This window comes from Eleutherodactylus coqui, chromosome 9 (genome assembly GCF_035609145.1).
Source record: "Eleutherodactylus coqui strain aEleCoq1 chromosome 9, aEleCoq1.hap1, whole genome shotgun sequence".
Classification (NCBI taxonomy): domain Eukaryota; kingdom Metazoa; phylum Chordata; class Amphibia; order Anura; family Eleutherodactylidae; genus Eleutherodactylus; species Eleutherodactylus coqui.
In genome coordinates, this window is record NC_089845.1 from 44,238,494 (window position 1) to 44,310,582 (window position 72,089).

At 42.9% G+C, this 72,089-nt stretch overlaps 4 protein-coding genes across 6 annotated transcripts in view; all 4 read left to right on the forward strand.

The window, feature by feature from the left end:
* The first annotated feature begins 10,383 nt into the window (after positions 1-10,383).
* On the forward strand, positions 10,384-14,161 carry LOC136579047 (mas-related G-protein coupled receptor member D-like). The gene is made up of 2 exons (XM_066579305.1): positions 10,384-10,674; positions 11,997-14,161. The coding sequence occupies exon 2, from the start codon at positions 12,026-12,028 to the stop codon at positions 13,025-13,027; it is 1,002 nt and encodes a 333-aa protein (XP_066435402.1). The 5' UTR covers positions 10,384-10,674; positions 11,997-12,025; the 3' UTR covers positions 13,028-14,161.
* Positions 14,162-18,597: 4,436 nt separating this feature from the next.
* Positions 18,598-24,188, forward strand: LOC136579048 (proto-oncogene Mas-like). Of its 2 annotated transcripts, XR_010786701.1 has the most exons (3): positions 18,598-18,766; positions 20,543-20,682; positions 22,002-22,139. XR_010786701.1 is itself a non-coding variant. In XM_066579306.1 (2 exons), exons 1-2 carry the CDS (start codon positions 18,751-18,753, stop codon positions 23,030-23,032), a joined length of 1,047 nt encoding a protein of 348 aa, XP_066435403.1. In that variant the 5' UTR covers positions 18,609-18,750; the 3' UTR covers positions 23,033-24,188. The 2 variants fall into 2 exon arrangements, 1 of the variants encoding a protein (XP_066435403.1); XM_066579306.1 differs by lacking the exon at positions 20,543-20,682 and having other exon boundaries at positions 18,609-18,766; positions 22,002-24,188.
* Positions 24,189-28,620: 4,432 nt separating this feature from the next.
* Positions 28,621-34,194, forward strand: LOC136579049 (mas-related G-protein coupled receptor member D-like). Of its 2 annotated transcripts, XM_066579309.1 has the most exons (3): positions 28,622-28,793; positions 30,570-30,709; positions 32,032-34,194. In XM_066579309.1, exon 3 carries the CDS (start codon positions 32,061-32,063, stop codon positions 33,060-33,062), a length of 1,002 nt encoding a protein of 333 aa, XP_066435406.1. In that variant the 5' UTR covers positions 28,622-28,793; positions 30,570-30,709; positions 32,032-32,060; the 3' UTR covers positions 33,063-34,194. The 2 variants fall into 2 exon arrangements, with proteins under 2 accessions (XP_066435405.1, XP_066435406.1); XM_066579308.1 differs by lacking the exon at positions 30,570-30,709 and having other exon boundaries at positions 28,621-28,793.
* A 36,148-nt stretch (positions 34,195-70,342) lies between these two features.
* Positions 70,343-72,089, forward strand: part of RPP40 (ribonuclease P/MRP subunit p40) — a 39,566-nt gene continuing 37,819 nt past the window's right edge. Inside the window, exon 1 of the mRNA XM_066578836.1 lies at positions 70,343-70,450. Within this exon, the coding sequence (XP_066434933.1) occupies positions 70,343-70,450 (108 nt within the window). The remainder of the gene's footprint in view (positions 70,451-72,089) is intronic.

A 72,089-nucleotide genomic window follows, 5' to 3' on the forward strand; every position in this document is an offset into this window, starting at 1 on the left:
TGCCGATTCCAGCCAATCAGGAGGCTGGAATCGGCAATGGACCGCACAGAAGCCCTGCGGTCCACCGAGGGAGAAGATGCCGGCGGCCATCTTCAGCCGGTAAGTAAGAAGTCACCGGAGCGCGGGGATTCAGGTAAGCGCTGTGCGGATTTTTCTTTAGGTCCCTGCATCGGGGTTGTCTCGCGCCGAACGGGGGGGGGGTTGAAAAAAAAAAACCCGTTTCGGCGCGGGACAACCCCTTTAACTTCCTTCCATTTCTTTTCCATCCATCCCAGACCTCCATGGCAACTTTGCCTGGCCATGACATGTCTCTGCAGCATTTGCAGCTAATGTATTTGGCTCCTCACCCTTGCATCACATCTCAACACTCTCCATACTAATATCAAATCCTCACAGTGCAACACACTCTTCCCCTTGAATTTAATAGTGTCACATACTGTGCCCCCATGTGATAGTGCTACATAGGTACCTCCAAAAATTGACAATACCTCACAAGTGCTCCCCACAACATGATAGTACCAAACACCGGCACTATTATGTGGCATCTGTCAGAAAAAGGTGGCCAAGCTCCATATATTTATACAGCCAAACACTTCAATTTCACCCACTGTCTCAGTATCTATTGTCTTGTATTGCCAGACCCATGCCTACTGCAGAACAACACAAGAATGATACAAGCAGCATTGTACAAGCAGTATTAAAGTGCTTTAACTGAAGAGGAAAATCAGGTGGAATTCCAGTTTCTCCGCGATTCTCTGAACCAACTATTATTTTAGTAACTGGTTAGGAAAAACTAAGCAGACCTGGCTGGATCCCCAGCTCTGCATACCTAGTAAATCTACCTAAGAAAGGCTGAATAAAAAGAGTCTGAAACAAGCTATGCATAATACAAACCCCTCAAATCTCAGCTAGATGAAGGGGTCGGAAAATGTTTCTCCCAGTCAGTAAAGATAGTGATCTTGTGGTGCATCTTGGAACCAGTGATTTGACTCAAAATAATGTAGTTTCTGTTTAAAAAGAATTTAAAAAATTTGGCCAAGAGCTTTGGAAGATAAGAAGTTCAGTGACCTTTTTGAAGGTTCTGCTGGTCTGTAATCAGATGAACGCGGGACATCATATCTCAGAGTTTAATATATGGCCACGGAAATGATGTAAATTGAAGGTTTTGGATTTGTTAGTCATAATGTTGGTAGGTGGTGCAAGATGGAGTAAAAGATGACTGGGAAAGGCAATGGCAAACCACCCCACAAAAACAGTCTGCCGAGAAACCATCACAATGTGACGTCACCCTAGGAGTCATTCATGAACAGGAGATGACATGCCCCTCTTTATTTCACCCTCTGTCCCCTGTTTATTCTTCTTCTAACTTTATTTGCTTTTGCCTTTTCGTCTTCAATGCTTGTTTTGGATGTTCTTTTATTTAGTTTTCTCCTATTGTCCCCTGTTTCACCATCATTTGGTTTCCATTTATCTTCTTCCCACATTTTGCAGTACCTGGTTGTCATGATGTTGCTTCTCATACTTGTTATGTAGTATTAGGTTTCATGCACCCTATTCTTTTATGATGCTTTTGCCCCTATTAGCTGCGCCAGTCCTTATTAACTGCCCCTACATGCACCATCATTGGTTAGCTCTATGCATTGAGCTGGGCACTGCTACTCTTGGCCCTCCACCCTACTTCTTTGCCTCTTTCAGCTAGTGCAACCTCCTTGCACTTACGTCATCACTTTAGGATGGCCCCTCACACCATTTGCACTTGCCTGGAGGCTGCCTGTGTCAATTTTAGCCGTAGAGAAGTCCTTGGGTCCTGATCCCACTGTTTTACTGGCAGAAAAAGTGTTGTAATTTTGATAAGTTATCCACCGAGCTGCCGCAATGGCATTATTTGATTGTTCCCAGCAAGAGAAACCACGTAATCTTGTAGATATGATACCTTTTAACGGCTAACAAAAATACATGATGTAATAGCGAGCTAGCAAACCTCTCGGGCTCTTCGTCAGGCTAAAATGGAATATATCTGAAGGGGCATGAATATTTATACCCACTTATAACATACATACTTATGACAAGGCACAGACATGGACATCATTATTCTCATTCTCTCTGTAATAATAACTGTGGCAATGTCTGATACACTGCCAATAATTACATCACCTGTGCAATACTTAGGGAATCCCGAAAACATGACCTGTCAGGGTGCCATGGAGTTGGGATACACTGCCATAGACTCTGCAACTCAATTACGAATGGCTGTATTGTCTCATCCTCATGCTGACTCCAGTTATAGAACCCAATCTATATCAACAAGAAGCAGAATGCTACAATATATCAATGTAGCTGCTTGCTTAAGATAAGAACCAGTTTAAGTGCAAGTTTAGTGTGTTTTACTGAGAACATAGAAAAGCCATAAATGTAAGTGAAAAGCAATTAGACTCCAAGTTCACTAGTTATTAGTGCATTATTTATTTCTAAACTAAATATTGATACTTTCAGGACCGGAGTATGAAAAATGTCTCTTAGGTCGGCTTCACACAGCTGAGAAAATCGGTGCGGGAAAAATTGCTGCATGCCCTATCTCTCCACCTTTCTCGGAACACAGCGCCCATTGTTTTCAGTGGGGCGGTGAAGCCCAATTTACACGGGATGAGTGTCAGGCCAACGATGCCCTATAGTGTGTCTCAGTGATGCTCGCTTCTGTTCTGTTACTCCGGAGCGAGTATCACTGGCATCGCTCACAGTGCTATCGGCATGGAGGTGGGGGCGAGCGTTCTCCCCCTGCCTGCCTTCATTCACTGTAAGCAGACAGTCATTTAGAAGTGACCAACTGCTGTTTACACTGAACGGCTAGTCAGTCAGGTTTCTGCTTACCAAAACTGAACGGCTAAACAATCCTCAAACAATCTCTGCATACATTTACACGGGACGACTATTGTTCAAATTCCCATGGGGGCGCAGGGTTTTGACCAACTCTGAACGATAATCATCCTTTGTAAATAGGACTCAAAGCACATCGAACAGCGTGCAATATGAATGCAAGTGCAATGCAAGGCTTCCTGTTTAAAACAATAGGTAACACTTGCTGATCCTCTTATATGGCTGAAAGCCACGCCGGAGGGTCACTATTTTACTAAAGTGATTGGAGGCGTTTTTGACATAAAGTGAAAATGAACGTTGGCGAGCGTGATATGGAGCTGAGTTTCTCGGCTGTGTGGGTAGCCTTAGGGCTCGGTCATACGGGCATTTTTATGTGCGTATGTTACCTGCATTTGTGATCCGCATCTATATAGAATACTCCCCTGCTTGCCACTGTTTGCAATGGGAGGGGTGGGACGGGGCCTCCTCCTCCGGCGGAAAGGGACACAGTAAATCAGCCGGGTGTGAAAACCTTAGGTTGCTTTCTACTGTTTTTTATAGGAGGAGAACAAAAGAAAAATAACAATTTTGTTATTTTTAAGACGCTCACCATACACAATAAGTAACAAAATATTTTCTTTGTCTGGGTTATTATGAATGCTTTAATACCCATTATGTTTTGTTTTTCAAAAATTTGGGTTGGATTTTATCCATTTAACAAGAGTTTTTGTGAGGAAAAAAATGTGTATTTTTTTTTAATTTAATTAAACTTCATTAAACATTTTTGGACTGTATTTTTTTAGCCCCTGAAGGGACTTGAGGATACAATCCTTTAATTGCTAGGATAGTACACTGCATTACTTATGTAGTGCATTTTACTAAGACTATGATAGTAGCCTGTTAGACTCTGTGGGAGGCGGGGCCCAATAGGCTGAATTACATGTCGGACACGTCTGACTTCCATGGGAACCCATTAGTACCTTGCGGTCACACTGTGGGGTGCTGATGGGTGACAAAAGGAGACCCCTCCACCCTGTCAGCTGCTTACATTATGCAGCTGCTATTGATTGTGTCATGAAAGGGGTTAAACTGGCAGAAGCAAACATGATTGTAGAAATCCTGCAGTGAACATGGGGGTTAATCTGCTGAACTGTTCCATTTTCAGCTGCGGATGGTTGATGGGTGTGACTTAGTTGAAGGACATAACTTAACAATCCTTTTGATGGACTTCAGACAGAATGGTGGGGGGAAGGCTCCTGCTCTGGCCAATAGATTGTGATAATATGGGCGGTCTTCTGCGGGGCAAAGATTTCTTCATGTATTTCTCCGATTTCCTTGCAATATCAGACAAAACAAGATCAAAGGAAAATAGAAAATTAACCCCTTGGTGTGCCATTATGTACATGTACTGTATGTCATGGAATGTCTTGTGTTCAGGCACCATGCTGTACATGTATGTGATAAGAAGCCCAGCAATTTAATAAAGTTTAACGGTGTAAAAAAAACTAACAGTGGATTTGTTGTTTCCTCCATTCCAGCTATAAAAATTTTATAAAAAATAGACTCTATGTAACCCAAAATAGTACCAATAAAAATGTATGCCTTTCTCTTCCAAAAAACTGACGCCCTCATATGGGCAGTGTCAGTATACACAGGTAATGTGATTATGTAATGTAGTGTACCGCCAGTAAATTCTATACTACCCTGTTTCCCTGAAAATAAGACTTAGCATGATTTTCCAGAATTTTTGAGGATGCAAAATGACTTTTCAGGCTTTTTAAGGATGCTTGAAATATAAGCCCTACTCCAAAATTAAGCCCTGCTGACAGTTAATTAAAAAACTCAATTTAAATAGTGTCCAGGCAGCTATACATGTAAAAAAGTTAAAAAAATATAAACAAAAATTATTATAAGACACTGTCTTATTTTCGGGGAAACACGGTAGTTAATAGGAGGGCAGAGAATGAAGTATAAAAAATCCTTTCAAATGGGACCAAATTAGTCCCCGCGGACATTTCTGCATCACAATGTTATCCCTATGGGGCTTGAGCTCCGCACCTGTTAAAATCCGCACGTCTTTAATCAAAACCACAGGATTAAATTCCGCAGCGGAAAAGCTTTCTGCTATGGAATTCACAATCACTGAAAACGGCCATATACTTACTGACACAGGAGGGCAAACATGTGCACCAACCTCAGCAGGCAGGCATATACCAAATGAGGGAGCCAATTACACCTTTGCTGGACACTGATGAGACAGCCACTCACCAACCTTCTATATAGAGGGGGGTGGCAGCCTGGTGTATATTCCTACACAGAGTAGATACACAGTGTCAGAGCATCCTGATACATGTAGTGCACCATGCAGACAAGCAACCTATTAATGACAATTTTGTTCCGGGTGAAAGGTTTCTTAGGGAATGTTGGGCATTTTTACAAGAGTTAAGGACCTTTCACACGGGACAGAATATTCTGCAACAGTGGATTTTGATGCGGCATTGCCAGTAGAATTTTGCTATGTTCAATTTTGTATCAAATTTCATTAGCAAGGCAGATTTTGGTGCTGCATATTCCGCAGGAGGACAGATTGTGCAACTCTGCTGCAGAATATTCTATCCCCTGTGAAGAGCCCCTAGTAGATTACAGGAAGCATGTTGGTAATAGCTGCGGTAAAGGTGAATGAATCTGCATGAGAAATCAATCCATGACCAAAACAGGTCAAACCTGAATTTCAACTAATAATTGTGCAACCATGTAGAGAGTTTATAAACATGACGGTTTATTTTGCATGATGTTCTATTATGAAAACGTTCACATGTAATGTATCTAAATATACTGTACATAAATAAGAAGCATCCTATTACTAGTTACTATATGAGACTACTATAGACGGCAGTTCTTCTAATGCCCTTGTAGGTCTTCTAGGTTTTCCCCTCTACCAGCCCAGAGAGACATCTGCACATTGGTGCATTACATTTAGGCCATATTCAGACTGCCGACACTGAGTTGCGTCTGAGATTCTCAGGTGCAACTCCCAGCATACAGCATACGGACACCATGTGGTGTCCGTAGGAGGACACCGCAGGAGCTAAGGAGCTCCTAAATGTTGCTTCTCACAGTAGGCAGGTGGTAGAGCAGGCAAGCTTATTTATTATGGGGCAGAAGTGGTGGCATTTTGTGCATCAAAATTGGAGCGTGCATCAAAGTTTACGATAATTTGAACTGAGCATACCTAGAAGGACATTGGCTGCTTTGCCGATATAAGGAATTTCTGCTCTCTCAAAGGAAAGTAGGAACTGTGATCATGGTGGCAGATGCTGCTGGTACACTGTTGGATGCAGAGCAATTATCTGCAGGCTAGCCTGGAGAGAGAGTTTGGGCTCATCGAGCCACTTAGTTACCTCTTTTACTTTGTGATATAGTGCACCATCATACTGGGAAAGGTATTGTTCATTAATAGAGATAAGCGAGCACCAAAAAGCTTGGGCGCGTAATTCGAGCCGAGTTTTTTGTAATACTCAAGAGCTCTGTTCGAGTAACGGACCCCATTGAAGTCAATGGGAGATTAGAGCATTTTTAGTGGTCCCGCCGGGTGTGGAACATCTCTCTCTCTCTCTCACTCTCTCTCTCTCCCTCTCTCTCTCTCTCTCTCTCTCCCTCTATCTATCCCTCTCGCTCTCCCTCTCCCTCCCTCTCTCCCCCTCCCTCCCTCTCTCTCTCCCTCTCTCTCTCCCCCTCTCTCTCTCTCCCTTTCTCTCTCCCCCTCTCTCTCCCCCCCCTCTCTCTCCCTCTCTCTCTCTCCCTCTCTCTCTCTCTCGCCCCCCTCTCTTTCTTCCTTTCTCTCTCTCTCCCTCTCTCCCTCTCCTGAAATTTGATCGAGCTTTAGAGGACTGCCTGGTGCTCGCTCGAGTAACGAGTAGTTTCGAGTATGTTAAGGCTCGACCGAGCATCAAGTTCGGACGAGCATGCTCGCTCATCTCTAATCCTCTTACTTTCTTACGCTAGGTTATTGATGCCCCTAAGGAGGTAGTTATGGACATGGCTGCTGAAACATGTGGGTAAAGTTTTCTAGGAGGGTTTTTTCCAGCAAGGCTAGTACAATAGCGATTAACACAATGGCTGGAGTAGTGGGTTTATTTGCATGGAGTATGGGCTTTTAAGCATTGTATCTACCTAGTACAATATGAGATGAGGATGAGGGCTTTTAGTATGAGCAGAGAGGAAACTAGGTGTGCTGCTTGTATAACAAAAGGATAAGTTCTGTTACTGATATGCTCTCCTATCTCATTAGTACACCTCCATGCAGTGAATGTATGATTGGGGTCTCCTCATGTCAATGTGTTTTTTTTAAATCTTTTGAAATTTATGCTAGTATAGTCATTAGCTCTCCTTTTTTAGGTGTATGCTAATAGAAGTTATGTTATGTCTCGAATACAGACGGCTTCCATAGTCTTCAATGGAAGCTGCGGGAGCCGTTCGTGCAACAGATCTGTGGGAAAATGGAGCATGCTGTGATTTCTTCCCGTGCTTGCGACCCGCACGCCGGGAAGAAATCCCATCCGCATGCTTTCAGCTGCCCTACGGATGCTAATGCATCCCTGTGGGCAGCAAGACGCACGGATCTCTTGTGCGGGGGCCACGCACAGATCTTATAAATAAAATCCGCACGTGGACATTGAGCCTAAGGAATATGGCTAAGTCAAGAGGGTGGCCTAAAAAAGTTAAGAGACAATATCATTGCCAAAAAGATAGCAAACACACTAAATATTTTTAGAGAGATAGAGTTGGAAGCATAGTTCACAAGTTCACAGTTAAGGGCACACCGGCTACACCACCTGGATGTGGCAGAAAGAGGAAGCCAAGACCAACTGCCACCAGACTCCTGAGTAGGCATGTGGCCCAAAACCCTCAAGTGATTGCAAAAGACTGCAGTGAAATTAAGTGCTAGTAGGCACTGAGGGTTCTGTTTGCACAGTAGGGCACATACTCATCATTGAAGGTCTTCATGCTCATACTCGAAGATGCACAGCTAAAGTGACTCAAATGCAAAAGAAAAAGGCTCCAATGCTCTGGGGCTGCTATGTTTCCTTTGGTACTAGAAACCTGCAATATATGGAGGGAAGACGGATTCAATCAAGTTTCAGGAAATCCTAGAAGCAAAAACAGCATAAGGGTGCTCTACTAAGGTTGAAAAAGGCTGGTTGTACACCTGCGTTAGGGTCAGTTCTGGGTTTCCGTCTTACTGCTTCCTTTTGGGAGGAGAGAAACTGAAATAGTTTTTTCCCCATTGCTTTCAATGAGGTTTCAAAAAAAACAGAAAGGCTTCAGTTTGCTTCCATTTTGTTAGGTTTTTGGGTTTTTTTATGGATAAATTGCGCAGTCTGCAGCGTTTATTTTTCCATGAAAAAATAAAAACAGAACATTGTAACATAGTATGTTAGGCTGAATGAAGCAAAGTCCATCTAGTTCAGCCTGTTTTAACCTTCCCCTTGTTGGTCCAGAGGAAGGCAAAAAACTCAGTGAGCCAATTAGCTTCTATGGAGGAAAAATTCCTTCCTGACTCCCTAATGGCAGTAATCCCTGGATCAACATTTGTGATGAACAACCCCACTGGTCACCTAATGTCTATATCCTGTCATATCATAGTGGAATGGAAATATTTTTATGGCTATTTTGTAGCAATTAATCCTTGATTCTATATGTATATGTATCTGAGCAGGCTTTAATATATCAACTAGGCCCCGCATTCCGAGAACCTAACTCCAGACCTGTTTTACATGTTTTATTGTGGGTAACTAAGAGAATGGTTTTGATGTTTGTTGTAACCACAAATGATACCAAACTGTCTGTTGGTATAGGAGCCTGCCATATACATATCTATTGGTAGACCTTGTCTGACTAGATCTTATCACTCTGTAGAACCTGGCCAAGTCTAGAGTTTGGTAACATCTTTGTTTTATAATGATACACAGCTTGGGTATGACTAAAGTTATAGTGTATAAAATAGGACACTAGTTATAATAGATCAGAAGCATCTTGTTCCTGTAAGAAGATGATCTCCTACAGTGTTGGTCCATGAAACCTGTCTGCTCTTCACTGTGGCTTCTCCAGTGAAAGATGAACTCCAGGCAGAAGTGTTTAAGGAAGGCTCCTACTTATTAAGGGATGCAGTTTGTATGTTGTAAGTATGTCTTGTAAGTCTCTTGTATTGTAAAGTGTGTTTATGTTTTATCACTTCCTATATGTATTTTACCTGTAGAGTATCATTGTAAACATTTACGCAATATCACCTATTTTTATGTAATTGTTTTATCGTAATCATTTATTGATTTTTATTAATAAATTTTGTTGTATCAACCTATTTGTCCTTCTTTAAAGCCGTATCTGAACTTGTTGTTTGCCAGTTGGCAAAACAGAGCACTCTAGTAAGACATCTAGTCCCTCTTAAACTCCTCTATGGATTTTGCCATCACCACATCTTCAGGCAGAGAGTTCTACAGTCTCACTGCTCTTACAGTAAAGAACCCTTTTCTGTGTTGGCGATGAAACTTGCTTTCCTCTAGACGTAGCGGATGTCCTCTCGTTACCGTCACAGTCCTGGGTATAAACAGATCATGGGAGAGATTCTTGTATTGTCCCCTAATGTATTTATACATAGATATTTGATCGCCCCTTAGCAGTCTTTTTTCCAGGGCAAATAATCCCAGTTTTGATGCCTCCCTGGGTATTCCAGTCCTCCCATTCTGTTTAATAACTTAGTTGCCCTTCTTTGAACCCCCTCCAGCACTGCAACATCTTTCCTGAGCACCGGTGTCCAGAACTGTGCGCAGTACTCAATGTGAGGAATACATTTGCGGATGCACTGCGGATTTGAAAGTTAAAATCAATCAGTGAGGTGGGGAAAAGGCTGGGAGGTGGGGTTGTGGATTTTTTACATAAGGATGATCCACGTACATCCGCGGGGAAAAAAAACCGCAATCCACAATCTTCCACAAGCAATGAAAAATTCAATTTAACCCTTTGCAATCCAATTTTGGATTCAGGGTTTCCTAGGGGTTTTTCTCTTTCTGCCATTATACAATGGTGCCACTTGCTGGCTAGAGCCAGTACTGCGGTATTGGACATGCTGGAGATGCCCCTGACAAAAGAGCGGCCAGTAATATACAGTAAGAATACCCTGCCGGACATCTTCCGACATCAGAAGCTGTACCGCCTTCAATCAGAATGTCTTTAGACGTCAGACAGTGGATTGGAAAGGGTTCATGATGACTCGCAGGGCATCTGCTGCTGAAATCCACATGGAAAATCCGCGCTTGCCGTGGACAGGAGGCCTTATTCTGAGACAGCAGTAATCTTTAAAAATTGGCATTTTGTGTTGAATTTGGAGAAACTACTAGTTATATTAATTGTGTTCAGCTATATTTTTTTAAAATTGAAAAGTTAGTAAATTTGGCCAGTAAACCTAATTTGCAGTGGAGATGAATGATTTTGAGTGCAACTGTTTATAAAAGTTTACAGCCGCTGTGATGCAATGCGATTGGGAAGTGTCCTAGATTCACACATGCTTTTATGAGGAGTCATCCTAAATTAGAATGCTTGCCAATTACTGGTATGTCTTAAACAACAATGATGCACTTGTTTCTAAATCTCTGAATTTCCCATATTACGTATGCCATGTCGGATAACCCCACCTATGTAACACAAGCTAAATACGGAACGTGGAGCAGTGAAGAAGACAAAAGCAGTTTCTTTGTACTCAGAGCACCGGGATAGAATGATTGGCATGGGCATCTCTGTATGAAGTAGAGCAAGACATTACAGGTTAGCATTACATTCTCATTCTATCAACTACTTATCTATAGTCTTGTGATCATTTTCTCTGGACACGCATGGCCAAACTTTTTCATTCACTGCAATGTAATGTTTTATCTGTACTGCTATTCATAAGTTAGCTGTGGGAAGGTTGGGTGTAGAATGGGGTCAACTAAAGATGTGATTCAATGAGGAGGGCTTGTTCTTGACTTTTTAGAGACAGGTGCGCATGTACTAAACTGACGTTATTTACAATTGATGCTGCTGTGACACTGCAAGGAGTTTTACTAAGACTAGCACTATGAAGACCGGTCTCTAAAGTAATGCAGCTTGTTATAATGTATATTGAGGAGCGCAGCACACATTGTTATAATAACTGCAGAACTGTGGCATCTGCGCGCACCGTCCTGTTCACAGCGCAGATGCTGAGAGGAGAAGTCAATGGCCACAGAGCTGCAGGCTGAGTGAGTGGAATGCCTGTAGGGATGCTGGCCAGCTAGAGGCTAATAGGGGGGGTTGCTATTGCTACTGGGACTACTATGGGGGTCACTTATTACTACTGGGGTCAATATAGGGAAAACTATTACTACTGGGGTTGCTATGGGGATCACTATTATTATTGGGGTCAATTATTACTGTTGTCACTATGGGGGCACTATTATTACTGGGGTCACTTTTACTATAGCGTCTTACAATTACAATCGGCCTTTGAAGGCAACCATAAGGCTTACCTGGCCCTCGGTGAAAATGAGTTTGGAATTCCTGGTTTAAAGGGTATGTGCACTTTTGTAAATATCCTTGATGATGAGGAGGTAGCAAATGGAAAGGAGTAACATGATTGCAAGATCAGACTACAGAGGGACTCTTTGTAGTCTGTAACCATGGATACATATGGGTCTACATGAGGGCTGCAGACACAAAAAAGAAGAATTTTTTGATATCAAGGCTTTACTTGCGAAGGTATGCATACCCCATATACAAAATCATCATTTTTAAAATGCACTTTATAGCTTACAAGAGTAATAGCAATTTCTAAAGAAAATAAAGGTTTTCTGGTTTCCTGCTCCATTCGGGGAGCACAAAAGGGGAATCCCTGCGGTTAAATGGGTCTGTCTTATGACGGAACCGAACAGCACCGAACGGACCCCACTGACTATAAGGGCGTCAGTTCGGTTTCCGCTCAGCTGCCCAGCAGGCAGCACTTTTCCTTCTGGTATTGGCTGCCAGATGTGTGATTAGTCCTCCGACACAGATGCGAATGCACCCTAGAATATGCTTGTATGTGGCTGATATATCTTCATTTTTTAACACATTTCTATCTCTGTACGCAGGTTTTCAAGAATACACAACCATTCAAAAAATGAATAACTCAACTCTAACTCTGAATGCCACTGACCAAGACTATTCTTATAGTGACTATCCAGAAAATGCGTTCCAGCATTTCACTATAGCAGCTGCTATTGCGACAGTTATTTGTCTATTTGGCTTGGCAGGAAATCTTATTGTCTTTTGGTATCTTTCGTTCAAGATCAAGAGGAACAAGTATACCGTTTACATCATCAATCTGTCCGTGGCCGATTCCATCTTCCTATTATTTACCATTCCTGTACTAATAATCTACATTAACACATTAACAGGTACAAATCCTTTGTTTGAAGGAAAAAAATCCTTTTTGATATTTTTAGAAATATGTTGTGACAGCGCTCAATATTCCGGAATGTTCATCCTCACAGCCATAAGTCTGGAAAGATGCCTCTCCGTCCTGTTCCCCTTCTGGTACCAATGCCATCGGCCTCAAAACTTGTCCGTTATCATCTGTGTTTCGGTTTGGCTCATTGGATGTTCAGAGGGTCTCATAGAAAACTTAGTGTGCACAGAAGAAGCTTTCATCTCACCGACGACGGAATGTACGGCGGTTCAGATCATTGTTTTGGGCTTATCCGTCGCTATCTGCTTACCAATCATGGTTATTTCAAGTTTCACCTTGCTAATTAAAATAAGGAGGAACTTTAGCGAGCAGTACCCACAAAAGCTCTACATTATCATCATTGCTGCAGTGTTTGTATTTATTATTTCTGTCATCCCGATCAATTTTGTCTGGTTTTTAATGTATTTCCAACTACTGGGATCAGATATGGCAACCATTGGATTTTACTTTGCAGGTATATTCTGTCTGGTGTTAAACTGCACTATTAACCCCTACATTTACTTCATTGTTGGCAAAAAATGGAAGCGGAAGAGCAGTCACTCTATCCAACATTGCCTCGAACGAGCCTTCAGGACAGAGGATGATGACTCAAAGAGCAACAAAATAAGCAACATATCCAGCCAAACCAATCTGGGTAGTACAATATCATTTTAAGGCAGAAACTGGGACAAGCAAAGCTCAAACTGAACATATCTTATTCAGAGGCTGTGCCTGGTATTGCAGTTCAAGCCTATTCAAGCAACAAGAATGACACGGCTCCTGAAAAAACAGACATTTAGTAGTCAGAGTTATATTTTTTCTATATGTTCTCCATGCAGTTGCATAGCAAATTGACATATACTCACCTTTCCCGATCCCGCTGTGTGCTGGGCTGGTGCTCCGCTACTCTGTTTATTGACAGGCTGCAGTCCCGCCTGGTTTACGGACATCACGGGCGCTGCAGAGCTCAACGATCAGTATTTGTTTCATTTGGTTTCTCTCCCAATCAGAAATTTGAGTATGTACAATGTAATGCTTAAAGGGGTTGTGCCAAGAAAAAGGGTTATCCCTAGGTTGCTGGTCATAATACCTCATCCTCTCCTATCTGAACTCTTGTGATAGGATGCATGGTGTGCAGATGTCTGTGTGTTTGTTGGTGTCTAGTCCTGTTTGATCTAAACTCCATCAGATCTAGCATCTGACGTGTGAATCCATGTCTGCCTGGTTTGTGGTCTGCATGCATGCATTTCTGTCTGAATCCCTTTCTGTCTGTAGGTGTGCAGATGCCTTAATTCCCCTCCGTCTGTAGGGAACGCCTGGTCTGAACTTTGTCCTATTTGGTTATGTCTGAATCCCCTCCTTCCACAGGTGTGTGGACACCTGAATCCACTCCATCCGTAGGTATGCGGATGCTCGTGTCTGAACTATGTCCTGTTTGGTTATGTCTGAATCCCTTTCTGTCCGTAAGTGAGGGCAGCCTGATTTCCCCTCCATCTGTAGGTGTGCAGACGCCTGTTCTGAGCCAGGTCTTTTCTGATCTGTTCTCTGATCTTGGTGGTTTACCTGTGTGTGTTGTTCATGCTGCTTTATGTGCTGGAGTTAATATTATATGTCATCTGCACCACTGCTCCCTTCTGCTATTTAAGGAAATTGAGTTTGGCTCTAGGTTTCTGATGTGGGTCCATCATTATTGGGCCAGTTACTCCGCTTATAGGCAGGTTTCGCCTCTTGGCGTAGACCAGGGTCAGAGGTTTTCCTGTTGTTGATACGATAATGTATATATCTAATAAAACCATTATGTGTTTTGTATTATTGAGTTTTGTCTATTTATGTCCATTTTCAATACCATTTGCACGTTCTTGCAGGCAAGGTGAATAAGCCCTGCACGTGAATGTAACCCACATGTTGTGGAATGTCAACAGCATAAAATCTGCTGCAAATGAAGTGCGCATCCACATGAAATCCATGTTAAAAATAGCACATGCTACACGTGTTTACTTTTAGGCTGGGTTCACGTGGGGCGGCTAATCCTGGCATTGGCCAGCCATATGGACGAGATTTGTCAAAAATCACGTCCACATGAGGCGGCCAATTCATCGGGGCAGAGCCGGGCGGATCCGACGCTGCGGTGCGGAATTGACAGCCGCAGCATATCAATTCTTTTTTTTCCCCCTCGCTGTGGCCTTGCTCCACTCTATGGGGAGAGAAAGCCGCAGCGGAATGCCGGCAGCCGAACCGCTCCAAAACCTGCGGTGAAATGCTGTGGGTTTAGAAGCTGCAGCTCTCTCGCGGAATTTGCTGCGGGCCAATTGCGAGAATTTCATTGGGAATACACCCCGTGTGAACCCAGCCTTACCCTCACAAAGGGCGTATGCACACAAATGTAAGTGCAAAAACTCTCGCTCCTGTACAATGTATTGGTGTAGTGAAGTGTTTCCTATTGTTTTAAACAGGAAGCCTTGCATTGCACTTGCATGCATATTGCACGCTGTTCGATGTGCTTTGAGTCCTATTTACAAAGGATGATTATCGTTCAGAGTTGGTCAAAACCCTGCGCTCCCGCGGGAATTTGAACAATAGTCGTCCCGTGTAAATGTATGCAGAGATTGTTTGAGGATTGTTTAGCCGTTCAATTTTGGAAAGCAGAAACCTGACTGACTAGCCGTTCAGTGTAAACAGCAGTTGGTGACTTCTAAATGACTGTCTGCTTACAGTGAATGAAGGCAGGCGGGGGGAGAACGCTCGCCCCCACCTCCATGCCGATAGCACTGTGAGCGATGCCAGTGGTACTCGCTCCTGAGTAACAGAACAGAAGCGAGCATCACTGAGACACACTATAGGGCATCGTTGGCCTGACACTCATCCCGTGTAAATTGGGCTTCACCGCCCCACTGAAAACAATGGGCGGTGTGTTCCGAGAAACGTGGAGAGATAGGGCATGCAGCGATTTTTCCCGCACCGATTTTCTCAGCTGTGTGAAGCCGACCTAAGAGACATTTTTCATACTCCGGTCCTGAAAGTATCAATATTTAGTTTAGAAATAGATAATGCACTAATAACTAGTGAACTTGGAGTCTAATTGCTTTTCACTTATATTTATGGCTTTTCTATGTTCTCAGTAAAACACACTAAACTTGCACTTAAACTGGTTCTTATCTTAAGCAGGCAGCTACATTGATACATTGTAGCATTCCGCTTCTTGTTGATATAGATTGGGTTCTATAACTGGAGTCAGCATGAGGATGAGACAATACAGCCATTCGTAATTGAGTTGCAGAGTCTATGGCAGTGTATCCCAACTCCATGGCACCCTGACAGGTCATGTTTTCGGGATTTCCTAAGTATTGCACAGGTGATGTAATTATTGGCAGTGTGTCAGACATTGTCACAGTTATTATTACAGAGAGAATGGGAATAATGATGTAACGAGTAGTTTCAAGTATGCTAAGGCTCGACTGAGCATCAAGTTCGGACGAGCATGCTCGCTCATCTCTAATCTTCTTACCTTCTTACGCTAGGTTATTGATGCCCCTAAGGAGGTAGTTATGGACATGGCTGCTGAAACATGTGGGTAAAGTTTTCTAGGAGGGTTTTTTCCAGCAAGGCTAGTTCAATAGCGATTAACACAATGGCTGGAGTAGTGGGTTTATTTGCATGGGGTATGGACTTTTAAGCATTGTATCTACCTAGTACAATATGAGATGAGGATGAGGGCTTTTTAGTATGAGCAGAGAGGAAACTAGACGTGCTGCTTGTATAACAAAAGGATAAGTTCTGTTACTGATATGCTCTTCTATCTCATTAGTACACCTCCATGCGGTGAATGTATGATTGGGGTCTCCTCATGTCAATGAGGTTTTTTTTTATATCTTTTGAAATTTATGCTAGTATAGTCATTAGCTCTCCTTTTTTAGGTGTATGCTAATAGAAGTTATGTTTTAGTATTTCATTTCCATCAGTGAATAATTATGCTTTAATAGGAGAAGTGTATCTTTTTCTGTGACTTTTTTTCTCATTTCAAATTAGGTTTATCTTCCGAAATTTACAAACTTTCAGCTGTTTGCAAAAAAAAAAAAATTAAATCTGAACAATTTTAATAGCCAAACACAACTAATATAACAAGTGATTTCTCTAAATTCAACACAAAATACCACTTTCAATGACTACTGCGTTCTCATCATTATTGAACCCCCCGCATACAATCCCTCATAAGAGCACATATTTACAGATCAGATGTTGTCACAACCACACCTGATGCCACTAATCAAGGGCTTTATTAGTTGTATCATGTGTGCTTGATATAAACTACTTCAAGTACCTGGACTGGCTAGGGTTCTGTTGACTGTGAAGCTTGATTGCATGTCAGGCCTCATGTCCACTTGCATGCACAGAATCCACTGCTGAATCCCGCAGTGAAATCCGTGTTTGCCCGCGACCATGGAGAGGGAAAATACATTATACTCACCTCTCCGGACGCTGCGGGGCTCCCCTCTGTGCAGGCCGGATCTTCTTTCTTCTGGCCGGCGGATGTGCTTGGCACAATGGCAGCATGTCGCATGCATGTGCAGAGCACACCATTTAAAAAAAAAATCTCCTGCTCTCCCGTGTATCCGCGGCACAGCAGGAAAACAGCTGCGGCTGTGCCGCGGATACGGACGGCTTCCATAGTCTTCAATGGAAGTTGTGGGAGCCGTCCGTGCAACAGATCCATGGGAAAATGGAGCATGCTGTGATTTCTTCCCGTGCTTGCATCCCGCACACCGGGAAGTAATCCCATCCGCATGCTTTTAGCTGCCCTATGGATGCTAATGCATCCCTGTGGGCAGCAAGATGCTCGGATCTCCCGTGCGGGGGCCACGCGCAGATCTTATAAATAAAATCTGCACGTGGATATTGGGCCTAAGAAATATGGCTAAGTCAAGAGGGTGGCCTTAAATAGTTAAGAGACAATATCATTGCCTTGTGCAAACAAGGAAAAGGATACAAAAAGATAGCAAACACACTAAATATTTTTAGAGAGATAGCGTTGGAAGCATAGTTCACAAGTTCAAAGTTAAGGGCACACCGGCTACACCACCTGGATGTGGCTGGAAGAGGAAGCCAAGACCAACTGCCACCAGACTCCTGAGAAGGCATGTGGCCCCAAACCCTCAAGTGATTGCAAAAGACTGCAGTGAAATTAAGTGCTAGTAGGCACTGAGGTTTCTGTTTGCACAGTAGGGCACATACTCATCATTGAAGGTCTTCATGCTCATACTCGAAGATGCACAGCTAAAGTGACTCAAATGCACAAGAAAACGGCTCCAATGCTCTGGGGCTGCTATGTTTCCTCTGGTAGTAGAAACCTGCAACGTATGGAGGGAAGACGGATTCAATCAAGTTTCAGGAAATCCTAGAAGCAAAAACAGCATAAGGGTGCTCTACTAAGGTTGAAAAAGGCTGGTTGTACACCTGCGTTAGGGTCAGTTCAGGGTTTCCGTCTTACTGCTTCCTTTTTGGAGGAGAGAAACTGAAATAGCTTATTTCCCCATTGCTTTCAATGAGGTTTCAGAAAAACGGAAAGGCTTCAGTTTGTTTCCATTTTGTTAGTTTTTTTTTTGATGGATAAATTGCGCAGCCTGTAGAATTTTCCATTAAAAAATAAAAACAGAACATAGTAACATGGTATGTTAGGCTGAATGAAGGCCATGTCCATCTAGTTCAGCCTGTTTTAACCTTGCCCTTGTTGGTCCAGAGGAAGGCAAAAAAACTCAATTAGCTTCTATGGAAGAAAAATTCCTTCCTGACTCCATAATGGCAGTAATCCCTGGAACAACATTTGTGATGAACAACCCCACTGGTCACCTAATGTCTATATCCTGTCATATCATAGTGGAATGGAAATATTTTTATGGCTATTTTGTAGCCATTAATCCTTGATTCTATATGTATATATATGTATCTGAGCAGGCTTTAATATATCAACTAGGCCCCGCATTCCGAGAACCTAACTCCAGACCTGTTTTACATGTTTTATTGTGGGTAACTAAGAGAATGGTTTTGATGTTTGTTGTAACCACAAATGATACCAAACTGTCTGTTGGTATAGGAGCCTGCCATATACATATCTATTGGTAGACCTTGTCTGACTAGATCTTATCACTCCGTAGAACCTGGCCAAGTCTAGAGTTTGGTAACATCTTTGTTTTATAATGATACAAAGCTTGGGTATGACTAAACAAGTTATTGTGTATAAAATAGGACACTAGTTATAATAGATCAGAAGTATCTTATACCTGTAAGGAGATGATCTCTTACAGTGTTGGTCCATGGAACCTGTCTGCTCTTCACTGTGGCTTCACCAGTGAAAGATGAACTCCAGGCAGAAGTGTTTAAGGAAGGCTCCTACTTATTAACGGATGCAGTTTGTATGTTGTAAGTATGTCTTGTAAGTCTCTTGTATTGTAAAGTGTGTTTATTAGAGATGAGCGAACCTACTCGGCCACGCCCCTTTTTTGCCCGAGCGCCGCGATTTTCGAGTACTTCCGTACTCGGGCGAAAAGATTCGGGGGGCGCCGTGGGTGAGTGGGGGGTTGCAGCGGGGAGTGGGGGGGGGGGGAGAGGGAGAGAGAGAGGGCTCCCCCCTGTTCCCTGCTGCTACCCCCGCTCCGCTAGGCCGCCCCCCGGCGCCCCCCGAATCTTTTCACCCGAGTATGGAAGTACTCGAAAATCGCGGTGCTCAATCGAGTAATTACTCGAAACGAGTATATTCGCTCATCTCTAGTGTTTTATCACTTCCTATATGTATTTTACCTGTAGAGTATCATTGTAAACATTGTTTTGTCGTAATCATTTATTGATTTTTATTAATAAATTTTGTTGTATCAACCTATTTGTCCTTCTTTAAAGCCGTATCCAAACTTGTTGTTTGCCAGTTGGCAAAACACATTGCGCTCTAGGAAGGCATCTAGTCCCTCTTAAACTCTTCTATCGATTTTGCCATCACCACGTCCTCAGGCAGAGAGTTCCATAGTCTCACTGCTCTTACAGTAAAGAACTCTTTTCTGTGTTTGCGATGAAACCTGCTTTCTTCTAGACGTAGTGGATGCCCTCTTGTTACCGTCACAGTCCTGGGTATAAACAGATCGTGGGAGAGATCCTTGTATCGTCCCCTCATGTATTTATACATAGATATTTGGTTGCCCCTTAGCCGTCTTTTTTCCAGGGCAAATAATCCCAGTTTTGATGCCTCCCTGGGTATTCCAGTCCTCCCATTCTGTTTATTAACTTAGTTGCCCTTCTTTGAACCCCCTCCAGCACTGCAACATCTTTCCTGAGCACCGGTGTCCAGAACTGTGCGCAGTACTCAACGTGAGGAATACATTTGCGGATGCACTGCGGATTTGAAGGTTAAAATCAATCAGTTAGGTGGGGAAAAGGCTGGGAGGTGGGGTTGTGGATTTTTTACATAAGGATGATCCGCGTACATCCGCGAGGAAAAAAAAAACGCAATCCACAATCTTCCACAAGCAATGAAAAATTCAATTTAACCCTTTGCAATCCAATTTTGGATTCAGGGTTTCCTAGGGGTTTTTCTCTTTCTGCCATTATACAATGCTGCCACTTGCTGGCTAGAGCCAGTACTGCGGTATTGGACATGCTAGAGAGGCCCCCAACAACAGAGCGGCCAGTAATATACAGTAAGAATACCCTGCCGGACATCTTCCGACATCAGAAGCTGTACCGCCTTCAATCAGAATGTCTTTAGACGTCAGACAGTGGATTGGAAAGGGGTCATGATGACTCGCAGTGCATCTGCTGCTGAAATCCACATGGAAAATCCGCGCTTGCCGTGGACAGGAGGCCTTATCCTGAGACTGCAGTCATCTTTTAAAGTGGCATTTTGTGTTGAATTTGGAGAAGCTACTTGTTATATTAATCGCGTGCAGCTATATTTGAAAATTGAAAAGTTAGTAAATTTGGCCAGTAAACCTAATTTGCAGGGGAGATGAATGATTTTGAGTGCAACTGTTTATAAAAGTTTTCAGCCGCTGTGATGCAATGCGATTGGGAAGTGTCCTAGATTCACACATGCTTTTATGAGGAGTCATCCTAAATTAGAATGCTTGCCAATTACTGGTATGTCTTAAACAACAATGATGCACTTGTTTCTAAATCTCTGAATTTCCCATATTACGTATGCCATGTCAGATAACCCCACCTATGTAACACAAGCTAAATACGGAACGTGGAGCAGTGAAGAAGACAAAAGCAGTTTCTTTGTACTCAGAGCACCGGGATAGAATGGTTGGCATGGGCATCTCTGTATGAAGTAGAGCAAGACATTACAGGTTAGCATTACATTCTCATTCTATCATCTACTTATCTATAGTCTTGTGATCATTTCCTCTGGACACGCATGGCCAAACTTCTTCATTCACTGCAATGTAATGTTTGATCTCTACTGCTATTCATAAGTTAGCTGTGGGAAGGTTGGGTGTAGAATGGGGTCAACTAAAGCTGTGATCTAATGAGGAGGGCTTGTTCTTGACTTTTTAGAGACAGGTGCGCATGTACTAAACTGACGTTATTTACAATTGATGCTGCTGTGCCACTGCAAGGAGTTTTACTAAGACTAGCACTATGAAGACCAGTCTGTAAAGTAGTGCAGCTTGTTATAATGTATATTGAGGAGCGCAGCACACATTGTTATAATAAGTGCAGAACTGTGGCATCTGCGCCCACCGTCTTGTTCACAGCCCAGATGCTGAGAGAAGTCAATGGCCACAGAGCTGTAGGCTGAGTGAGTGGAATGCCTGTAGGGATGCTGGCCAGCTAGAGGCTAATAGGGGGGTTGCTATTACTACTGGGACTACTATGGGGATCACTAATTACTACTGGGGTCAATATAGGGAAAACTATTACTACTGGGGTTGCTATGGGGGTCACTATTATTATTGGGGTCAATTATTACTGTTGTCACTATGGGGGGCACTATTATTACTGGGGTCACTTTTACTATAGAGTCTTACAATTACAATCGGCCTTTGAAGGCAACCATAAGGCTGACCTAGCCCTCGGTGAAAATGAGTTTGGCATTCCTGGTTTAAAGGGTATGTGCACTTTTGTAAATATCCTTGATGATGAGGAGGTAGCAAATGGAAAGGAGTAACATGATTGCAAGATCAGACTACAGAGGGACTCTTTGTAGTCTGTAACCATGGATACATATGGGTCTACATGAGGGCTGCAGACACAAAAAAGAAGAATTTTTTGATATCAAGGCTTTACTTGCGAAGGTATGCATACCCCATATACAAAATCATCATTTTTAAAATGCACTTTATAGCTTACAAGAGTAATAGCAATTTCTAAAGAAAATAAAGGTTTTCTGGTTTCCTGCTCCATTCGGGGAGCACAAAAGGGGAATCCCTGCGGTTGAATGGGTCTGTCTTATGACGGAACCGAACAGCACCGAACGGACCCCACTGACTATAAGGGCGTCAGTTTGGTTTCCGCTCAGCTGCCCGGCAGGCAGCACTTTTCCTTCTGGTACTGGCTGCCAGATGTGTGATTAGACCTCCGACACAGATGCGAATGCACCCTAGAATATGCTTGTATGTGGCTGATATATCTTCATTTTTTAACACATTTCTATCTCTGTACGCAGGTTTTCAAGAATACACAACCATTCAAAAACTGAATAACTCCACTCTAACTCTGAATGCCACTGACCAAGACTATTCTTATAGTGACTATCCAGAAAATGCGTTCCAGCATTTCACTATAGCAGCTGCTATTGCGACAGCTATTTGTCTATTTGGCTTGGTAGGAAATCTTATTGTCTTTTGGTATCTTTCGTTCAAGATCAAGAGGAACAAGTATACCGTTTACATCATCAATCTGTCCGTGGCCGATTCCATCTTCCTATTATTTACCATTCCTGTACTAATAATCTACATTAACACATTAACAGGTACAAATCCTTTGTTTGAAGGAAAAAAATCCTTTTTGATATTTTTAGAAATATGTTGTGACAGCGCTCAATATTCCGGAATGTTCATCCTCACAGCCATAAGTCTGGAAAGATGCCTCTCCGTCCTGTTCCCCTTCTGGTACCAATGCCATCGGCCTCAAAACTTGTCTGTTATCATCTGTGTTTCGGTTTGGCTCATTGGATGTTCAGAGGGTCTCATAGAAAACTTGGTGTGCACAGAAGAAGCTTTCATCTCACCGACGACGGAATGTACGGCGGTTCAGATCATTGTTTTGGGCTTATCCGTCGCTATCTGCTTACCAATCATGGTTATTTCAAGTTTCACCTTGCTAATTAAAATAAGGAGGAACTTTAGCGAGCAGTACCCACAAAAGCTCTACATTATCATCATTGCTGCAGTGTTTATATTTATTATTTCTGTCATCCCGATCAATTTTGTCTGGTTTTTAATGTATTTCCAACTACTGGGATCAGATATGGCAACCATTGGATTTTACTTTGCAGGTATATTCTGTCTGGTGTTAAACTGCACTATTAACCCCTACATTTACTTCATTGTTGGCAAAAAATGGAAGCGGAAGAGCAGTCACTCTATCCAACATTGCCTCGAACGAGCCTTCAGAACAGAGGATGATGACTCAAAGAGCAACAAAATAAGCAACATATCCAGCCAAACCAATCTGGGTAGTACAATATCGTTTTAAGGCAGAAACTGGGACAAGCAAAGCTCAAACTGAACATATCATATTCAGAGACTGTGCCTGGTATTGCAGTTCAAGCCTATTCAAGCAACAAGAATGACACGGCTCCTGAAAAAACAGACATTTAGCGGTCAGAGTTATATTTTTTCTATATGTTCTCCATGCAGTAGCATAGCATTTTGACATATACTCACCTTTCCCGATCCCCCTGTGTGCCGGGCTGGTGCTCCGCTACTCTGTTTATTTACAAGCTGCACTTCCGCCTGGTTTACGGACATCAAGGGCGCTGCAGCCAATAACAGAGCTCAACCATCAGTATTTATTTCTTTTGTTAAACAGCTTGGTTTCTCTCCCAATCAGAAATTTGAGTATGTACAATGTAATGCTTAAAGGGGTTGGGCCAAGAAAAAGGGTTATCCCTAGGTTGCTGGTCATAATACCTCATCCTCTCCTATCTGAACTCTTGTGATAGGATGCATAGTGTGCAGATGTCTGTGTGTTTGTTGGTGTCTAGTCCTGTTTGATCTAAACTCCATCAGATCTAGCATCTGATGTGTGAATCCATGTCTGTCTGGTTTGTGGTCTGCATGCATGCATTTCTGTCTGAATCCCTTTCTGTCTGTAGGTGTGCAGATGCCTGAATTCCCCTCCGTCTGTAGGGAACGCCTGGTCTGAACTTTGTCCTATTTGGTTATGTCTGAATCCCCTCCTTCCACAGGTGTGTGGACACCTGAATCCACTCCATCCGTAGGTATGCGGATGCTCGTGTCTGAACTATGTCCTGTTTGGTTATTTCTGAATCCCTTTCTGTCCGTAAGTGAGGGCAGCCTGATTTCCCCTCCATCTGTAGGTGTGCAGACGCCTGTTCTGAGCCAGGTCTTTTCTGATCTGTTCTCTGATCTTGGTGGTTTACCTGTGTGTGTTGTTCATGCTGCTTTATGTGCTGGAGTTAATATTATATGTCATCTGCACCACTGCTCCCTTCTGCTATTTAAGGAAATTGAGTTTGGCTCTAGGTTTCTGATGTGGGTCCATCATTATTGGGCCAGTTACTCCGCTTATAGGCAGGTTTCGCCTCTTGGCGTAGACCAGGGTCAGAGGTTTTCCTGTTGTTGATACGATAATGTATATATCTAATAAAACCATTATGTGTTTTGTATTATTGAGTTTTGTCTATTTATGTCCATTTTCAATACCATTTGCACGTTCTTGCAGGCAAGGTGAATAAGCCCTGCACATGAATGTAACCCACATGTTGTGGAATGTCAACAGCATAAAATCTGCTGCAAATCAAGTGCGCATCCACATGAAATCCATGTTAAAAACCGCACATGCTACACGTGTTTACTTTTAGGCTGGGTTCACGTGGGGCGGCTAATCCTGGCATTGGCCAGCCATATGGACGAGATTTGTCAAAAATCACGTCCACATGAGGCGGCCAATTCATCGGGGCAGAGCCGGGCGGATCCGACGCTGCGGTGCGGAATTGACAGCCGCAGCATATCAATTCTTTTTTTTTCCCCTCGCTGTGGCCTTGCTCCACTCTGTGGGGAGAGAAAGCCGCAGCGGAATGCCGGCAGCCGAACCGCTCCAAAACCTGCGGTGAAATGCTGTGGGTTTAGAAGCTGCAGCTCTCTCGCGGAATTTGCTGCGGGCCAATTGCGAGAATTTCATTGGGAATACACCCCGTGTGAACCCAGCCTTACCCTCACAAAGGGCGTATGCACACAAATGTAAGTGCAAAAACTCTCGCTCCTGTACAATGTATTGGTGTAGTGAAGTGTTTCCTATTGTTTTAAACAGGAAGCCTTGCATTGCACTTGCATGCATATTGCACGCTGTTCGATGTGCTTTGAGTCCTATTTACAAAGGATGATTATCGTTCAGAGTTGGTCAAAACCCTGCGCCCCCATGGGAATTTGAACAATAGTCGTCCCGTGTAAATGTATGCAGAGATTGTTTGAGGATTGTTTAGCCGTTCAATTTTGGAAAGCAGAAACCTGACTGACTAGCCGTTCAGTGTAAACAGCAGTTGGTCACTTCTAAATGACTGTCTGCTTACAGTGAATGAAGGCAGGCGGGGGGAGAACGCTCGCCCCCACCTCCATGCCGATAGCACTGTGAGCGATGCCAGTGGTACTCGCTCCTGAGTAACAGAACAGAAGCGAGCATCACTGAGACACACTATAGGGCATCGTTGGCCTGACACTCATCCCGTGTAAATTGGGCTTCACCGCCCCACTGAAAACAATGGGCGGTGTGTTCCGAGAAACGTGGAGAGATAGGGCATGCAGCGATTTTTCCCGCACCGATTTTCTCAGCTGTGTGAAGCCGACCTAAGAGACATTTTTCATAGTCCGGTCCTGAAAGTATCAATATTTAGTTTAGAAATAGATAATGCACTAATAACTAGTGAACTTGGAGTCTAATTGCTTTTCACTTACATTTATGGCTTTTCTATGTTCTCAGTAAAACACACTAAACTTGCACTTAAACTGGTTCTTATCTTAAGCAGGCAGCTACATTGATACATTGTAGCATTCCGCTTCTTGTTGATATAGATTGGGTTCTATAACTGGAGTCAGCATGAGGATGAGACAATACAGCCATTCGTAATTGAGTTGCAGAGTCTATGGCAGTGTATCCCAACTCCATGGCACCCTCACAGATCATGTTTTCGGGATTTCCTAAGTATTGCACAGGTGATGTAATTATTGGCAGTGTGTCAGACATTGTCACAGTTATTATTACAGAGAGAATGGGAATAATGATGTAACGAGTAGTTTCAAGTATGCTAAGGCTCGACTGAGCATCAAGTTCGGACGAGCATGCTCGCTCATCTCTAATCTTCTTACCTTCTTACGCTAGGTTATTGATGCCCCTAAGGAGGTAGTTATGGACATGGCTGCTGAAACATGTGGGTAAAGTTTTCTAGGAGGGTTTTTTCCAGCAAGGCTAGTTCAATAGCGATTAACACAATGGCTGGAGTAGTGGGTTTATTTGCATGGGGTATGGACTTTTAAGCATTGTATCTACCTAGTACAATATGAGATGAGGATGAGGGCTTTTTAGTATGAGCAGAGAGGAAACTAGGTGTGCTGCTTGTATAACAAAAGGATAAGTTCTGTTACTGATATGCTCTCCTATCTCATTAGTACACCTCCATGCGGTGAATGTATGATTGGGGTCTCCTCATGTCAATGAGGTTTTTTTTTATATCTTTTGAAATTTATGCTAGTATAGTCATTAGCTCTCCTTTTTTAGGTGTATGCTAATAGAAGTTATGTTTTAGTATTTCATTTCCATCAGTGAATAATTATGCTTTAATAGGAGAAGTGTATCTTTTTCTGTGACTTTGTTCTCATTTCAAATTAGGTTTATCTTCCGAAATTTACAAACTTTCAGCTGTTTGCAAAAAAAAAAAAATTAAATCTGAACAATTTTAATAGCCAAACACAACTAATATAACAAGTGATTTCTCTAAATTCAACACAAAATACCACTTTCAATGACTACTGCGTTCTCATCATTATTGAACCCCCCGCATACAATCCCTCATAAGAGCACATATTTACAGATCAGATGTTGTCACAACCACACCTGATGCCACTAATCAAGGGCTTTATTAGTTGTATCATGTGTGCTTGATATAAACTACTTCAAGTACCTGGACTGGCTAGGGTTCTGTTGACTGTGAAGCTTGATTGCATGTCAGGCCTCATGTCCACTTGCATGCACAGAATCCACTGCTGAATCCCGCAGTGAAATCCGTGTTTGCCCGCGACCATGGAGAGGGAAAATACATTATACTCACCTCTCCGGACGCTGCGGGGCTCCCCTCTGTGCAGGCCGGATCTTCTTTCTTCTGGCCGGCGGATGTGCTTGGCACAATGGCAGCATGTCGCATGCATGTGCAGAGCACACCATTTAAAAAAAAAATCTCCTGCTCTCCCGTGTATCCGCGGCACAGCAGGAAAACAGCTGCGGCTGTGCCGCGGATACGGACGGCTTCCATAGTCTTCAATGGAAGTTGTGGGAGCCGTCCGTGCAACAGATCCATGGGAAAATGGAGCATGCTGTGATTTCTTCCCGTGCTTGCATCCCGCACACCGGGAAGTAATCCCATCCGCATGCTTTTAGCTGCCCTATGGATGCTAATGCATCCCTGTGGGCAGCAAGATGCTCGGATCTCCCGTGCGGGGGCCACGCGCAGATCTTATAAATAAAATCTGCACGTGGATATTGGGCCTAAGAAATATGGCTAAGTCAAGAGGGTGGCCTTAAATAGTTAAGAGACAATATCATTGCCTTGTGCAAACAAGGAAAAGGATACAAAAAGATAGCAAACACACTAAATATTTTTAGAGAGATAGCGTTGGAAGCATAGTTCACAAGTTCAAAGTTAAGGGCACACCGGCTACACCACCTGGATGTGGCTGGAAGAGGAAGCCAAGACCAACTGCCACCAGACTCCTGAGAAGGCATGTGGCCCCAAACCCTCAAGTGATTGCAAAAGACTGCAGTGAAATTAAGTGCTAGTAGGCACTGAGGTTTCTGTTTGCACAGTAGGGCACATACTCATCATTGAAGGTCTTCATGCTCATACTCGAAGATGCACAGCTAAAGTGACTCAAATGCACAAGAAAACGTCTCCAATGCTCTCGGGCTGCTATGTTTCCTCTGGTAGTAGAAACCTGCAACGTATGGAGGGAAGACGGATTCAATCAAGTTTCAGGAAATCCTAGAAGCAAAAACAGCATAAGGGTGCTCTACTAAGGTTGAAAAAGGCTGGTTGTACACCTGCGTTAGGGTCAGTTCAGGGTTTCCGTCTTACTGCTTCCTTTTTGGAGGAGAGAAACTGAAATAGCTTATTTCCCCATTGCTTTCAATGAGATTTCAGAAAAACGGAAAGGCTTCAGTTTGCTTCCATTTTGTTAGTTTTTTTTTTGATGGATAAATTGCGCAGCCTGTAGAATTTTCCATTAAAAAATAAAAACAGAACATAGTAACATGGTATGTTAGGCTGAATGAAGGCCATGTCCATCTAGTTCAGCCTGTTTTAACCTTGCCCTTGTTGGTCCAGAGGAAGGCAAAAAAACTCAATTAGCTTCTATGGAAGAAAAATTCCTTCCTGACTCCATAATGGCAGTAATCCCTGGATCAACATTTGTGATGAACAACCCCACTGGTCACCTAATGTCTATATCCTGTAATATCATAGTGTAATGGAAATATTTTTATGGCTATTTTGTAGCCATTAATCCTTGATTCTATATGTATATATATATATCTGAGCAGGCTTTTAATATATCAACTAGGCCCTGCATTCCGAGAACCTAACTCCAGACCTGTTTTACATGTTTTATTGTGGGTAACTAAGAGAATGGTTTTGATGTTTGTTGTAACCACAAATGATACCAAACTGTCTGTTGGTATAGGAGCCTGCCATATACATATCTATTGGTAGACCTTGTCTGACTAGATCGTATCACTCTGTAGAACCTGGCCAAGTCTAGAGTTTGGTAACATCTTTGTTTTATAATGATACAAAGCTTGGGTATGACTAAACAAGTTATAGTGTATAACATAGGACACTAGTTATAATAGATGAGAAGCATCTTGTACCTGTAAGGAGATGATCTCTTACAGTGTTGGTCCATGAAACCTGTCTGCTCTTCACTGTGGCTTCACCAGTGAAAGATGAACTCCAGGCAGAAGTGTTTAAGGAAGGCTCCTACTTATTAACGGATGCAGTTTGTATGTTGTAAGTATGTCTTGTAAGTCTCTTGTATTGTAAAGTGTGTTTATTAGAGATGAGCGAACCTACTCGGCCACGCCCCTTTTTTGCCCGAGCGCCGCGATTTTCGAGTACTTCCGTACTCGGGCGAAAAGATTCGGGGGGCGCCGTGGGTGAGTGGGGGGTTGCAGCGGGGAGTGGGGGGGGGGAGAGGGAGAGAGAGAGGGCTCCCCCCTGTTCCCTGCTGCTACCCCCACTCCGCTAGGCCTCCCCCCGCCCCCCCCGAATCTTTTCACCCGAGTATGGAAGTACTCGAAAATCGCGGTGCTCAATCGAGTAATTACTCGAAACGAGTATATTCGCTCATCTCTAGTGTTTTATCACTTCCTATATGTATTTTACCTGTAGAGTATCATTGTAAACATTGTTTTGTCGTAATCATTTATTGATTTTTATTAATAAATTTTGTTGTATCAACCTATTTGTCCTTCTTTAAAGCCGTATCCAAACTTGTTGTTTGCCAGTTGGCAAAACACATTGCGCTCTAGGAAGGCATCTAGTCCCTCTTAAACTCTTCTATCGATTTTGCCATCACCACGTCCTCAGGCAGAGAGTTCCATAGTCTCACTGCTCTTACAGTAAAGAACTCTTTTCTGTGTTTGCGATGAAACCTGCTTTCTTCTAGACGTAGTGGATGCCCTCTTGTTACCGTCACAGTCCTGGGTATAAACAGATCGTGGGAGAGATCCTTGTATCGTCCCCTCATGTATTTATACATAGATATTTGGTTGCCCCTTAGCCGTCTTTTTTCCAGGGCAAATAATCCCAGTTTTGATGCCTCCCTGGGTATTCCAGTCCTCCCATTCTGTTTATTAACTTAGTTGCCCTTCTTTGAACCCCCTCCAGCACTGCAACATCTTTCCTGAGCACCAGTGTCCAGAACTGTGCGCAGTACTCAATGTGAGGAATACATTTGCGGATGCACTGCGGATTTGAAAGTTAAAATCAATCAGTGAGGTGGGGAAAAGGCTGGGAGGTGGGGTTGTGGATTTTTTACATAAGGATGATCCGCGTACATCCGTGGGGGAAAAAAAACGCAATCCACAATCTTCCACAAGCAATGAAAAATTCAATTTAACCCTTTGCAATCCAATTTTGGATTCAGGGTTTCCTAGGGGTTTTTCTCTTTCTGCCATTATACAATGCTGCCACTTGCTGGCTAGAGCCAGTACTGCGGTATTGGACATGCTGGAGAGGCCCCTGACAAAAGAGCGGCCAGTAATATACAGTAAGAATACCCTGCCGGACATCTTCCGACATCAGAAGCTGTACCGCCTTCAATCAGAATGTCTTTAGACGTCAGACAATGGATTGGAAAGGGTTCATGATGACTCACAGTGCATCTGCTGCTGAAATCCACATGGAAAATCCACGCTTGCCGTAGACAAGAGGCCTTATTCTGAGACTGCAGTCATCTTTTAAAGTGGCATTTTGTGTTGAATTTGGAGAAGCTACTTGTTATATTAATCGCGTGCAGCTATCTTTTTTTGAAAATTGAAAAGTTAGTAAATTTGGCCAGTAAACCTAATTTGCAGTGGAGATGAATGATTTTGAGTGCAACTGTTTATAAAAGTTTACAGCCGCTGTGATGCAATGCGATTGGGAAGTGTCCTAGATTTACACATGCTTTTATGAGGAGTCATCCTAAATTAGAATGCTTGCCAATTACTGGTATGTCTTAAACAACAATGAGGCACTTGTTTCTAAATCTCTGAATTTCCCATATTACGTATGCCATGTCAGATAACCCCACCTATGTAGCACAAGCTAAATACGGAACGTGGAGCAGTGAAGAAGACAAAAGCAGTTTCTTTGTACTCAGAGCACCGGGATAGAATGGTTGGCATGGGCATCTCTGTATGAAGTAGAACAAGACATTACAGGTTAGCATTACATTCTCATTCTATCAACTACTTATCTATAGTCTTGTGATCATTTTCTCTGGACACGCATGGCCAAACTTCTTCATTCACTGCAATGTAATGTTTTATCTGTACTGCTATTCATAAGTTAGCTGTGAGAAGGTTGGGTGTAGAATGGGGTCAACTAAAGCTGTGATCTAATGAGGAGGGCTTGTTCTTGACTTTTTAGAGACAGGTGCCCATGTACTAAACTGACGTTATTTACAATTGATGCTGCTGTGAACACTGCAAGGAGTTTTACTAAGACTAGGACTATGAAGACCGGTCTCTAAAGTAATGCAGCTTGTTATAATGTATATTGAGGAGCGCAGCACACATTGTTATAATAACTGCAGAACTGTGGCATCTGCGCGTACCATACTGTTCACAGCGCAGATGCTGAAAGGAGAAGTCAATGGCCACAGAGCTGCAGGCTGAGTGAGTGGAATGCCTGTAGGGATGCTGGCCAGCTAGAGGCTAATAGGGGGGTTGCTGTTACTGCTGGGACTACTATGGGGGTCACTTATTACTACTGGGGTCAATATAGGGAAAACTATTACTACTGGGGTTGCTATGGGGGTCACTATTTTTATTGGGGTCAATTATTACTGTTTTCACTATGGGGGCACTATTATTACTGGGGTCACTATTACTATAGAGTCTTACAATTACAATCAGCCTTTGAAGGCAACCATAAGGCTTACCTGGCCCTCGGTGAAAATGAGTTTGGAATTCCTGGTTTAAAGGGTATGTGCACTTTTGTAAATATCCTTGATGATGAGGAGGTAGCAAATGGAAAGGAGTAACATGATTGCAAGATCAGACTACAGAGGGACTCTTTGTAGTCTGTAACCATGGATACATATGGGTCTACATGAGGGCTGCAGACACAAAAAAGAAGAATTTTTTGATATCAAGGCTTTACTTGCGAAGGTATGCATACCCCATATACAAAATCATCATTTTTAAAATGCACTTTATAGCTTACAAGAGTAATAGCAATTTCTAAAGAAAATAAAGGTTTTCTGGTTTCCTGCTCCATTCGGGGAGCACAAAAGGGGAATCCCTGCGGTTGAATGGGTCTGTCTTATGACGGAACCGAACAGCACCGAACGGACCCTACTGACTATAAGGGCGTCAGTTCGGTTTCCGCTCAGCTGCCCGGCAGGCAGCACTTTTCCTTCTGGTATTGGCTGCCAGATGTGTGATTAGACCTCCGACACAGATGCGAATGCACCCTAGAATATGCTTGTATGTGGCTGATATATCTTCATTTTTTAACACATTTCTATCTCTGTACGCAGGTTTTCAAGAATACACAACCATTCAAAAAATGAATAACTCCACTCTAACTCTGAATGCCACTGACCAAGACTATTCTTATAGTGACTATCCAGAAAATGCGTCCCAGCATTTCACTATAGCAGCTGCTATTGCGACAGTTATTTGTCTATTTGGCTTGGCAGGAAATCTTATTGTCTTTTGGTATCTTTCGTTCAAGATCAAGAGGAACAAGTATACCGTTTACATCATCAATCTGTCCGTGGCCGATTCCATCTTCCTATTATTTACCATTCCTGTACTAATAATCTACATTAACACATTAACAGGTACAAATCCTTTGTTTGAAGGAAAAAAATCCTTTTTGATATTTTTAGAAATATGTTGTGACAGCGCTCAATATTCCGGAATGTTCATCCTCACAGCCATAAGTCTGGAAAGATGCCTCTCCGTCCTGTTCCCCTTCTGGTACCAATGCCATCGGCCTCAAAACTTGTCCGTTATCATCTGTGTTTCGGTTTGGCTCATTGGATGTTCAGAGGGCCTCATAGAAAACTTAGTGTGCACAGAAGAAGCTTTCATCTCACCGACTACGGAGTGTACAGTGGTTCAGATCATTGTTTTGGGCTTATCCGTCGCTATCTGCTTACCAATCATGGTTATTTCAAGTTTCACCTTGCTAATTAAAATAAGGAGGAACTTTAGCGAGCAGTACCCACAAAAGCTCTACATTATCATCATTGCTGCAGTGTTTATATTTATTATTTCTGTCATCCCGATCAATTTTGTCTGGTTTTTAATGTATTTCCAACTACTGGGATCTGATATGGCATCCGTTGGATTTTACTTTGCATGTATATTCTGTCTGATGTTAAACTGCACTATTAACCCCTACATTTACTTCATTGTTGGCAAAAAATGGAAGCGGAAGAGCAGTCACTCTATCCAACATTGCCTCGAACGAGCCTTCAGAACAGAGGATGATGACTCAAAGAGCAACAAAATAAGCAACATATCCAGTCGAATCAATCTGGGTAGTACAATATCATTTTAAGGCAGAAACTGGGACAAGCAAAGCTCAAACTGAACATATCTTATTCAGAGGCTGTGCCTGGTATTGCAGTTCAAGCCTATTCAAGCAACAAGAATGACACGGCTCCTGAAAAAACAGACATTTAGTAGTCAGAGTTATATTTTTTCTATATGTTCTCCATGCAGTTGCATAGCAAATTGACATATACTCACCTTTCCTGATCCCGCTGTGTGCCGAGCTGGTGCTCCGCTACTCTGTTTATTGACAGGCTGCAGTCCCGCCTGGTTTACGGACATCACAGGCGCTGCAGAGCTCAACGATCAGTATTTGTTTCATTTGGTTTCTCTCCCAATCAGAAATTTGAGTATGTACAATGTAATGTTTAAAGGGGTTGTGCCAAGAAAAAGGGTTATCCCTAGGTTGCTGGTCATAAAACCTCATCCTCTCCTATCTGAACTCTTGTGATAGGATGCATGGTGTGCAGATGTCTGTGTGTTTGTCGGTGTCTAGTCCTGTTTGATCTAAACTCCATCAGATCTAGCATCTGACGTGTGAATCCATGTCTGCCTGGTTTGTGGTCTGCATGCATGCATTTCTGTCTGAACCCCTTTCTGTCTGTAGGTGTGCAGATGCCTAAATTCCCCTCCGTCTGTAGGGGACGCCTGGTCTGAACTTTGTCCTATTTGGTTATGTCTGAATCCCCTCCTTCCACAGGTGTGTGGACACCTGAATCCACTCCATCCGCAGGTATGCGGATGCTCGTGTCTGAACTATGTCCTGTTTGGTTATGTCTGAATCCCTTTCTGTCCGTAAGTGAGGGCAGCCTGAATTCCCCTCCGTCCGTAGGTGTGCAGACGCCTGTTCTGAGCCAGGTCTTTTCTGATCTGTTCCCTCGTCTTGGTGGTTTACCTGTGGGTCGTTCATGCTGCTTTATTTGCTGGAGTTAGTATTATATGTCATCTGTACCACTGCTCCCTTCTGTTATTTAGGGAAATTGAGTTTGGCCCAAGGTTTCTGATGTGGGTCCATCATTATTGGGCCGATTACTCCACTTATAGGCAGGTTTCGCCTCTTGGCGTAGACCAGGGTCAGATGTTTTCCTGTTGTTGATACGATAATGTATATATCTAATAAAACCATTATGTGTTTTGTATTATTGAGTTTTGTCTATTTATGTCCATTTTGGATACCATATGCACGTTCTTGCAGGCAAAGTAAATAAGCCCTGCACATGAATGTTACTCACATGTTGTGGAATGTCAACAGCAAAAAATCTGCTGCAAATGAAGTGCGCATTCACATCAAAATCCATGTCAAAAACCGCACGTGCTACATGTGTTTGCTATTAGAGATGAGCGAGCATACTCACTAAGGCAAACTACTCGAGCGAGTAGTGCATTATGCGAGTACCTGCCCGCTCGTCTCAAAAGATTCGGGTGCCGGCGGGGGGGGGGGGGGGGGTTGGGGGCGGGGAGCGGCGGGGGAGAGCGGGGAGGAACGGAGGGGAGATCTCTCTCAGAGTGCAGCCAATCAGCAGCCAAAGCACATTGATTTGTACTCCATCTTGTATATGGGCAGTTTCATTGGACATCACCATCACATGACCTAGCCATATATAACATAGGTACAGTGTAACCAGTGCCCATTTTGCAGATGAGCACAGGACAGAAAAGCTGCATCATGTTTATGATGGTCCAAGAGTATGTCAGCATCTGCGTTGCCAGTATGCTATTAGATAGGGTGTTCAGCACAGCAGGGTGTGTGATAAATGACAGATGCAGCCGCCTGTCCACGGACAATGTTGCTCACCTGACATTTATAAAAATGAACCAGCACGGATCTCACCTGACTTCTGCACCCCATAGCAGATTCCATGACTAGTTAGCACGCTCGCAATTTTTAGTCAGATATGACTGTGCATAGACTTATATCAAAGACCACACTGTGCTGTCAAGGTGTTGTTGCTGCTGGTGGCACTACTGTTGCTGCTCTCCTTCCCCTGCTTCCCCCATGTTTCCTCCTCCTACTTCCCCTCCCAAGGAAAAATATGTCAATATGGAAATACAGAGCTGCAGCTGTCAGGACCAGCAACTCTCTTTGTCAAGCAAAAAAAAAACATGACGTTCCAGAGATACTCCGCTGTAGTATTTTTTACAAACAAACCTCAGTAGAGGACATAAACCCACTGTGTTATTATTGGATTTGGCTGAGGGCCAAGACAGGTGGCGGAGACTAAGAAATTTTGTATTTTCATCTTTAAATGCCCCTCACAAGGGTATGGGCTGTGCTAGGAATCCCCTAAGTAATATCCTCCAAGTAGTCACTGTTATAGTAATACTATATGTATTCTATTGTATATATACACATATATATATATATCTTTCTATATGATTCTCACATCAGCCTATGCAAACACACACATATATAGATATAGGTGTATCTTCCTTCCTAGTAAATAACAGCATCTAAATGGTTAACTTGTTCAATAAGAAACACTAGTATGTATTAGATTCTTGTCCTCTATCTCCATTGTTCTCAGGTCCCTTACTTACTTGAGCGCTTAGGGGCCCCTACCTTCGCATTTTTAGTATAATGAACACAGTTCATTTCTGTTTGTTTTATGGAAATCACATGTTTTAGAAGTAACACACACCTTAATATGTTAATCACTAGAAACTAAGCTAATCATGAGTTCTTATGACTTTAGGGGTATGTATTCTTATTGTTACGTTATTTGTAGTATATGTGTACCATGATGCTATTAATAAATCAGAAGTGGAAGCACTGACAAACAACTCAATTGTATACCCATTCTTCCACTCAGCAAAGGTGACAGGTCTCCATGTCCCATATGGGTTAGCGCCATGGCCTGTTAAGGGAGGATTACCCAACCAGGGTTACACTTCACATATTGTACTTCCAGAAATACAAATTCTGAGGTGTTTAGTTCAGAGTACGGAAGCCATTGCTTCAATCTCCCCCTACCAAGCCAAAGCTGTAGAAAAGTCTCATCAAGAAATTCTGTAACAATAGTGCCTTCCACAATGAAAAATGGACCAGATACTTGCTCTCTGACAAAAGTGCACCACACAATAATTGTAGCACTATTAAGCTCATGTAAAACAAATTCATCGGGATGTTTGCTAGCCCACATTCTTAGGTTGTGCCGATGGTCATGTCCAGAAATATGAAAAATGGCCTCATCACTGATCAATACACAATGTAAGAACAGCTCATCATTGTCCAGTTCATTAAGAATATCCACATAAAAATCATATATCTTGTGACTGTCACCTGGATGGATTTCTGGAACAACTCAAGATTATAACCGCTAAAACGTAAAACATTTTTGAAAATTCAGTGAATTTCCAGTTGATTTCTTTGGACTGTGGTTGTAACTTTTACAAATGACTCATCACTAATGGATCGCTTTCCTTAACGCTGTCTATCCAGGAGGCTTCCCATATCTTGTGACAGTATTAAATTATATTGTGAAAGTATTGAATTACATTTTATGCAGTAGTCTCATGTGTATAAAATTTGTACCGTGTGCAAAGCAAGAAATATGTGACTAATAACCTTTGCAATGTTTTACTAAGAGAGAAGTATCACACATGCTGTGGACTTTGAATTGTTGACTGTTGGGGTTGCCACACTATATAACCTCTTGCATTGCAACAATAAAACAGCTTGAAAACATCACTTCAGTGTTTCTCCTTACTCTTCTCCACTGCATTGAATAATAATTGTGCATACCTGATTGATAAGGTTACGATACCCCTTGAGTATCACCTAAATTAAGTGATTACTTTTAACTATTCTTTCAAATTTTGCTAGCAAAATAAACTACACTTCCCTTTGATTCTCTCCATCTTGTATTCTCTTATCATCTTATGCCTCTCCCACTAACTAATTTAGATTCTTGGTCTTTCATCTGATGCATGTTCCATGTGTTTATCATGAAACAGATGTCAAGTATAATAATTTGAAATACCACCATGACCTTTGGGACATACTACATAGTAAACAATAATCATATCTTCACAAACAGGAAGCTTGGCATCTTATAAGGTGAATGTTGAATAGACAATCAGACAATCTTAGCTATGGGTTGAGTTGAAAACTAAACAAAACGTGCTGCCCCTTTAAGGGAATGGTTGCAGCATGTCTGCAACCCAATAACGGCTGAGATGCAGTCAAGTGAGCATCCCATTGGAATACCGTACTAGACTACTGGTGAGGCCTGTGCATGACAAGATATCTGAACTGCACCTATTAGCTTTTATATAGAATACAATAAATGACAACCACAATGGTTATCATGTTGCCATGTTTTTTGAAGACGCTTCCAGTGATTGGTGTATTGGATACACAACATTGCTCAAGGCTTACCTGGACCAGCAGTGTGGACGCCTGTCATCCAATGGGCATTCCACACCAGGTGAGTCCCCCTATCAATTGTCTATTTGCTATAAAAGCCACTGATTGGAGCGCTATCCAGAAACTCATTAATGTGGCCATGGCCAGCGTTGGTTTCAGCTGCGGCTTAAAAAAATGGCAGCCTAGAAATCTCTGAAAAAGTGCCATTCAGGTAAGTTAAAACTTGTGGGCATGTAAAGCTCAGTATCATGGTTGAAAGTGAAAGTCTATATAGGGAATCTTTGAATAAATTCCAGTGTGTATATAAATATATCACCTATAATTAGGCCAGCAGTAAATAGCTGTGAAACAAAAGGGATACAACGCCGAAACAGGAACCACAGCCCGGCCAATCATTATAAAATAGCAAGGCAATCTTTATTAGCAAACTATTTTAAAATGACCAGGAAGGTATAGAGCCGGAATAAAAACCAGGCTAGAGGTCAGCATACATTAGCAAAGTGCAAATAGCAAATAAATGGCTACCAAAAGACACAAAGTAATCAGTAGAAAGAACTCTCATACTAAGGCTGCCCGCACACGGGCGGATTCGCATTGCAGAATCCGGACAGAGCGTCCGCCTCTGGATTCTGCAGCTAATCCAGCCCACAGCATGCTATGACAATACACGATTTCCTGCCCACGAGCAGAAATCCATTTTGATGTTCCACTCATGGGGAAGAAATTGTGACATGCCGCGAAGCATGGCCAGCTTCCATTGAAGTCTTGATTGCAGAATAGTCGCGAGAGCCGCATCATCGTACAATGTCATCTCTACTGTGCATGTGCGCCGGCACGCTAGCCAGCACATCTGCAGCAGAGCAGAGAAGACGCAGGACAGACACGCTGGGGTTGCCCGCCCGTGTGCAGGTGGCCTAAAAAAGTGCAAGTGCAACAATGCTTTTAGTGAAAACAATGTGTCTTAGGGCTCCTTCACATGGGTGATGCAATTTCCAGCCACACACGTCATGGCCGCATCACGGCTGAAAATTGCATGAACGAGTCGTGTTGTCGCCTGTTCAGATGGCCGAGACTGCGGCGCATATATGTTTCAGTCCGGAATACCATTGCCATACAATAAACTCCCTCCTCCTCTCCACCTCTTGCCAGCTGCTGACAAAGGGAGGGGTGGGATGGGGCAGGAGCTAGTGTGTTAAACTCCCTCCCCCTCTCGCATCTTGCCAGATAAGGGAGGGGCAGGACAAGAGCTAGTGTACTAATCTCCCGCCCCGTCCAACCCCATACCTTTGCTGGCAGCCGGAAAGGGGTGCAGAACTGCTGCTAAACTGCCTCCCACCTCCCTTTTTTGGCATATGGGAGCCTATAGGACCGGCTGCCATATTCCGGCCAAACATATGTCCAGACCTATCTTTTCTGGTTAGCATAAAAGCCCTCAAAAATCGCCCTTCTAAACAAATACCTTGGAATCCAATGCTTCAGATGGTTGTGATTATCGGCCGGCATTTTTTCACTGCATAGTCATTACGATAAAATGCCTATGTGAATAAAGCCTTAGGCCGGGCTCACATGAGTGTGTCCATATAGCGTATTCTGCCTGCATGTTTTGCGCATGGAAGCCACTGTACCAATCTCTCATAGAGGTCCATGTTACCACTCACACAAATTGCTCGAAACATGAGTTTTCATATTATGCGCACATACACGCGAAGATAATACATAGTGATGGGCTGCAATGTCATTACGTAGGGACTGCTTGCCATATGCGTATATCTTGTAGCCTGCGCGCTGCAAGATACACTCACATGAGCCCGGCCTTAGGGTGGTTTCACATCTATGATCATGTTTCCGCTTTCCTGCTCCGTTCATGAAACAGGCAAGGGAATCTCTGCGGCCAAACACCTCCGTCTCTGGACAGAATCGAACAGCGCCGGATGGCCCCATCTAACTATTGTGGGGTTTGTCTGTTTTCCGCCAAGCTGCCCGGCTTTTGGACAGTAGAAAAAGCACTGTAGGTAGCGCTTCTTCTTCCAGTATTTTGAGCTGGATATGTGATGGAATCTCCAGATGGAGGTTCCAACGCAGATGTGAAAACGGCCTCAACAACAATACCCAAAGAAAGTATCAAAATATATCAGATACCCAAAACTTACAATAGTAGCAGATATGAGTAGCAAACCTGAAGTCTGGTGCCCCCAGCGCACATTTCGCCTTGCGCTTTCCCAGTGTCCCCTTGACTTTGTGTTATGATTTCTCTTTAGGTGTAGTACCTGCAGTTCAGTCTGCCATTTCATTGATTACTGCAGGCAACAACAATTTTTTTTATTTGCGACATTCTATAAAACGTGTTCCTACTAACGTTTTTTAGATCAATAAAGACAATCAGGAAGCGCTCATTTTTCTGATGGTCATTTATTTCTATACATGGACAAGTATATAATTGACAAGTAGAGATGAGCGAGCATACTCGCTAAGCGCAATTACTCGATCGAGCATTGCCCTTAGCGAGTACCTGCCCGCTCGGAAGAAAAGATCCGGCCGCTGGTGGTGGTCGGGGAGCTGCGGGGGAGAGCGGGAAGGAACGGAGGGGAGATCTCTCTCTCCCTCCCCCCCCCCCCGCTCGCCACTGCTCACCTCTCACCCGTGCCGGCAGCCGAACCTTTTCTCCCGAGCGGGGACATACTCGCTAAGGACAATGCTCGCTCGAGTAATTGTCCTTAGTGAGTATGTTCGCTCATCTCTATTGACAACATTGTTTCTATATAAATGTGGAATTTCCGACTAATTTTAATACAATTGTAACATTGTATGCAGATGCGCAGATGCATGTGATAATGAAGGGCTGTGTCACTGGCTTTACCCTACTGATGACTCGGATTCACACCTTTATTTTAACGCCATGCGAGACATTTACATTTCCTGATGAGTCATTTAATTATATAGCTACACAGTTAAGAATCACTTATTTTTAGAACACGGGACTTATGCGTTATTGTTTTCCACCATAATTAACTTCCTGTTTTGAATAAGCAATATTACACTCAGGTAATCTTCTGATATTATGACAAGGCTGCCTCATCGTAAGAGCTTGCAGTACTTTACAGATCCATTCACAATCTTCTTTAAAACCAAGAGAAAGGAGAATTGAAGTTAAAATTGTTTGAATAAATCCTTAAAGGGGTTTTCCAGGCAGCGCTCACTGGGCTACACTGGCATGGGAGTGGAAGCAATGTTCCAACCTCTGTGTAACGGCTGGTGCTACTAATTACAGGTGAAGCTCTCATTGAAATCAATGGGAGCTGCGCTTGTAATTGCAGTCAATGTAGATTGCGGGCTCCCTTTGTGATGTCATCGGTCCTCCGCTATGTAATCATGGAGAGCGATGGGTTGCCATGGCAACTGGGTGCCGGACACTGGTGTCCGGTCTTGTTATAGCCTGTGATTGCTATTGTGAGCGATAATGCATTGCAGTACTGTAGTACTGCAATGCGTTATCATAGTGGTCAGAGCTTTTCTGGTTTAAGTTCCCTATAGGGACTTAGAAAACATGAAAAAAATAATAATGTAAGAAAAAAACATGTTACAAAAAAAACATTTTTTTAGATACTTTCCCCCTTTGCATAAAAAACACCCATATATTTGGTATCAAATTATCCATAATGACCCGTACAATAAATTGAACACACTATTTATCCTGCATGTCAAAAAACATTAAAAAAAAAAGAAAAAGCAAAGGCAAAATGCTTATTTTTGTTCATTTTGCTTCCCAAAAAAATGCAATAAAAGTGATTAAAAAAGCCATGTGTATCCCAAAGTACCACCAATCAAACCATAGCTTGTCATGCAAAAAACAAGCCCTCACAGAGCTCCGTCCATGGAAAAATAAAAAATTTAAGGGACTTTGTAAAAAAAAAAAGGGGGGGGGGGGTATTGTGCAAAAGTGGAAAAAGCCTAAAAAAATTGTCATTTTAGTTTTGTCGTAATCGTACTGAACTACAGGAAAAAAATGGATCATCTCCTTTAATGCTGCATGATTCAGGCTGAAAAAAAAATCCAACGGTAGAACTGATGTGTTTTTTTTTCTCACTGCCCTCCAAAAAAAAGTTTTATAATACATGGTATATACCCAAAAATGACAGCTGCAGTTCACAAGATTGTATGCAATTCAATGTATTTCCAATGGACTACAACTTTCTTCCGATTGTTGAAGTTGCCCAGTTCTTAGATTTTATTTACAGAATAGGAAATCATACAGTTTCCTAATATACTGTACCAGGATTAGAAATTCTGCTTATTTACTATACCTTATATCAGCACAGCAGACTCCTGTCTCTGCACAGTAGAATGGTATAGCCCGCTGATCAGTCCTATGTAACACATCAATGGGCTAAATCACTAGAACTAAATGTGGCATCTGTTATTTAGATTCCACCCACTCACACACATTATGTAATCCCTGGGATTCAGCTGACTGTGCAATCAGGCTTCCACAGTCAATAGTATGAAAAATACTATCGGAAGAGGGGAGTCATGAAGCACCAGAAAAGACCCCACAATGAATTCAGACTGCAGACCAGACCCCTTAACTATAAACTTTACAAAACTCAACAATCTTTGATTTAAGGTATATCAACTACTTTTTCCTTGCATTTGAAGGGTTTGCACAGAGCAAGATTTACAAGAAAACATAAAGACTCATTACTCTAGTAATACAGATGAACAGTCCGGTCTTTAAGAACATTCATGTGTTTGCGCATTGTCTTAAGGTCTACAGAAGTTCAACAATGCCTTTTAGTTCTCTGAAACAGCTGTGGTGTTTATTACATTTGAAACCTATTTGTCCCTTTGTAGTACTAGTGTCCGCTTATGTGACAGGGGGCAACTTCCCCAGATTAGATATTAGAGAAAACTTTCTGACAGTGAGGGTGATCAATGAGTGGAACAGGTTGCCACGGAAGGTGGTGAGTTCTCCTTCAATGGAAGTATTCAAACAAAGACTGGACAAATATCTGTCTGGGATGATTTAGTGATCCTGCACTGAGCAGGGGGTTGGACCCGATGACCCTGGAGGTCCCTTCCAGCTCTACCATTTTATGATTCTATATGTATATTAAATGAATATGCTTGCATTCATATACAGTATTTTGCCATCTAACTTATTTCTCAATGCGTCTGGAGGTTATACCGGCTCGAGTGGCCAGCACTGGTCAATCAAAGCAGCATGTAGTGTCTTATACTAATGATCTTACTAATACAGCGTGCATCAGGTAGACAGAGAAGCTGGTGTGGCCATCTTTGTTTTTCTAGGCATGGAAGGTTGCTTTACATTTAATGTAATGACATTTATTCGATTCGACTTGTTACTGTTATTTGTGTAAAAATATGAGAAATTTTATTGTATTGAATGTTGAATTTCGCTTAAAGTAGTAGATCATTTACAGCAGCTTTTTATTTCTGAGTTAGTTTTGATAACATAATATGTATTCTACTGTATATAACACAATGAAACAAGTATGTGCTGTCTCTTGTACTTTCCCATGTATTATTACTAGCTTCGTCCAAGTTAATTAGGTACAGGTGTTCACCTGTTGTTTGCACGGAAAATTTTATGAAGTTGTAGTTACTTCAGAGGAACCAAGGAATAAAATATGTATACACATAGAGGAGCATTAGATTCTCCTCAGGCTGCATGTACTGATGTCCCTCTGTAGAATGCGCCCCCTCCCACTCTCCTCACTTTTTAACCCTTAAAGGTAACGCCCCTTTTTATTCAAATTTACCCCCAGACTGGAGGTTGTAGCCCCTTCTTAGCCTTAAAGGCATGCTCCATCCCTGCAGTCCATGGCCGCTTCCTTATGTACTTTACAGCCTTTCAATATATACACTTAGAGTCTCCTCATTATATACCTATAGAGTTCAGTTAGATTGTCCTCAGTATATACACACAGAGGTCAGTTATATTCTACTCAGTATATTAACATAGAGGAGTGTTAGATTCTTCTCAGTATGCACATATAGAGGTGAGGTAGATTCTCCTCAGTATATACACATAGAGGAGCATTAGATTCTTTTCAGTATATACAAATAGAGGTGAGGTAGATTCTCCTCAGTATATACACATAGAGGAGTGTTAGATTCTTTTCAGTATATACAGATAGAGGTGAGGTAGATTCTCCTCAGTATATACACACAGAGATGAGGTAGATTCTCCCCAGTATATACACATAGAGGTGAGATAGATTCTCCTCAGTATATACACATAGAGGTGAGGTAGATTCTCCTCAGTATATACACACAAAGGTAAGGTAGATTCTCCTCAGTATATACACATAGAGGAGTGTTAGATTCTCTTCAGTATATACAGACAGAGGTGAGGTAGATTCTCCTCAGTATATACACACAGAGATGAGGTAGATTCTCCTCAGTATATACACATAGAGGTGAGGTAGATTCTCCTCAGTATAGACACATAGAGGAGTGTTAGATTCTTTTCAGTATATACAGATAGAGGTGAGGTAGATTATGTTCAGTATATACACATAGAGGTGAGGTAGATTCTCCTCAGTATATACACATAGAGGTGAGGTAGATTCTCCTCAGTATATACACATAGAGGTGAGGTAGATTATCTTCAGTATAGAAATCTTTTTTTAGGCTTTATGGTTTTCTGAGAAAAGGACTGTCTCATATATCGCAGATTTTTTCATGCTTAGAATTGAATATTGAATTTGCAGCCCCTTATTTTTCCTATTTAGGACATAAAGAATGGTCATGGCAAATTCGATATTTGTGAGGTTAAGATGTGTGTTATTAGTTACATTACATAGGGGGTCACTTACTTTTGCAATTAGAATTGAATAATCAAGTTGTGACCCTTTTACTTTCCTATGTGGGACCGAAAGAATGCTTGTGCCAAATTTCAAGTTTGTACGACACCGGGAAGTTACATAGCATAGGAAGACACTTACTTTTGCACTTAGAATTGAATAATTAAGTTGCAACCCCTTTACTTTTGCTATGTAGGACACCAGGAAGTTAGAGAATTAGATTAAAATGTGATTGTTCTCAGCAAGAGAAACCAAGTAATCTTGCAGATATGAAACTTTTTAATGGCTAACTTAAATACATGATGTAATAGCGAGTTTTCAAATCTCTCAGGGTCCTTCCTTAGGCATAATAAAATATATCCGAAGAGCCATGCATATATACACACATACTTATGACAAGGCACAGACATGGTGTGATTAATTTGCACTTAAAAGAATACCTGAACAGGATGAGCAGAGAAATAAAAACATACTTAAATAGTCCACTGATAAAGATCTGAAGATTTTTTGGTCCCTGAATTAATGTAAGGGAGTCACCAGGACATAGTGTTATCTGTGCTATGAATTTCTCATACTTGCCAGTCACAGATGAATGCTCTTGAAGAATTTAACCCTCTGTTGAAAATGTCAAAAGTTGTTATAAATATGTATTCCCAAATTCTTCTATGGCTTTGTGATTTGAAATTGCCTTTAAGTATAATAACATTCATGTGTTTTAAAGTTGTGTCCGTGACTAGAAAAGTGCTCGGCCACAGGTAATTCTGTCTTTCTCTCCTTAATTGTGTGGCAATGAGACCTCATACTTGCTCCGAGTTTCTGTCCTGTTTCTTCAACATAAAGACCCCCAACAGGACATTTACTGCACCGGATCAGGTACACAACATTGGATGTGGAACATGTGAATGTCCCGGGATCTTATAGTCCTGCTGTGTGATGGGAGTTTGTATCCTGTCCATTGTCAGTACATGTGAGTAGGTCCAGCAGCTCCCTTCATTGCAGGGATAAGTTCCTTTTTGTGTGTCAGAGGGCAATGCAATCCTGATTAAAAAGTTTCTCAATTTTGGGGGTTGCCTGTAACATAGAAGGGGAGGGTCTGGGAATATGGTTTTCAGACGGTCCTCCTTGTGTAGGGTATGATGGCGTTTCTTTGCAGTTTTCCTTAGTACCTTTAGCTGTGAATTGTAGGTCACTACTAAAGGTACATTTCCTTCTCTGTGTTTTGGAGTAGTTGATTCCTGGGTATCTTGGTGGCTCTGGTGACTTGGTCATCAATTGAGGTGGGATGGTAGCCCTGATTTAAAAATGGCCTTTTAAGATGAAGGAATGTTCTTCTCTGTTTGTTGGGTTAGAGCAAATCCGGTTGTATCTGATTGCCTGGCTGTAGACCATGGACTTTTTAATGTGTTTAGGATAGAACTGTCCCATCCGAGGTATGGGGGCTGATCAATCAGTTTTTGATGTAGGGATTGAGTTGTATGAAATTTTTATGGTGGTGTCTAAAAAGTTGATTTCAGTATATGAGTAGCTTAATGTCAGGTTTATAAGGGGGCTGGGGGCAGGGGGGGGGGTGTGTGAAATGCATTGAATCTCTCATGGAATTTTAATAGTTCTTGTTCAGCGTTGGTCCAGATCATTATGATTTCATCAATGTAGCAGAGGTAGGCCAATGGTTTGCCAATGGTTTGCTGGAGCAGATGGCAAGAAAGTCACTCTCCAGTTTGGGCATGAAAAGGTTGGCACATTTCGGTGTTATTTTACTGCCTATGGCGGTTCCAGTGAGTTGCAGGAACATCTCTTTTCCAAAGAAGAAATAATTGTGTATGAGGATGAATCTCATGAGTTGTAACATGGATTCAGAGGCAACCCCATTGGCCTCAAGGTGTGCCTGGCAGGCGGTCAGTCCATCTTCGTGTGGGATGTTGGAATATAAGAATTCCACATCCATGGTTGCCAGATTGACACCATCAGGGAGGGGACATATGGTTGATAGTTTATTCAGTAGGTCTGTGGTGTCCTGCAAATACCTGGTTGTGTTTCTAACCTGTGGTTTGAGGGCACTTTCTACCAATCCTGAGATTCAGTTAGGTACAGAATATAGGGGGTAACTTACTTTTGCAATTAGAATTGAATAATCACGTTGCAACCCCTTTACATATCCTATTTAGGACCTAAACCATAGGCATACCAAATTTCAAGTTTGTACAACACCAGGAAGTTAGAGAATTACTGGTAAATCCTCATTTAACCCATGTTGCTCAACCAACAGAAAGGTAGGTAGGGCACTTGTGAAACTGTTTGATTTTCTTTATTGTTCTACAAGCCCAGGGTGAAAAAGACTGTTAAAACAGAAAGTAGGTTCATATATCTGCTGTTAATCTCTAACAATCCTTACATTTCATCATGCGCCTTTTCGGTTAAAAATAAAATCGTCTGTATATTAGTGTGTTTTACAACTTTGAACACTGTTTAATGTTTGGGGACCTGGTGCTCTGTTATCTCTACTGCTCTTTTTGGAGGGAAAGGATGGGGAAGGTGTGCTTTTAAGTAATTTTATAATTTACATAATTATGAAATATATAAGATTAACAAAATTCTAACGTTTCGTCAGTCTAGTAATGGAAACACAATAGCAGACCCATATGAACTATAGCAAGAATTTATTGACTACTATAACAACTTGTATTCTGCTCCACCGCACAACCCCTAAAAGACATAGGAACTACTGAATGCCACTCATTTCCCCAAATTAACCCCCAAACTCTCCCTATCTCAACCAATAACAACCAAAGAAATACAGTCAGTGATGCCCCAGCCACCAAATACGAAAATCCCTGGATCCGATGGACTGCCAGGGAAATACTGCAAGATAATGAAACCCCATGTCCTTCTCACCTTAACCTCCATTTACTTAGCATATATAGAACACACCCATGTTCCAAACTTTTAGGAATCATGGATGATTCTTAGCTAAAGGAATATGTCTGTCAGTAACTTCCATCATTGCAGCAGGATCACACTCAGGCCCTCAAACCATGCTTCTTAGCTTAGATGCTGAGAAGGCATTTGACAAGGTCTCTTGGATCTGTCTTAATAAATCTCTCATGTTTTAAAATTTAAGCTCTATCTTTGTTAATTTTCTATGACTATTAGGCCGCTTCCACATGGTTGACGCAATATCACCGCGAGGAAATTGCAGCGATACCACATCTGTGTTCTGTGTGATATCGCGATTTTGTGTTGGTTTTTTTTTGGAGGGGAGGGGACTTAAAATATATAAGCTCTACCCCAAAAATAAGCCCTAGCTGCATTAAAAAAAAAGAATACATCACCTCTCAGGCGCTGTCAGCTTCCTGTGCATCTCCCCTGAAGCTCCCCAGCACATTGAATGATTCAATGATGGCTATGATTGGTTCATCGAGGGCTGGCTCCGATTGGCTGAGCCAAGAACCAATCAGAGGCAGAGCTTCCTGGAGACGGCTATTTTTAAAATCCTGACCAGGAAGCTCTGTCAGAGAACTTGAAGCAAGTGCCTGGGAGCTTCAGGGGAGACGCGTGGAGACCTGATAGCGCTGGAGAGGTTATGTATTCTTTTTTTTTATGTTTTATGCAGCTAGAGTTAATTTTAGGGCTTTTACAGTAGGACTTCCTACTGTAAAAGTTGCATTGCATCGCACGAAAACTGCGTTTTCATGCGATGTGATGCAACACATACGAAGGCTCCATAGGAAAACACGGGCTACAAAAAAAAAAATCGTAAATTGTGGCTGTATAGAGCATGCCCTGAATTTGTATTCTAGCAATGTTGCAGGCTACAAAAAATTTTTTTCAAATCGTGGCTGTATAGGGCATGCCCCGATTTTGTATTCCAGCAATGTCGCAGGCTACAAAACATCACTAATGTGAAAGAACCCATTGGAAACTCTGAAGTTCACATACATGCGATTGGTGCACTGTCACATTGCTACAAAATCGCGTGATTTTGTAGCCCGTGTGAAAGCAGCCTAACAAATAGATGCATAAACAAACCATCCTAATCATGAATTAATTAAATACATGCCCCATGAAGCTCTATTGTGGTGCCAGACCTGTGATGCCCCTTATTTCCACTTTTACAAAGTGAAGTTCAGAAACTGCAAAACTGGTTTAATTAAACCTATCATTTCAATCTCAAGGCTTTCCTTTTCATTAACACTTTTAAATTTGGACTTTCTAAGGCTGTTTATACAAGAGCGAGTAACTCATGCCAGTTTCATCTGATGTGATACGAACGGAATTTACACCAGTAAAGAACCCATTCAAATGTCGACGAGAGATTTTTTACCGGGACCAATAGACCAAATTTGAAAAATCGTAGCATGTCCTATTTTTGTGTGGAGTCCCGCACCTTACACAACACTTGGACAGGCTGTCTGTATGCTCACTCGATGCTCACTCGAGTAACTGTTTTATCCGAGCGTGCTTGCTCATCTCTAAATTTTACCCATGTGCTGGTTTTACTGCCCGATCTTTCTTCCTACAGCTACCAAAATAATTTTTGCTGTCTTTTTTTCCGTGACATACAGGGATGTTTTTTGAATATCTTTTTCACTTTCAATTTTTTTTCATTTTTTACTTTTTTTTAACATTTATAGTTGTTTTTTTTTAAAATTTGTATATTTATACAAAAGTAAAGTATGGGAATGGGTTCCTCATTTTGTTTTGGATATTTTGATATATAATATGTATGGTTTTGGATTACAGGGCGCATAAGGCGACGGTTTTGGTTGGCGGTGGCTTTGGGTTTTCTTTTTTATCTATATATTTTTATTTTATTCAGTAATTTTGTTTTACTTATTTATGCAATTATTTTGTTACTATCTATGTCCCCCACAATGTCATGTAAGACGTCTGGGGGTCATTCACATGTTTTTGTTTTATTACACATTTCCCACTGTAGCTGGAGCATCCATAGGAGCCCCAGTTACTGGGGAACACATCCCCCTGTAGTGACAATAGTCATCAGCAAAGCTGATTTGGGTCTGTTAGTACCCTGCAGCTCTGCTGTAACAGGGGCGCCCGATGGTCACGTGATCACCGGCTCACGTAGTGGAAGAAACACTTTAACTTTTTAGTACATAGCACTTATTGAGCGCTATGTACCAGGGAAAGGAGAAGGCATAAGTAGTTAAAATGCACTTCTCCCTTCACCTCCGGGTTCTCAGCTGTGACTAACAGCTGACAACCCATCTTGCTTCTTCTTGATTGCAGAAGTAGGGGCTTTGATCCCACGCCATATTTTTCCTATTGGCTGGGATTAACCCCTTAGTGACGAAGCCTGTTTGCGCCTTAGTGACGGAGCCAAATTTTGGAAATCTGACATGCGTCGTTCAATGTAGCATAACTCCGTAAAGGCTTTACATATCCAAGTGATTCTGACATTGTTTTTTCGCCACATGTTGTACTTCATTTTGGTTGTAAAAAGAGACCAATATAATTTGTGTATATTTATTAAAAGTACCAATATTGGAAAAATTTAGAAAAAATTGTCATTTTTTCAAATTTTCAACTGTAATATCTCAAATATGTCCAAACATACTGTACAAATTTTTGATAAGATATATATTTCCATCTGTTTACTTTATTCTGAATGCACACTTGAAAAACTTTTGTGTTTTTTTTAACCATTTATAGGACGTACAAATTTAACATTACTTTTCAGCATTTTGAGGAACGCTTTGTTTTCCTGCACCAAGCCAAGTTTGCAAAGGCTCATGAGTGTCAGAATAATAGATACCCCCTAGAGATGAGCGATCGTACTCGGATAAGCACTACTCGTCCGAGTAATGTGCCTTATCCGAGTATCGCTGTGCTCGTCTTGAAAGATTCGGGGCGCTCCGCTGCTGACAGGTGAGTCGCAGCGGGGAGCGGGGCAGAGCGGGCGGGAGAGAAGGAGAGAAAGATCTCCTCTCCGTTCCTCCCCACTCTCCCCTGCAGCTCCCCGCTCCGCAGCGCACCCCGAATCTTTCAAGACGAGTACAGCGGTACTTGGATAATGCACATTACTCGGACGAGTAGTGCTTATCCGAGTACGTTCGCTCATCTCTAATACCCCCCCAAATGAGCCCATTTTAAAAACTACACCCCTTAATGTATTCACTGAGGGGTGTCATGAGTATTTTGACCCTACCAGTTTTTTTCAGGAATTAATTCAATTTAGAGGAGAAAAAATAAAATTTCATAGTTTTGCAAATATGTCATTTTAAAGACATATTTTTTTCCTATATTGCCCATAAAAATGAGGATTTACACCCCAAAATGGATACCCCCATTTCTCCCGTGTTCAGAAACATACCCATTGTGGCCCTAATCTTATGTATGGATGCACAACGGGACCCAAAAGGAAAGGAGTAGTCGGTGTCTTTCAGAACATAAATTTTGCTTGAAGGCGTTTTAGGCCCATAGCACTTTTGTAGAGCTCTTGAGCAGCCAAAACCAAAGAGAACCCCCACAAGTGACCCCATTATGAAAACTAGACCCCTTAACGAATTTATCTAGCGGTGTACTGCCCATTTTGACCCTACAGTTTTTGAATGAATTTAAGCAAAGCAAAAGGAAAAAAATGTGATTTCGTTTTTTTGGCAATTCTGTCGTTTTAAAAACTGCTTTTTTGGTACAGCACACATATGAATGAAGACTTGCACCCAAAAATGGATACCCCTGTTTGTCCCGTGTTCAGAGACATACCCATTGTGGCCCTAATCTTTTGTCTGGATGTAAAACGGGGCCCAAAATGAAATAAGTAGTCGGTGGCTTTCAGAACAGAAATTTAGCATGAAGGGGATTTAGGCCCCATTGCCCACTTGTAGAGCCCTTGAGCGGCCAAAACGACAGAGAACCCCCACAAATGACCCCATTTTGAAAACTAGACCCCTTAACGAGTTAATCTAGCGGTGTACTGTGTATTTTTACCCTACAATTTTTGAATAAATCTAAGCAAAGCAGTAGGAAAAAAATTACAATTTTCATTTTTTTGGCATTTGTATCAATTTAAAAACAGTTTTTTTTGTACAGCACACATAGGAATGAAGACTTTAACCCCAAAATGGATACCCCTGTTTGTCCCGTGTTCAGAACCATACCCCTTGTGGCCCTAATCTACTTAAAGGACACATGGCTAGGCCTATAATGGAAGGAGCACCCATTTGATTTCAGGGTACAACAGGATAAATTCCAGGCCCCATTGCCCACTTGTAGAGCCATTGAGCATCCAAAATGATAGAGAACCCCGTCAAATGACCCCATTTTAAAAACTAGACCCCTTAATGAATTCATCTAGGGGTGTACTGTGTATTTTGACCCCACAGTATTTGAATAAATCTAAGCAAAGCAGAAGGAAAAAATTACGTTTTTCATTTTTTTGGCAATTTTGTCAATTTAAAAACTGTGTTTTTGTACAGTTTACATAGGAATGAAGACCTTCACCCCAAAACGGATGTCCCCGTGTGTCCCGTGTTCAAAAACATACCCATTGTGGCCCTAATCTACTTATAGGACACATGGTTAGGCCTGTAATGCAGGGAACACCCGTTGGATTGCAGGGCACAACTGAATAAATCCCAGGCCCCATTGTTCATTTGTATGGAATAAAAATTGACTCCCTAAAAATCCCCCTCCCCCCTTCGTGCCCTTTTCGGCGTTCCCCAACTCTTAGATAAAAGTAATAATGTGAACTGTGTGGTATTTCCGAAGACAGGGGTAATTACGGAGGCTGGTTGGGATGGGTACAAGGAGCAATAAAACCGTTTATCCCCCCTCCTCTCATGCTTTTTGGGGGTCATTTCTTGACCTCAGTGGTGGGTATAGGGTGTAAAAAGTGGCGCTCTGTGAGTCTCCGTAAGCTTGATGAGGTGCAGCGGTCTCGCACAGAAGACGCTCAACAAGCTGCTCCTGGAACTGCAGGAAGGCGAACGTTCCCGGGGCTTCTTGTAAATTGCATATTACAGGTAGCGATCTGAATAACGCCGGGCTCACACAGCCGTAGGTGGAATCTGCTTGCGGAGGCCCGCAGCGGATCCCATTTGTGAGCCCGCCTGTGTCCCTGCGTACGGCCGCCTATTGTACTGCGCATAACTGCCTACTCACACAGGCGGTCATTCGCAGTACTTTTTTTTGTTTGCATTTCCCGCACCGTCGCTTAGCGATGACGCGGGTACCCGCAGCCCGTACACAATGTAGTTACGTATAGGCTGCGGGTATATCAGCGACCATGGAGCACAATGGGCTCTGTGTTGCGGATATCCACGGTAAAATAGAACCTGCTGCGTTCTCTTTTCTGTGAGTGGATTACGCAATTCCGACCTGCTAATGTGAGCGGAATTGTGTAATCCAATGCGATTGATCTGCGTATTACCGCGGATCAGACGCATGCGGAATCCGTAATTCCTATCCGGTCATGTGAGACCGACCTAAGGTAGATCGCTACCTTTTTATCACGTGATCGGGGACCACTCAACGAGGCCACCCGTCACTGCTCCAGGCTCTCGGCGACCGTTGGTCGCTGGGAGCAAGGAGATTTTAAATTTCCTGTGCTCCCCGACTCCTGCGCATGTGTTCGCTGTTTTGTCGGTGGTCGTATGCGCAGGATCCGGGAAAGTTCACGGAGGAAGATCGCGTCGGGGTACAAATACGGAGGCCTCTGGTAAAAAGTTTCATCTCCTCTCACCGATCGCATCGGTGAGGGGAGATCAAGCTTTACCTTTTTTTTACTTTTATGTGATCGCCATTATCCATTGGATAACAGCGCACACGTGACGAGGAACCGCTCACCGCGGCCCCCCGTGAAATCTCCAGGCTCTCGGCTAAATTTTGTAGCCAGGAGCAGGGAGATTTTAAATTATCCTGGCAATCCACGGCTTTTGTGCATGCGTCCGCCATTTTGGCGACGGGCGCGTGCACAGAAGCTGGGGTAAGGTCCGCGGATAAATCCGCGGGCCTTAGGTACGTCATTTCATCCTCCCTCACGGATATGATCCGCGGAGGGAGATGAAACGCAAGCTTTTTTAACTTTTTAAAACTTTTTTAAAACTTTTTTTTTTACTTTTACACTTTTTTTTTCCACTTTTTCCACTTTTTTTTTTACTTTACATGATCACTGTCATCCATTGGATAACAGTGATCATGTCCCCGGTATAATCTCTCTGTTCCTGGCTACACATGGCAGCCAAGAGCAGAGGGATTTTAAATTTCCCGGGGCTCGAGCCTGTCTATGCACGCGCCCGATGTCAATCATCGGGCGCGCATGCGCAGACGGGGATTCGGGTCCCGGGACATTGGGACATTGGGGAGGACTTAGGTGAGTATTTTCACCTCCCCTCATGGATCCGATCCATGAGGGGAGGTGAAACTGACTTTTTAAAAAAACTTTTTTTAACTTTTTCGCGATCGCCGCTATCCAATGGATAGCGGCGATCGCGTGCCCGGGGACTGCTCAAAGCGGTCCCCGGTAACACCTCCTGGTTCCCGGCTACCTTCAGGAGCCAGGAGATTTCAAATTTGCCGGGGGCTCCCAGGCTTCTGCGCATGCGCCTGACGTCATCGTCTGGCACGCATGCACAGAAGACCGCCGGCGGGTCCAGGAGGACACGATCTCCGGGGGACACCGCCGACAAGCCAGGTAAGAATTTTCAGCTGCTCTGATGGATCCGATCCATCAGGGCAGCTGAATATCTAACTTTTTAGGCACTTTTCTTTACTTTTTTGCGATCGGCGCTATCCATTGGATAGCGCCGATCGCAATGCTGGGGGGGACTGCCCGCATCCTGGGATAACAGCTCCATGCTGTCGGCTACCTGCGAGCACCGACAGCATGGAGCTGTCACGTCCTCAGGCAAGTGGGCATAAATCCAAAGAGGATGCATAAAACTACGTCCTCTAGGATTAAAGCCCACTTACTGAGGACGTAGTTTCCCGATGGGGCAGTCGTTAAGGGGTTAAAGTCCAGGACCAAATGCTGTATATTTACTGCGCTTGGTCCTTAAGGGGTTAAGAAACCTTTAGGCTCGTTCTACACAGGGCTGATTTCTAGTAGAATGTAGAACAGCGAGCATTCTGCTGCAGATCAGCCCAGAAAGCCTGCTTCCAGACTCACGCCATTTAGTGCAGGTTTTATCGCGAATTCCTGTGCGGAATTCACCCCATCATTGTGAAGAGGTGATTTCCACAGCGGACACGGCAATAAAATTGACATGTGCGAAAACTGAATTTCGCACCGCAAGTCAATTTCCATACAGGTTTTGTGTGGATTATTTTCACAGCTTGTTGTTAACATTTTCAAAATCTCATTCACTTTCTTACTCCTGTAAATTCTGTGGCAATTCCGCCCCATGTGAACCCCACCTTTGGGTATGGATACACGTATTGTAAACTCTGCAGACGTTCTGCAGCAGATCCTGAGAATGAAGGGGCCGCGGTGCTCCCAGTCACGTAGCTGTGCAGGATTACAAGGCTCTTGAATTTATGAAGCCCCTACCCTACAGTTGCTACCAACTTTATATCACCTACCTATGTTAAAAGAAAGACACGTGGCAACCTTCACATGGTAATGGAAGTGACTGCAGCTTTTATTTTCTGAACAGCAATTACGTAACCTTAAATAAGACTAACATATAACTGAAAACTACGCTAAAGGGGGTAAATCACAACACTTTTCCTGTGCCAGATGGCCTATATGTAGGATGTCACCACACCACTTTCAGAGCCATATAGCTGTGGCATCTGCAACAAAGCAAAAAGCATTGAAAGAACCTGACCAGAATATCATATGACAACCACGATGGGATATTTCTAGGAACTAAAGTATTCATGGATCATAGATTATGGTATGCAGATTTGGAAGTCACCAAGCTCCTATCATGCTAGACTATGGAGGGATTGAATGCCAGCCACAATATACAGAATAGCAGTAATGTCCTGCACTAAAATGTAACCACTACTCCATTCTCTCCCCCGATGATGCCTAGTTAGGTAAAACATGTCGGGGGGGGGGGGGGGGGGGGGGGGGGGGGACCAGTGGTAAAATGTAAAATGTAACCACTGGTCCACCCCCAACATGTTTCGCCTAACTAGGCGTCATCAGGGGAGAGAACGGGGTAGTAGTTACATTTTAGCGCAGGACATTACTGTTATTCCGAATATAAATGAAGGGTCTTGTTATTTGTCTAGCGCCAATGTATTCCACTGCACTTTCAGGTAATTTATTCATTTCCCCCCCCCCCCTGCCTCCCCCCCATAAAGCTGGGTAATCATTTTACCGATCTTGGAAGGATGGAAGTCAACCTTGAGTCGGCTACCTGAACCAAGTGGGGATTGAGCCTGCAACCTTCAGGTCGTGAGCGAGAGCTTAGGACTGCATACTGCTGCCTTAACAATCTACGCCACACAAGGCCCCTAGACAGGGAGATTGCGGCTGGTGTTCAATCCCTCCATAGTCTAGCATGATAGGAGTCAGCTTGGTGACTTCCCAATTTCCATACCATTATGGCATGATCTATGATCCATAAATACGTTGTCTCTAGGAGCTGCAAGAGTCATTTTAATATCTTCATATGTGTTTTAGCTCACTTATATAATAAAGGTTATGTTTTAGTTCGGTGGAGTCATAACCAACAGGCTTCTGGTTGCCCTGTTACAACTTTGTCTGTCCATTAGTTTAATACCCTGGTGTGACTCTGGGCAATTCTTGAATCATTTGTTCCATAGTAGTAAACCAAAGACACAACCAATGTAAAGAATTGTTATAGCCTATATTCTGTAAAACGTTTATAGGGAATCACATTTCTCATAGGCTTGTATGCTTATAGTGATCTCTTGATATTAATCTCAATGTTAATCATATCTAGAACAGAATGTTTAGCAGTTCCATGAAATAGAAGTCTAGGCTCACAGAAGGGGAAATATACCTGAAATGATAGAAAACATAATAGTGAGCTCTCATAATCTCCCCAACCAAATGATTACACACGAAGAACAACATGTCCTCATGATAGGATATGAATGTTCCAATGGCTGATAGCGTAAGAGGGGAATGTCCACATGCTTGGGAGTGATCTGCTACCGACACAAATATCTGGAGTTCCCGATGCTTTTACCAGTGATTTGCAAGTGAATCAAAAGGCACTGCTGTCCATGTGATATCATATAAAGGGTAAGTCTACATATTTGTTTTAACCATCTGTCAGAATTAATTAAGGAAACTAACGACGCAAGCTTTAGAGCTTATCAAAGATATATTCTCTTCGAAGAGCAGCAGAGTTAATTGATTGGCGCACTGACGATATTTATATTTTCAGGGCTTAGTTTTGATACACTGTTGAGCACAATTAAAGCTTTTCTCTAATGCCTCATTATATGGAGGCTTCCTCTATGAAAGGGATGAAGTATGAACTGTATTCTACTGTAAAAGCTCTATAAAGAATGTTTTTTAAACACATCAAAAATTTTAAAAAATTATGGTCGAATGGGTTGCAGGTGCACAAACACCTATTAAAATGTATGTCTACTATATAGCTACAGAATCAATACAAAGCAGAATAAACTGGATGGATTTACAAGAGCATAGTGGATATGATTGAAATAACACATTTTAAGTCTTAGGGCGCCCACCCACTGGCGTTTTTTTTACCTGCGTTTGCGTTTTGCGTTTTTCCTGCACAGGCATAGAGATAACATGTGTTCCTGTCCACTGGCGTTTTGCGTTGCGTTGCGTTTTTTAACATAGGAACTGTCAGTTGCATATGTGTCCTTATTTTTCTCCTAATGCACCCATGAAAGTCAATGGAAAAGCCGCGAAAACGCCGCGAAAAACGCGGGAAAAACGCCGCGTCCGCGAAAACGCGGCGTTTTTCACGCACGAAAATCGCAAACGCCAGTGGGTGGGCGCCCTTAATTAGCCATAATTAAATTTGGAAATAATATACAGACTCGAAAAGTCAAGAAACTACAATTTGTGCCAACTGTGTTAATAGTTAGTATAAGGGCGCCCACCCACTGGCGATTTTTTTCCCTGCGAAATTCGCAGCATTTTTTTCTTTGCAGGGGTCTATGGGACTTGTAATGTTAAAATCGCGATCGCGCAAAATCGCGATTTCGCGGTAAATTGCGATTTTGCGCGATCGCGATTTTAACATTACAAGTCCCATAGACCACTGCAGAGAAAAAATTGCTGCGAATTTCGCAGGGAAAAAAATCGCCAGTGGGTGGGCGCCCTTAGTGTAGATATTAAGTAATAAGTATACAGATTTCATGTTCTTCAAATGCCAGGTGCCTTTGATATAATTGTTGGGAACCCCCATGTCAGGTTCGGAGAGACCTGGTATATTAGGGCTCATTTTCTTGTTCCGCTGGAAAGAATAAAAAGCTATTGGACCATAAAGATCAAAACCCATCCATTGTTTGTAGCTTCAGTTAATAGTGGAAGGAGATGAGTAGTAAAACCAGAGAAGCGGTTCCAGAAATGGTGCATGTATTATTGGGGCACTGGGACCTCAGAAGTTTAGTGAGAGAGGGGAGGTTATGTAGCAGTTGTGCCATTGAATGACATCCGGCGCACAGCAGCGAAGAAGGTTGTCCTGCCGCAGTGGTCACATTCTTCCAGACCTCCTGTTATGAGGATCCTGTGCTGCCATTGCAGTGGGGATACTGTAGCAAGTACTGTATTTGGGGGTCCTTTTGTTATCACTGCAATGTTAATGTCGTTATTAGGAGGTCATATGTTTTTTTCTGTTATGGGGGTCCTGTACCAGGTACTTTTTTGTTATCATTTTATCATTTTCTGATCAAATTTAAAGGGCCACTCTGGGGAAAACACATTTTGTCATTTATGTCCCCTCCTCACCTAATTGCCTGTCACATGGAGGTCGCCTCTGTATATTGAATCCATTTCCTTGCACTGCAGCTAGGGAGCTGCAGTGCATGCTTATCAGGCACCATCTGTAGAATGAGATTTTTTACTTTTATTTTTAATTAATCCCATGATAATTAAGCACAGCATTAACTAAGGCTGTACCATTTCTGCCTGCTGGGGGGAAGTTTAATTAATCATTACTTCTATATTAATAATAATAATCTTTATTTGTATAGCGCCAACATATTCCGCAGTGCTTATATGGACGGGGGAATACAGAAAGACAAAAAAAAATTACAGAACCATGGTTACATAGTAATGAGTTGATGGAAAAAATAGGGGTGAGGGTCCTGCTCCAACGAGCTTACATACTACAAGTAATGGGGTGATACAGAAAGTAAAGGGCTGGAGATGTGCATTGTATGGTGAGGGGGAGAGTGAGCGATGTTATACACATAGACAATGGTCAGACATTTCACCTTAATAAGCTACAGACCAAAAGTATACAGTCAGGAGGACGAGCTGTGATCTCCTCTATCATAACTGTGTGTTCGGTATTTTGATAGGAGATTCTGTCTCTCCCTCCAGGCAGTTTCTTTGATATGATTCATATATCAGCAAAATACAGATTGAGTAATTCACTCTTCTATATATATAAAGACGAAAGCCCTCACTGACTCACTGACTGACTGACTCACTGACTGACTGACTCACTGACTGACTGACTCACTCGCCAAAAGTTCTCCAACTTCCCGATGTCGTAGAAACATGAATTTTGGCGCAAGCATAGATTATCTCCAAAACAGGAAAAGTAATTGGGTCCCAACTCGATTATTCAATTCTAGCGCAAAAGAATTGGCGTCAAAATTTAACGTACATAATCTAAATCTGTCACTTTCCAATGTCATAGAAACTTAAAATTTGGCACGAGCACTGATTATGTCATAAATGGGAAAAGTTAATGGGTCCCAACTCGATTATTCAATTCTATGCGCAAAAGAATTAGCGTCCAAATTTTACGTACGGAATCTAATTTTCTCACTTTCCGGTGTCATAGAAACGTGAAATTTGGCACGAGCATTGATTATGTCAGAAATAGGAAATGTTCATAGGTCCCAACTCGATTATTCAATTCTAGCGCAAAAGAATTAGCGTCCAAATTTTACGTGCGGAATGTAATTTCTTCACTTTCCGGTGTCATAGAAACGGGAAATTTGGCACGAACATTGATTATATCATAAATAGGAAAAGCTAATGGGTCCCAACTCGATTATTCAATTCTATGCGCAAAAGAATTAGCATCCACATTTTACGTACATAATCTAAATCTCTCACTTCCCAATGTCATAGAAACATGAAATTTGGCACGAGCATTGATTATGTCATAAATAAGAAAAGCTAATGGGTCCCAACTCGATTATTCAATTCTAAGCGCAAAACAATTAGTGTCCAAATTTTATGTACGTAATCTAATTCTCTCACTTCCTGATGTCATTTTATATAAAGGAAGCGTCGCATGGTTACCTCCACGTGGTGTTTTCTGGGTAACGCAGAGAACTATGCAAAATGGTGAACATATCTTTTTCCTCAGTATCTCTAAAGTAACCACGACTTCATAAGATTTTCCATGTGAACACCAGATAAACACCAGTACCAAATTAACTCGGGCGAAGCCGGGTATATCAGCTAGTCACATATAAATGTAAGTAGATCTGAGCTGGTCAGAACAGAGATCACATGACCATTTGAGAAAAAAGAGGTCTAAAGCAGAGTCTACATGGTGAGAGAAAATCACAGTAAATTACTATAAAGATAGTAAAATTGTTGAAATTTTTAGAATTGTCATGTGATATTAAATACTCTTGTTTAAAAAAGACAAAAGTATTATAGAAGTGATACCTTTATTGGCTAACCAAAAACTTTATATTCAAGCTTTTGATGCTGCTTAAGGCATTTTGTATCAGGCTGAGGGTCTGCTTAGATGAACCTATTTATTGTTTGAATGAGTGAATGATGTCAGAGTTCCCTTAGGCCTAATTCACACGGGCGGATTTCTGCCACGTATTACGCAGCGGAAATCCGCAGCGTTGGCCCGCAGCTATTAAGTTCTATTGAACCTAATAGCGCAATGCTCACGGTGCGGAATTCCTCCACAGAATTCCGCCCCATGAAAGCGCCCGCAGTCACCTGCGGAATGTTCTATTTGCCACGGGCATACGTGCGGACAGCTTCCATTGCAATCAATGAAAGCCGTCCGTCACACTATCTTCCGCTGTATAGCACAGCGGAAGATAGCGTGAAAACGCTTCCCCGCCTACCTGTGGCCGCGTCATATGACACGGTGGATATGTCATGTGACGCGGCCGGCGCGTCACATGACACTGCCGTCACGTCATGTACTCTAGGGCTAAATTAAGACCATGTGTTAATGTCTGGAAAGTCCTTATAAATTTAAATTTCCATATTTTTCTGCTCCTGTCATTTTTAAAATGTCCTTTGAGTATTAACCTTTTCCAATCCAGTGTCGGTTCCACATTGAGATTTCCCTGCACAGCTCTGATGTCAGCCGAGGTCGGACACGTGTTTCTAACAGTATGCAGGACAACACTCCAATGTGGGAGGCTATTTTGCATATGTATGTTACATTATGCAGGACAGCTTTCACATATCGGAGGCTCTTCTGCATATGTATTTTACAGTATACAGGACAGCTTGAGTGAAACAGCCTCTGACATTGGAGAGCTCCCTCCCTCTGTGAAAAAACCCTTTAAACGCCGCGATCAACATAGATCACGGCCTGTGAAGGGGTTAACAGCGTGCCTATGATACTATCAGTGTACTACCCTGTTTCCTCGAAAATAAGACGCGTCTTATATTAATTTTTGCTCCCAAATATGCGCTATGTCTTATTTTCAGGGGGTGTCTTATTTCGCCTTGGCAAATCCGTCTGTGACCGCTAATCCCTCAATTGGCCAGCTTTGTGGACGAAATTTCTCAGAAATCACGGCAAAGCTGGGAGAAGCTGGTGTTGTGGTGCAGATTCACCGGCCACAGAAACGGAAAAGCGTGCAGCCAGGTCACTTCAAAATAAGCGGCTGAGTGCCATGGGTTTTGAAGCAGCGCTTTCCCGGCGGAAATCTCGCTGTTTATCGCTGTGGCCAAACTGCGAGATTTCCGCTGGAAATAGGCTCTGTGAGAACCCAGCCTTAAGAATCACACACAGGGTGCCTGACTCACACACAGAGCCATAAAAAAATAAGACCTGTAAAGTAACGTACCTGTCAGGACAGTGTCCGGGATATGGGGGTCCCTGAGATATCCCGCAACCCCTGTCCCTGCCTACTTGCCCCCCTGGGCTAACCCCCAGGGCGACAACTGGGCGACGGTCCCTACCCTCACTAGGGAAGCGGGACACGGGAGACAAACAGACACTGAGACAAAACAACGGTAGAATGGTCAGACAATCCGGGTAGGCAACAAGAGGGTGCGCAGTACAGGGGGGTCAGGCAAAAACGTAGTCAAGTCCAAAAGCAGGTGTCAGAAAAGCCGAGGTCACAAGAGCAGTCAGGATAAACGCGGGTGTAGCTGGAGAACCAAACTAACACTGGCAACGCCTGACAGGAAAACACACATATTTAAATGCTGTCAGTGCTCCCGCCCCAGAAGCTGATTGGGGCGGGGAGCCTGACAGCAGCAGGGCTAATCAGGGAGGTGCTGGGGGCACGCCCCCAGTCTTGCAGCACAGACCGTTACTAGGGAAGCCAGCCTGGTAGTCAAGTGACTAGAAGCACCAGCTGCCTCCCTAGCAACCCGGCGGCGACCAGTCTTACAGCGGCCCGGGGAGATCACCAGAACCGGGGCTCCCCTACGCCGCACTCCTGTAGCCCGGGTGGCAGGACCGGTGGTGCGGGCACGGCGGCCCCGAGAGTTGCAGGTTCTGACAGTACCTGTCTGCAGACAGAAGTTCCTGTACCACTTGTAAGCAGGGATGGTATTGCAGCTTCCGGCCACCAGGGGGAGCTCATCACAGCAGACATGTACAGCAGGAACAGAACATACAGTATGAACTTTTCCAGCCAGCAAGGGGAGCTTACAACAGCACACTCGTACAGCACAGCAGGAGGTAGGAGACAACGGGGATGGCAGCAGGGGACAGGCCTCTTGACTTCCCTGCACACTTTAGTATGCCTTACTATCGGGGTGTGCCTTATATTTGTGACTTCTGCAAGTGTCTTACTTTCAGGGGTGCCTTATTTTCGGGGAAACACGGTATGTCTCCACCAAGCTCTCAGAAGCTCCGTAAAGTTCTGTGTGTATGCTGCAGCCAATCAGGAACTGTGGGTGTGACCTAGGCGTTACCTGTAGCTCAGCCCGGTCACGCCCAAACTTCTGGTGAAGACATACTGCACTAATGCCGGAGATTCCTTAGGTTTGGTGGCTGTTTGTATGAGAGGAGAGGTAAATCTGGGAATACTTCCTTAAAGGGGTTGTCCCGCACCGAAACGGGTTTTTTTTATTCAATAGGCCCCCCGTTCGGCGCGAGACAAACCCAAGGGATGGGTTAAAAAAAAAAAAGGTTTAGTACTTACCCGAATCCCCGCGCTGCGGCGACTTCTTACTTACCTTACCAAGATGGCCACCGGGATCTTCACCCACGATGCACCGCGGGTCTTCTCCCATGGTGCACCGTGGGCTCTGTGCGGTCCATTGCCGATTCCAGCCTCCTGATTGGCTGGAATTGGCACACGTGACGGGGCAGAGCTACGAGGACCAGCTCTCCGGCACGAGCGGCCCTATTCACCAGGGAGAAGACCGGACTGCGCAAGCGCGTCTAATCGGGCGATTAGACGCTGAAATTAGACGGCACCATGGCGACGGGGACGCTAGCAACGGAGCAGGTAAGTGAATAACTTCTGTATGGCTCATAATTAATGCACGATGTATATTACAAAGTGCATTAATATGGCCATACAGAAGTGTATAACCCCACTTGCTATCGCGGGACAACCCCTTTAAGTTTTTTTGTCTTAGTGGGGTACAGGTTGGAGGTCAGTAGTTATTTTCCTCAAGATGATCATCTGGGGTTGTATGTGAATTCAAACTGCTAAGAACTTTCCAGACATTAACACATGGTCTTAATTTAGTCTGTGGTTCATGTCTCATTACCTAAAACAAAAAAAAGATTTGGCACCATGTTAGCCAGTAGAGCAATGTGTGATTGTTCTCAGTGAGAGAAACCAAGTAATCTTGAAGATATGATACCTTTTAATGGCTAACAAAAATACATGATGTTACAGCAAGTTTTCAGGGATATCTTTCCCCTTTCATCAGGTTAATGAATGAAACTAGTTTGGATGGCACATAATTATAACAAACAGATGCAGAGGGGGGGGGGGGGGGGGAACACATTCCTCTTGATCTAAATACATGTTCACACATGTGGCAAAACATTTTAGTGGTCAGGGACACAGTATTGGGCAGCTGAGAGTTATTATACTGAAGGGCAATTTCAAGTCGCAGCATCACAGAAGAATTTGGGAGTACAAATTGATGGCCATTGATACCCTCAAGAATTGAGTTAACCTCAGCCCGGTATTCTTGCATAAGTGGGAAATATGAAAGGTCTGAAAGAGGTCAAGAGGGATGTCCTCTTCCCAATCATAATTTTTTTTCTTTAAAACTTCTTGAAAATTCAGAACTTCACTTGTAATAATGTTGCCATCCAATAGGTGGTGCTGCATCTCCTCCCATGTGCAGGTTTAAGGAGAGATAAGACTCATCATAAAACTGTCCTGAGCTCAGTGGACTGATTTACGATTTATGCCTCGGCTCAGTTTGTCTGTTGTTTCAGGTTTTGAGTGCAAAACAGTCTCAAATTTCTGTGCGTGAACATCTATTTAGATCAACAGGAATGTGTACCTCTCCCCTCTGCATCTGCATGTTATAATTATGTGCCATCCAAACGAGTGTCATTCCTGACGAAGGGGGTGAGATATCCCCGAAAGCTTGCTGTAACATCATGTATTTCTTAGCCATTAAAAGGTATCATATCTACAAGATGACTTGGTTTCTCTCACTAAGAACAATCACACACTTGTCTCATTACCTAAACGCTTCATATTGATCACCCCAGTCTGTACATAATAGGGCATCGCCCTCTCTTTGCTTTTGTGAGTAATGACGAGGTTGGCTCCTACAGAGACTCAATAACGTAATTGCACCACCTGTTTCTGATAGGAAGTAGCAATTAGCAGGGCAAGGAGCAGGCTACTCCTTTCACCAGCCAACACAGGATCATTCAATTGAATTTAGGGAAATCCTTCTTCTCCTCGATTCCCCAAATGTGCTTGTTATTTTAACTGAAATGAATCCTCCCTCTGTGTATATAACAGAAATTAAATGGCATATATTACAGGAACAATACACCAAAATATACTGTATTTGCTACATCCCAAAATAAATTCCCACTCTTCAATGTGGTTTCACAATAAAGGCAATGTACATTCATTGGTCGTTATTTGGCTGGCTATCTATTTGGAGCTCATGTACTGTACAATGTCAATAGAATGTCTATTAAACCTTCTGTGTCAGAGAACAATAGGGCAATTTGTTCAGATAATATATCTGTTTGGGGACAGTTTCACAGTTAATCGTACATGTGCTTGGCAAGATATATTTATACAGCACTTGCAAATAAGCAAAACCAATATTGGGAGATCCTTTTTTATGTGTATTATAAAGGGTTTACAGCTCACCACAGTATGTGGTCCACATATACTGTATATCAGGAAAAGGATCTTTAATGTTAATTTTGCAACTTAACATTCCATTAAAACACAAAAATGTAATTATTTTAGATAAAAAATATATAAGATTGCCACTTAGCGCTATACTTCTACTCCCAAACTTAGTCACGTAGAACACAGCTGCCCCATCTGGATTTAGTGTACTGAGCACCGAACACTTCTTCTTGACATTGGTGTGGACAAGTGGCTTGGTTTAGATGTTCCCTTGTGTGCAGGGGCGTAAGTAAAGGCTCAGGGGCCCTGATGCAAAAGGTGAGCTGGGGCCCCCCCTCTATCTGTATCTGTACCCGTACCCATACCTAAACCATGCTGCACAGAGACATAACTTGAAGCTCCTGGGCCCCAATGCAAAACCTGTAACAGGGCCCCCAACTATAATGCTTCATTCATAGTACTGGGCTCCCTATATGAAGAAGAGAGGCCTTATGGGCCGCCTAACACTCATGGGCCCGGGTGCAACCGCATCCCCTGCACCCTCTATAGTTACGCCCCTGCTTGTGTGGAAATGATAACATGTTCCGTAGTAAATGTTCTGGGCCTTGCCCGCACCCTATCAATACGGAACTTTCTCAAGAGCTGATGCCAGGCATTGGAAATAGATCTTTAAAGCCTTGAAACAATCTCATCCCTTCCCTGCAACACTAACTGTAATCTGTCCTTGTACCTCATCTTCTATACTCCAACCATTACCCTCATTAATCGGCGTTGGTAGAGCTGTTGCCTGGCCTACTTACTGTCTGCTGCTTTTTTGGCGGATAGGCAAATTAGAGTTGGTCTAGGCTGACGCCGATGTTTGCTGATCACAAGGAAGGAAAGAGCTGTCATCCAAAAATAACTCCATTCTTTTCCTGCTGTATGAATCCATTTGTATCTGTAGAGATCCATGAAAGAAGAGGTTAAATGTGATCATGTTGTTAAAAACTGACAAAATTTAAAGGGGTTATTAAGAAAGCGACTATAGGGATACACTGGGGTCGGAGTGGAAGCGCTGCTCCGACCTTTGTGTAATGGCCAGCACTCATAATTGCAGGTGCAGCTCTCATTGAAATCAATGGGACCCCTGATTTCAATGAGTGCTGCACTTATAATTAGAAGCGCCTGCCATGACACAGGGGTCGGAGCAGCGGATTACGCTCCAACCCCAGTGTATCCTGACGGGCGCTTCCTGGATAACCCCCTTAACAAAAAGATACACATATACTGGATACCATGTCTCAATATCTTTAACATCTGATCATAAGGGTGTACTTTTACTTATTGAGAAAAGGTGTTGCCCAGATAGCTCTGTGTCTCAGAAATGCATGTTATCTTAAGGCTGGATTCACACGGGCAATAAAATCGCGTAAGATTTGTGCGTTGTGAGACACACAAATCTCAACCCCATTCATTTGAATAGGTTCATACAAATGAGCGATGTTTTCTTGCATGGTACCATGCTGCAATGCTATGCGAGAAACACATCGCAGCATGTAATATCTTCCTGCGATATCGCCTATTGCTTTCACCCATGACTGGGGCGAAGGGATTCCCCGTGGGGATGAAGGAATCCCCTGCCGCTGCTGTCTTAGAGGATCGCAGAGTTCTCCCATTGCTTATATGCTAATGTGAAACTAGCTTAAGACTGGATTCACAGGGCATATTTGCTCATGCAAAATTTGCAGGCGCAATACACAGAGAATAGAACCCATTGAAATCACATGCACACATTTGTCCTGCACATTTGCTTGCACAAAAAACGCAGCATGCTCTATTTTCCTGCCAGTTTGCGAACCAAAAGTCCCCATAGATGTCAATGGGGATGTGTAAATTTGTGTAAAATACGCTAGGAGATGTGTGAAACACTGTGTAACTGTGCAGGAAAAAGAACACATCTGGAACCCATTAGACTAATAAGCTCTTTCAATTGGTGCAGGGTTTTTTCTCAGCGCAAATGCAAATACACTAATGCCTTGCGGGAAAAGTACAGAAAAATATGCCGATGAGTGCATTCCACTAAAATGCTTTACTCCTGCATGTGCAAATATGCTCATGTCATGCCGGCCTAACATGCTAGGTCTTTGCATTCATGAGTAGTCCCTCCCACCACTGATTGACAGCTTTCTCTCTACAACTGAGCATAGAGAGAAAGCTGTCAATCAGCTGTGATTGGGTGAGGGGAGCTCGCTGCTCGTGAATACTGAGAGCTACACAGTGGTCATACATCCTTGAGAGGACTCACACGGCATTTTCTCCCTATGCACAGCAGTAGGGAGGCACAGGTGTCTGCAAATATGAGACTTCTTGCATTGTGTGGCAAGCAATGAGATGTAAGTTCTCCCAAACTATAACACATTAACATTAATGATGGACTGCTAAAACCAGCATATCTGTCATTACTTTGTTCTGCCCTCAGAGTGGGCAGCATGAAGGCTTTGAAAGGTTCCCTTTAAATTGCCTTTTCCAAGCAGCGACGGTAATCAGTGCCTGGATACACCGAGGGCTAGAGTCTAAGCCGCTGCTCCAACCCCTGTGTAGCGGCCGGAGCTCAGAATTCCAGGCGTGGCTCTCATTGATACCAATGGGATCTGTAATTGCACAATATGGGGTTGCATCGATTTCAGTAAGAGCTGCGCTTGCAATTCCGAGGGCTGGCAACCACACAGGGGTCGGAGCAGCGGCTTCGGCTCAGACTGCGACACTGACAGCCGGCACTGCCTGGAAAACTCCTTTACGTCTATTCCAGAATACGACATACTTGCCTTGTCTTCTATGTCTAAATAATTAAAATCACCTTAGTGTTCCCATAATTAATCTCTATTCATTCATTTTGGATCACATGCCACAAATACATGCAATGTGTACTGAGAGTGGGTGTGAGCGCACAATAAGTCCAATCATGCATATTTCATGAAAAGCAAATGACCTTTGCTATTATTGTCTTCCTTTGACATAAGGCCTTAGCTATTCTGTTTGCCAGTGCTGTCATTGAATAAAGAATAATAGCTATGCTTTAGAGCAAGTCATATTTTATTAAAGAGCTATTCACCCATCTCTAATATTCACGCCGTAAGATGAATACAATATATTGACGCGGCCCGGGCAGTGTAATTATTACCTGCTCTGTAGCTCAATAAATACATCATAAATGGGCCTGGAGGACGCACGGAGACTATTTAAACCCACAGCTTCCTGTTCCTGTTATCCTGGTTATCTTGTTAGTTTTCCTGATCATTATGTCACCTGAAGCACTCATGAATTTGAGGCTTTGTATGCAGGCCCTGGGCTAGTAGAAGCCGTAAATCAGAACCCTAAGTCCCGGAGGTTGGTCTGCATGTATACCCTGAGTGTGTTTCCATCACAGTCTCTGTAGGAGATCCGCCATTCAGACTTTCTCCACACGGGCGTTTTATCTTGGTGATTTTGCTGTGATAAAACGCTTGCCGAAAATTGCGACCATCTGAAGCATTGGATTCCAATGCATTTGTTCAGATGGGTGATTTTTGGGGGCTGACCAGAAAAAATAGGTCTGGACCTATCTTTGACCACAATACGGCGGCCGATCCCATAGACTCCTATGGGAGCTGCTGGAAAAGGGAGGTGGGAAGGAGTTTAGCAGCAGCTCTGCTTAACTCCCTCCCCCTCTCCGCCCCTTGCCGGCTGTCAGCAAAGGGAGGGGGCAGAACAGGACGGGAGATTAGCACACTAGCTCCATCGCGTCCTGCCGCCTACCCTTGCCGACAGCAGGCAAGGGGCGAAGAGGGGGAGGGAGTTTAGCAGAGCTGCTAAAAAATGTCCATAACCTTTAAGACCTTACAAGGCTGCCCTCCTTCAAGATCCTCAGAACATTTCTAAAGTATCTAGTGACTTTTCTATATCTCTTTATTAGAGATGAGCGAGCACGCTCGTTTAAGGCTGATGCTCGATCGAGCATCGGTCTTGTCGAGTAATTGATTACTTGACCGAGCCACCATGCGGGGGGGTGGGGGGGGGCAGCGGGGGGAGAGAGAGATATCTCTCTCACTTTCCCCCCAACATGGTGCTTGGTCGAGTAATCAGTTATTCCACAAGACCGATGCTCGATTGAGCATTAGCCTTAAATGAGCATGCTCGCTCATTTCTACTCTTAATACATCATCCTCACAGTACACTCTTTGTGATAACATAGCTTACCTATACTCACTTTCCCTTCATCCCCCTGGGTTCATCTACAGGGTGAACCTCTTCCTAAAGAGCGACCATTCCGGGGACATATAGACTCCCAGTTGAGTTTTAAAAATCATATGGAAAAAACTTAATCGCCTGTTTCCTTTAGCAATTCTCATCAGTTCATGATGTAAGAAGGCCAACAGATAGTGTATAAACCAGCACTACTCGTGGATGTTCAAATCCATGCATCAGGAAAGTCCATGCTGAGAGTAATAGTATTGTGTTGCTTGTCCTCCTGTGGTGCTACATGGCAATAGTCCAGATCCAAAGACCAAACAATACTTAAAAGAATCCACAACACTTCAGCAAACCAAAACACATAGCAGCCATTATTTAACCCGTTTAGGACCAGCCACAGTAAATTTACGGCGGCTGGTCCTGGGCTTAGAGCACCGCCGATAGTAAAATTATGGCGGTGCTTTAAGTCTCCTGTCTCTGCAATCAGTCAGAGGCAGGAACGGGTTATCAGCTGTTAGTGACAGCTGATAACCCGGAGCAGAAGGCAGGAGGGGTTTTTAACCCTTCCTGCCTTCTGCTTCCCCGATATAATGAGCACTGTATGGGGAAAGTGAAAGTAACATGTACTTTCACTACGGGAGCCTCGGAGGTCATGTGACCTCCTGGGATTCCGTGCTACTGTAGAGCTGGAGGGTCAGACTAGACCCTGGCAGCTCTGCAGGTGACTAATGTCACCACAGGGGTTGCTTTCCCCTGTAACTAGGGCTCCTATGGACGCCCCAGCTACAGTGGGAAAGTGTCAAATAAAGAAAATATGTGAATGTCCCCCAGAGGTCTTACATGACGTCATGGGGAACATAGATAGTAAACAACACAATTACACAAATAAGTAAAACAAAATAACAGACTAAAACAACAATACATACATAAGAAAGAGAATAACACAAAGCAGACCCCAACAAAAACCGTCGCCCTATGCGCCCTGTAAACCAAAACCATACATACTATATATCAAAACGTCCGAAACAAATAGAGGAACCCATTCCCATACTTTATTTTAGTGTAACAATAAAAATAATTTAAAAAAAATTATAAATATTTTAAAAAATGATTTTTTTTAGCTTCTTACCCCCAATAAAACTAAAAAACGGGAAAAAAAAAGTCAGTGAAAAAGATATAAAAAAATAGTTCTATATGTCACGGAAAAAAAGCGCAGCAAAAATAATTTTGGTAGCTAAAGGAAAAAAAATAGAGCAGTAAAACCACCACATGGGTAAAATCCCTAAAAAGTGTCTGGTCCTTAAGGTACAAAACAGCCTGGTCCTTAAAGGGTTTAAGGTGTTTGAGCCGGTCTACATGCAGGGAACAAATATACAGGTAAATCGGCCAACAAATAGTTTAGCATCACTTTCTCCAGCCAGTTATGAGTGATTGTATAATCAGCTAGCATGCCTATTTTGCATTGCATGTATTTATCCTTATCAACAGACAAGTGGAAAAAGCAGTAACAAAACACCATCACATTTAAAAAATAGTTACATTTATAAAAAGGATAAGTGATCAATTCTATCGTTAAAATGTACCTGACTTTTCAGGTAACTTTTCACAATAAACTGCCATGTATGTATACATGACGATAACACTATTCGTGGCCATTATATGATTCATTTCTTGCATTTACCACCATATTTCCCCTCTGCAGGCAGTATCTGTAATTCTCAGTTGTCTCTGAGCTCATGGGTGGACTCTAGCTGTTATGCTTTGTTCCATACATTGTGAAGAATAGGGACTAAATAGCGACTAAGCAGGGCCCTACAATAGGGCTTGTAGAAAGAAAGGGACTAAATGGTATTATTTCTAAAGAAATTGAAATAGGACAGTGATTAAACTTTAACTAACACTATCCTTTATTATACAAGACATCGTTGCATAATGAAATACGCCTTTTGTGCCCGTACCCGGAACTTTGTCAGGTTCAAACTGATGGCAGCTTGCCCTGTGGTTTAAATAGAAAAAATGCTGCCAAAGTTACATATGTCAAAGTTCATGCTGGTTGGTGCTGAAATGGGCTCATCATGAGCCCGTTCATTATGTCTTGTTTATCCCATTCCTGTAATTGCTCCAGGTACTGGAGCTTAGAATTCACCTATTGATATTAGTATTACTTACAACTTCAAGTTACTGGTGATCGTGTAGCATAGTATGAAGATATGGAAAAATGACAGGCTACTAGAGATGAGCGAACGTACTCGGATAAGCACTACTCGTCCGAGTAATGTGCTTTATCCGAGTACCGCTGTACTCGGGGCTAAAGATTCGGGGAGCGCCGCTGCTGACAGGTGAGTTGCGGCGGGGAGCAGGGGAGAGCGGGCGGGAGAGAAGGAGAGAAAGATCTCCCCTCCGTTCCTTCCCGCTCTCCCCTGCAGCTCCCCGCTCCGCGGCGCTCCCCGAATCTTTAGCCCCGAGTACAGCGAGACTCGGATAAAGCACATTACTCGGACGAGTAGTGCTTATCCGAGTACGTTCGCTCATCTCTACAGGCTACATCAAAAATACAAGAATGTACTAATGCAGTGACCACTGTATTATCCTTATGGAAGCTTTTAACATACATGTTGTGCTTCTTCTTCCTGTCCTCTGCCCCTTTTTTTCTATATTCTATTGAGTATATTCTATACATTGTGCACAGAGAAGACTGCATATTCTAATGCATAACTGTTTGTAATGCACACACAGAACTAACATCAGCAGTGGGGACATTAGAGAAGTAGTGAGCAATAATAGAAAAGATAGCAGCAGCACTCAAAACGTATAACACACTACTGGTGCAAGGTACCATGCACAGCCCAAGAAGGGGCCCGACTCCTAGGGTCCACAGTTGATCATAGATGTAGAAGACAAGAGTCAGCAGGGCAGCATCCACTTGTAAAATTTCTTCTTTGTTGAATCAAAGACATCAGGAATGAAGCAAGCAGCCACGTATCGACCCTACACTCGGGTCTTTGTCAAGCTTGTA

Bases quoted from the DNA above. Each gene is read 5' to 3' on its own strand.
- LOC136579047 (XM_066579305.1), top strand. From the start codon at position 12,026: ATGAATAACTCAACTCTAACTCTGAATGCCACTGACCAAGACTATTCT.